Below are 72,089 nucleotides of genomic sequence, written 5' to 3' on the forward strand. Positions count from 1 at the left end.
TGCAGAATTCATAGCGTTTTGTAAAGGCTAATGAGATAATGCTTAAAAGGTGCTCACCAAAATTCCTGATGTGTGGTAATCCCTGAATAAACGGTATTATCCTGTAAAGTTCCTACTATCCTGTAATGTGTATTTGTATTATAACTAATTGTTTCATGGCCATCCTAGTCTTCCTCCCAACTAGACTGCAAGCTCCACAAATACAGGGACCAGCTCTACCTTCTTTATAGTCTGTGCCCAGCGCTACTACAGTGCCTGGTGCATAGCAGAGGCATGATACATATTTCTTAGAGGCAAAAAAAAGAAAAGAAAAGAAAAGAGAAAGAGAAGGTTCAAGAGGAGATGGAAGAAGAATTAGAAAACATGGGGAACTAGGAAAGGGAAAATGGGGCAGACAGCCTCCGCTGACTCCGGGCATTGAAGAGCATTTCTTCTGTGGCTAAGTCACTACTGCTGCTTGCCCTCTGCTTCCCTTTCACTGCCCACCCGACAATGCCAAGCTAACCCTGCTAGTCACCTGGCAGCAGGTTTACCCTAAATCTTCCCAAGTGTCTGAATCACCTGAACCTCCGCCAGGCCACCATCAGCCTGTATGACATCTTTGTACTAATTAGAAAAGGTGCCCGTTCTCCCAGGTGGATGCAGCCGCAAGCCAGGAAACTCTGCATGGTGAGTGGAGTGTGAGCTGGGTTTTAGCCTTCTCCCATTCCTTGCTCCTGTTACCCCTGTCCCCAGCGGGTACAATGTGTAATAGAATACAATACTACTTGATGGGCAGGACTCCCTTGAACTTCAGGTACAGCCACACAGTAATTGAGTGTGTATTTACAACTTTTTAGGCACTGGGCTACAGTGGTGTGCAAAATATGGTTCCTGTCCTCGTGGAGCTTATTCTGTAAGTCAGGAAGTGGTAGCAGGCAAAATGGTTGAGCAAAAAGCCTGGGAGTGAGACACGTCTCGTTTGAACACAGTGTCTCCCAGTTGTTAGCTGTGTTACCTTGAGTAAGTGATTGTACCTTTCAAGTCCTCCACTTTCTCATCTTGAAATTGGGGATAATGATGTTACCTCCCTCAGAGGCTTTTGTAAGCATTAAATGAGACGAAGGCATGTGCTATGGTCTGAATGTGTGTGTCTTACAAAATGTATATGTTGAAAACATAATGCCCACCATGATGGTATCAGGAGGCGGTGCCTGAGGGAGTTGCTTATGTCATGAGTGTGGAGTCCTCATGAATTAGTGCCCTTATAAAAAAGACCCCAGAGAGCTCCCGCACCCCTTCCACCAGGTGAGGACACAGAGAGAAGTTAGTGGTCTGTAACCTAGAAGAAGGCCTTCACCAGACACCAAATCTGTTGGTGCCATGATGCTGGACTTCCCAGCATCTAGAACTGTGACAAATAAGTGTTGTTTATGAGCTACCCAGCAGATGGTATTTTGTTATAGCAGCCTGAACAGACTAAGACAGTATGTGTTTCATATATTTACCTATTATTGTTATTATTATATAGCTAATCAGTGATATAGTCATGAAGAAAATAGAGACATCCTTTAGGATTAGGACACTCAGAAAAGCATGATCAAAGCAATGTAACTTAAGCAGGAATGGTCCCATGAAATGCTTTCCCGAAAGGGAAGAAGCAAAAATTACTCAAACAGGCCAGAGGTGAGGCAATAAGGGGAGGTGTGGAATGTGGCAAACTAAAGAATACATCTAACGCATTCAGCTTCAAGTGTTTGAAAACAAACAGAATAGTCTGCAAGATAAATTTTAATGGTGGTAAATGGATACAAATATGCAAAAAATGGATAAGAAAGTTCCCAGTCCTTTTGGAAGCTGTATTCTTTCTAATCAACTGCTGTCACTGGTCCTTCTTATTTCTCTACGGGTGTTTGGGAAATTTCTTGTGCCCTTAAAATTCCTTATGACAGTCTTCCTTGACAATGGCATAGGCCCAAAGCTGCAAAAAGCAGAGCCACTCTGTTTCCAGACTCTAAGCAGTGCCCCATGACAAACTCTTAGAAATCCCAGGCCTTTCCTCTCTCTTCATCCCCACCCCCCACTACATCTGAGATGAATTGACTGCAGAGACTTCTCGCTCAGAGTACATTGTTTGAAAGTTTGTGTCATAAACGTATCGATCCTGCCTCATGCTCCCAAACAGAATCTCGATGTTGAAGCACTCCTTTAATCAAAAGTAAATTATGTACAGGCCACGTAGGTCAGCTCAGCCAGCCTCACAAAAAAGGCAATCCATCATTTATTCGTAAATGTCAGTGAAATCTGGGGATCAATATATGCGTCAGTGTGGATTATGTTTATTATTTTTCTGTAAATATCAATGCTGAGAAATATTTCAAGGGAACACGCAGGTGCCATGGGAAATCAGAAGCTAACCTAGGTTAGGCAGTGGAGTGGTGGAATCTTTCGAAGTGGATCTCATCTCTTTGTGGAATTCCTTTGCTGCTGAGAGCTGGATCATCCCTGGTCTCATGAAAAATAGAAAGGAGAGAAACATTCTCAATAGTGAACAACATATCTGAGAAAGTTCTAGAATGGATCTACCTTACAATGAGGTAGACATGGCTTCTCCTGATACATTCTGAAAAGTGAGTTTGGGCATCGAAAATAAAAGTGATTCCAAAAGCTCTGGTTCATCCACAGTATCCCTGGAGCCAGAAGGCAATGGAATCTGTAGCCCTGTCCTATTCTTTTTCTTGGCTCCTCCTGATTCGTACACCATGTATGTGAGGTCAGAGTCCTGGCAGAAGAAGAAGCAGCATGCAGTTTTTTGAGAGGAAGACCTTATTTCATACTTCTGATCATTCTCCCATTAATTCTACAGTCAATACAGTCTTGGGGGTTTTTGAGTCAGTGAAAACCATGATCAAAATGGCATTTAGGGAAGACAAAAAATAAATAAGTGTTTTAATAAATAACATTGGAAACATAAGTGATTGAAGGCAGAGAAGTCAATTACGAGGCCCAGGCTGGATCGGTAGACATCTCTTTGTAGAGGAAAGGTCATAAGCTTTGGAATCACACACCAGGGCTTGGAGTTGAATCATTACTCTATTAATTTCTAAATGTGAAAAACTGGGCAAATTATAATACCTTTCTGAGTCTCAGTGTCCTGCTTTATAAAACGAGTTTAGAAGAGCAGCTGTAACAGTCAGGATAGGTTTGTTTATGCTGCAGTAACAAACAATCCCTTAAATCTCTGTAGCTTACAAAAAGTTTCTTTGCCTCTCATGCTTCATGCCCATTCTGGCTCACAGGGGCAAGGGTACCTACCATGTGCTTGATCTTTGTCTCAAACCAAGCATGTCTTTACTTCAGGTGGCCCAGGAAAGTACAATTTTAGTCACGCGTTCAGGAGAAGAATGAGATATAGCTAGCAAACAGAACTCATAGCTACCGTACTGAACTCACAGGGTTGGAGGGCAAATTAGAAGTAACATTGAAATAGCAAGCATGGGCTCTGGTATGCGACAAAAAAGTCAGTAAACCGTGGCTGCTTACATTGAGTCAGTCCTTGGATGTCAGAGTCTAATATCTTTATAGGTATGAAGAAGGAGAATGACTAGATTGTGGGCATTTGAGCTTAATTTAGTTCAATTAAGTATGGAGAGGCTGGAGGCTTTGAGACCCTCCTGGAAGTGGTGCTCACGATCTAGACATGGTAATGAGGGCAGCGAATACTTACTGAGATATTTGGGCTCCTGCAGGCCTGCTGGATGTGATGCAGAGACCTCTGGAAAGGGATGACACCAGCATACTGACTAATGGGAAAGATCAATTTAAGCCCTGGAAAAGCATACAGTTAGCACCCAGTGCACTTGAGAACATTTACACTGCTTTCTTCTCCTACTGTTTCTTCTTGGTCTTTGCATCTGCACTGGGAGCCTTGTAATTGTGTCATCCTGGATTAGGTAATAAGGGAGCTAAGATCTAGACCTATTACTCATACTGTCTCTGTGACCGTGATAAAGTAGTCCCATTCCTTCTCTAAGCTTCAGTAAACTCATTTGCAGAATAGAAAAGTTAAAATCCATCATCTCTAAGGTCTGTTTCAACATCAGGTTTACAGTTGTTCTTTTTGTTTGTTGGTTGGTTGGTTGGTTGGTTTTTTAGCGTGTTGGAAATGAGCACGTGATTGCTCTCCTCATGTGCAAGTCAATGCTAATAATACAGGGTCTAAGAATATCTGATGCGGTTTGAGTATTTGGGCTTCACAGAGTCTATTTATCCATTCTATAAATGATTAGAAAAACAAAAAGGAAAAAGGTAGAATAAAATCAGGATGTGTATAATTTATGGGAGTTATTTTAATGTATTGGAAATAATTAAAAGAGGAGAACTGAATTCAGGCTCTTTTGTTTTCAGGTTTGGGAAGATCCCCGTTAACCCTTCAGTAGGCTTCTCTCCTCCTTGGTTAGCAGAGCTAAGAGAAAGATGGGAGTTTGCTGGGCATCCATGGTGTCCCAGTAGCACACAAGCTCCATAACAAGGGCAGGGCCATTGTCTTGTTCACTGCTGTATCCTCAGCACTGAGAAGAGTGGATGAGGTGCAATAAGTGTGCAACAAATATAACAAATACATGAGCAGTAGAAAGAAAACACGTTACATCCACGTCCTCCCATTCGTGGCCCACTTGGAATCCCCTTCTTGTAAGCCAGTTTTTTCTCTTATGAATATCTCCAGTGTTCCCTTCTCCATCCTTCAACCAACACATACAAAGCACTTAATCCATGGTTAATCCTAGTACAAGTCCTTAATGAGGAGTTGGTCTTTAATATGCTAATCTGCTATTTGCCACCAAGTGTACAAACTTGCAAATTGACTTGTGCTGAGCCTTCCTTTCCAGGAAAATGAAAGGTTTGACCTCCTCACTATGTGGATTTGGGGGACCCAGGGAAACACCTTTCCCTACCTTATTCCCTTAAGGAAAAAAAATAAAACTATTAATGAATCATAAAAGAACAGTATATATTCTTGCCTCAGATGACGTATCAAAGGAAATAATAAAGAGTATTCAGAGAGTATTTAGCTTTATATTTAAGGCAGATTTTGGCATCAGACAAGCTGGTATGAATGGCCATTGTAGCTGTGAACACTTGACAGGCTACTTATGTCTTCTTAGCTCCAGTTCTCGCATCCTTAACGTGGATAAAAATAATAGTAACACCTCTCAAGACAATCTGTAGAACAAAACCCATGGTAAGTATTCATTCATTTATTTATTAAACAAATATTTGTTGAGTACTTTCTATATCTCAAACATTATTCTATGTTTTGGAATATAGCAATTAGCAAGCAGAAAAACGTCTCTGTCCTTATTTCACTTATGTCCTAATGGTCAATAAATATTAGCTATTATTATTATTGTTACTAGTGTTTTGCTAAACATGTAAATTCTAGAACTTTTATCTAGATGAAGTCTTTTTTCTCTAACTGACGTCAATCAATCAATTGTATTTAATAAGTAACCACAGAGTACAGAGCTTTGAGCTGGTGTTTCTATGGATGTTAGGGGAGGAGAGAGGGTAGATAGACTGTCTTAGCCTCTGTCTTAGCCTCCGCCTTCAAGGAACTTACAGCGCATATGCAAAGACTAGCAAGGACTAAAGGGCTTTTACATTTAAAAAAATGTCATCCTTTCTTGCTTGTTCTTCATTACCTCTCAGTAGTAATAACTTGAGTGGATTTTTCATCACTGTCCATTGTAATCTGTCCAGAAAAACCATAGACCCATTCAGAAAGGTCCAGGAGGAGAAAACTAGCAGCTATATCTGAACTGCTTGGGAAAGAGCATAGTTTAATAAATGAATGGACTCTTCTCTTGTTTCTTAAATTGACAAGAGTCCTTGCAAGTGCCTTGATAAAACAACAAGCAAACAAAAGTCAATCTGATACATAACGCAACCACATAACATTGTGATTTCTTGGAGCTTTGGCTTCTGAAGGGGAGAGTCCCCTTTCTGAAGTCTTTTATTTGATAGATAAGGACATAGATGCAGAGATGATGAGTGATTTTACACAAGATTTTGCAGCTGGTGTGTGGACCGCTTGGACTAGACCCTCAGTATCCCCTTCCCAACTCATCGTTTCTGTAGCCTTTGAAGTCTCTCCTTTTGTCTAACTTTGAGTGAAAATTCCTAGAGCGCAATGGCCTGTTTACTACATGGCTTGTTCTGGACTCCGGCTAGCAGTGTGTTGTGAGGCACTCTGAGAAGGAACTTTCTGACACAGACGGTGTTGGTGGTGAAGTTAGATCCATTTCCAGTTAGGAAGAGAGAAAGGGGGCTTCGCAGGTACTTTCCCTTATTTTTCTCTCTTTCTCAAGGAGTTCATTTAAAGCCACTGTTTTTTTCCTCCCAGACCCCTCAGAATGGTTCAATAGTATTTCTGGACGGATTACAATGGACAGGATGAATAATAATTCTTACTACTGAAAGCTAAGTAGAAACAAGCAAGCAAGGGTGGTGTGTTTAATTTGTGTACATTTCTTACATTCGAGTCCTTTTGATCCTCGCAAAAGGCTTCTTTTATCCTGGAAGAGGAAGAGACGGTACTGAGGGTTCCCCCAGTGTTGACTAAATCCCTCTCCAGAGCTTTATTGCTTCTGAAAGGATCCAGGTTCGCTGGGGAAAGTGGAGCGAGATTTTAAAAGGGGTGCCACCTAGTGGTCGCTGTGATGATCAGCAGCTGACAGCGAAAAAGGCCAGTCGCTGAGGATAGCAGCTGCAGCCATTTATCTCAACGCTGCCTAAACGGCCAGAAGAATCATACAGCATTTACATTGGGAGCAACCTCCAGAGATTTTCTATCAAGCCATCTGCCTCCAGTCAGCACGAATAATATGTCTTATGCTTAGTGTTGTATAAAACACTTTTATAAATATTATTACATTTAATCCTCATACTGGCCCTGTGAATTTTGATACAATCGTCATCTCTATTTCAAAGATGAGGAGATGATCCGTCATAACTTAGGTTTCTTCAACAAAATGTGAGCAATGAATTAGGGGCTTGAACTCAGGCTTTCTAGACGTACCTCCCCGCTTGAAATCACCCATCTACCAACCTCAGGAAAATATACAGAAACTTAGAGACTGAAAAGAGACAGGTTCTTCACTGGTCTTACAGCCTTTGCACCAGAATTGAGTCAGTGTTGAGAACCAACTATGGATCAAATGTTTGAGTTAGGAGAGTTTCTTCCACCTGCAAATTCACCTCCAAATTTCCCTTCAACAAAGAATAAATGGAATATCTTGACCAGCAGGAACAAGGCAGGCTTGACGTGGACTGGTGGTGGGGAGGGGGCTGCTGTGTCCATGGGGCCGTGAATGATGGGGCCCCCGGAATACTGAAGAGGCTGCTGGTTGTGTCAAAAGAATCCTTGTAAGAGGAAATTAAGCCGGATATAACCCCGCTGTGAAATCCTTGGGCATATCTCAGGTCCCTGGTTGAAATATTCAGTAGTTTTCAGGGAGAAAATGAATTAATGAATAAGGTCATCTGGCAGGAGAATGAAAAAAAAAGTGTTCAAAATATCAAAAAATATATATATAGCGGGAGTGCCAAAAAAATGTATACACACATGACTTGCATTCATCTTGTTATCGGTATATATTATTACAATTTTAATACAGTTTTTCCTTTCTTAAAATGTGTATACATTTGTTTTGTCTCTCTCTCTCTCTCTCTGTGTCTATATATATGTATATATATGTATGTATATATACATATATATGTATATGTATATCTATATACATATATGTATATGTATATATGTAGGTATATATACATATATATCTATATGTATATATATACATACATACATATATATATGCACACACACACACATATATATATATATATGCTATCCCACCTACTCAGCCACTTTTTCTCTACAGAGGGGCCAATACCTCACAGGTGTCTCTAGTCTTACCTACATCACCCCTCACCTGCTTTCATCCTAGCCCTCTGACTTTTATCCCATCCTACTGTGTCTCCTGGCCCTTGGATATTCAAGGACAACCCTTAGCAGTTTGTGCAATCACAGGACATGCTCTGAAAAAGAAGCAATCTTGTGTGGTTTGGTTGTGTTAGAAAGAAGGCATTGTTAATGGAGGTCTTGACCTCTGGGCTGAAATAGCAAGCTAGGGATGTGTTTGCTTTTTCTGGCTGTTACTGGTTAGAGAAAAAAATACATTTATGAGGGGAAAAGTCATCTCTGTGTTCCTGAGGGATCGGCTGGAAAGGAAGGTTTCCGAGATTCAGGCCAGGTAAGAGTACAAACCTCGCAGCAGGGGTTCTGCGAGGGAAGGTGGGGAAGGGACATTCCTTTTCCTCAAGGAAAAGCCTGCTGGTTGTGTCAGATGAGTCCTTCAGAGGAGATTAAGCTGGATAGAACCCCTGAAGATTCGGCCTTCTTTTCTGTTACCATCCCCTAGCAAAAACAAAGAAATCCAAGCCAGAGACAGAGCTAGACTAGATGTCGTGTTCATTCGTACTGGGGTTATAAGTAAACCGGCTGCAGTGTGCAGTGTGTCCTCAATCCCATTTTTCTGTGCCTCCGCCTGCTTAAAATCCCATCAGTGCAGGCAGAGAACCCTGTCTGGAGCCCAATCGCTAACCCAGAGCTTATGTGTAATCGCTCACATCGTATGTGTAACCCCTTTCTCAATGGGGAATTTCAGTCAATTTCCCACACTTTCCAATTCCCAGTCCCTTCTTTTTCTTCTCAGAATTCAGGAAGTCTGGTATAACTCTCCACTGTCTACACTGAGTAGGAGATCTTAAGGGTTAATGAAGGACCAAAGGGTTCCTTCCTCTCTCTCTCTCTCTCTCTCTCTCTCTCTCTCTCTCTCTCTGTTGTTTTGTTGTTTGTTTGTTTTTGATTTTGGTTTTGTTTTGTTGTTGTTGGGTTTTTTTGCTGGCATTACCTCCTCCATAATCTAAATACCTCAGAGTAATTACAGTGCTCTTTCCTCTGCTGACTCTCCACTGCACTTCGGTGAGAGGTGGTCAGTTGGTTCACAGATGATGTTGTGCATAGGCAAGACTGTCAGACTTTGAGAACCCCGCCCCCCGCTCCAGCTCATGTGTCCAGTGCTTTACTAATAACAATAACAGCAAGGACAGCTCCAAGAGCATTGACAATAACAATGTCACACCCTCATTCAATGCAAGATGTTTTAATAATTTTAAAGAATTTATTATGTGCCAGGCATCATTCTATATATTTGAAATTCATCAGAGAACAAAACAGTAAATATTTCTGCACTCAAAGAGCTTTCCTTTTTAGTTCACAAAGGCTTTTGCCCAGTTACCTTATTGAAGATTTTCCAGAAGCTCTAAGAGTGCTGAGATCTGAACTTCCTGTTTTTATAGATGAAGAAACTCTGCTGTCTGGCTCCTTGTGTCGCTGAGTGCTTCTGCTTATCCCCAAGTCAGATTGCTGGTCAACCTAGTCCCTAACGTCTTTCTTGGATTTTCTCTGCCAATATTTATGCCAACACATTGATTTTATTTCCACATTGGCCGCTAAGTGTTTCTGGAAGAATAAACGACCCAGAATGAACTTGAGCGTACATGCATTCTTCACCAGTCACTAGCTGGTTAACCACAGTCAAATCTCTTTATTCCAATTTCCTCATAAGTAAAATAGCACAATAAGAGTATGATAAGACATCCATGACACCACACTTAGGGGAGTGCTGTGTGGAATGTGTTATGCTTCACACAGATGCAGCATAGGGAGCTTAGCAACAAAAGCAATCTCGTGGAATTCCATCTGGAATATGAACTTATGAGAATAATAAATTCTAAGTTCAGCTTATTGAGTAAAGTACATTTTCTGTTCTGAATGGAAACAAGATAGGAATTTTCTAGTGGATAAGCGAAGGGACTGTTTGATAAGTGGAACATCAGTACAGTCTTAGCAGAAAAAGAGAGAAAGTTCATTGTCAAAGAAGTGGTATCAGAATGTCCCTAGCAGCCCCGAGAAACTCAGGTCAGGGAGAGAATTTCAGTGGCCCTTTAATTCATCCCTCTGCCCCAGGGCAGGATAACATGTGGCCATGGGAAGGCTCCTGGGTAGTTGCCAATGACAATTGGCATCACCATTACCTTTGGATTGTTCAGAGCACAAGGCAAACAAGACACTAGCAACTTGGGTTTGACTTCTTCACTTCTTCTGTCCATGCCCTAGAATAAACGAAGATCAAGTACAACAGGTAGCGGGCAACCTCTTCCCAGGAGGCTCCATCTAATCCAGACCCTGGGTACCCTCATTGCAGAGATGACCTAAGCCCTGGAACCCATCTCAGGGAAGCCTGTCACACAAAAGCAGCCTCAGGCTTCTAACAAAACTGCTGCCCCTGTCAGGTCTGGAGGCAGGAATGCAGACATCTCTTCCATAGAGGAGAGAAAAATGATATGAGAGCAGCTTGGATGGGAACAATATTTCAGGCATGGCTAGCTGTTAAAAATGAGCTAATTCGGAAGAGGCACATTTAAATAAATATAATGCAAAGGCATAATGGCACAAGATAATAGTTTTGAATGGGGAATTCTAATGACTTCAAGTGCATTTCACAGGGCAATTAATACACATGTCAGTGCTGCAGCGTTCAGCAAAAGGGGAGGGAAAAAACAGGGTCGGGAGCACAAAAAGGGGTGACGGTGGCAATTGATAAAAGTAGGGTTTGATTTTCTTTGCAGAAGGAGTAATGCTTACAAATATAATAAAAGAGGAAAAAAATAAGTGTGTCAGGTTTTATAATTCAGCTTGTAAAATTCAGAATGATTAGTTTTTGAAGCGGGCAATTAGTCCTTTTTTGCATATTCATGGGATTTAATTAAATGGGGTTGGGCTTTCTCCATTCTTTTCTGGTTACTCCCTTCATTACGCTCTCCCACCAGAAACTAAAAATATATCTGATTCCCATCAAACTGAGGCCTCATTCTCTTCAATTCATGGAGGAGTTTCCCTCTGCTGATTGGTATATACAAATGCCCAGGATTATCTTTAAGAAATTACATGTTTTTGTTGTCTCCACTGTAAGTCAACAGATGAGGTATGTGATTCTTCAGGGGCTGAGGAAGAGACTTTGGATGAAAGCAAAGGGAGAGATTACAGAGGGCCAGAGGACAGTCCCCGGGGACAGACAAAAGACATCTTACTTGCTGTTTCTTCTTTATATGTGTGTGTGTGTGTGTGTGTGTGTGTGTGTGTGTGTGTGTAGGGAGACAGAGAAAAAAAGAAATAAGGTAAGAAAAAGGGAGAGGGGAAGAGAGGAAGATGAAAGGGAGGGAGGGAAGAAAAAGAGTCTGCAGAGATCCGACTCATTTGTTGTCCACTTTGGTGGAGGCCTGGAGGACAATTTTATGCCAGCCAGCAAGTATACGATTGTTTTCCTTTTTGTTTATATTCTTTTCAAGTGTTGCCTAGAGCAAACAAAATGAGAAACCAATGAACTAACAAACTCCAAAATCCACACGTAGTCAAAAACCACCTCAGTACAAAAGGGAGAGACCCAGTGGCCCATTGGGTTTGCTCCCATCTCCTTAGTGCACTAATTTCTGTTGTGTTTTGTTTTCTGTATTCATGTGTGTGTGCGTGTGTGTGTGTTTCCCCAAAAATGCAATCATTTTTTCTAATGTTTTGTACTAAGAATCTCTGGTCAGCTTCCAAATCGCTAGCTCAGGCATTCTCCTTATGTTCAGGTCTTGTGAAGGCTTTTGGTTCTTTCTGACATCCCATTGACTGTTTACGCCATTTTTTCCCTTTTCAAATGCTTTGTTTTTAAATGTACCCTCTCCCTTCCCTGCCCCCATTAATGCACACACAAAACTCCCCTTGAATAGGGACAGAAGTGATCATTTTAGTTCCTCCTACAAACAAAAATATTTACAGATTTTGTCTGCACAAGATTTTGCTCATGAAGAAACCAAGGCTGGGAGAAGTTAATTATTCAAGATCACAGAGCTAACAGGAAGTTGTATTAGAGAATTTGAGTTCATGTCTGTAAGCCTCCAAATTCCACACTCCTTTTAACACACCTGTGGCTTCCAACTTCTAGATTCTGAGTACTAGGAGAGGAGAAATTCCTAATCCTTTTATAAGGAGAAATGATGTTGATTTTCCCTGAAAGGGGAGGTAAATTGGAGAGAAGGGACTGACAGCAAAGAGACAGTATTTCTTCTTAATTTCTGATGTTCCTTTTCATTTGGAGTGATAGCATTAGCCAGTGCTCCTCAGCTCCCTTCTCCATTGTCCCTTTTCTTTGGAATCTATCTGCCTGTAGAGGTTGCATTGCAGGGACCTCCCATTCTCTTTCCAGAATAGTCTATGTCTAGGGGGATAAGGCTATTTAATTCTGGAGTTTAATCTTAGGAAGCCTAAGTTACACTTTGCAATAAGTCTATAATAAATAATAAAGCTGACATTTTGGTCTCCATTTACCTATCTCTAACCTGTTCTGTCTCTTTTTTCTTTGTTTTTTATTTTTCATTTATTTATTTATTTTTATTGGGTAACAGTGTGTTTTCTCCAGGACCCATCAGCTCCAAGTCAAGTCGTTGTCCTTCAGTCTAGTTGTGGAGGGCGCAGCTCATCTCCAAGTCCAGTCGCTGTTTTCAATCTTTAGTTGTGAGGGTGGGGGAGGGGAGGGAGGGCACAGCCCACCGTCCCATGTGGGAATTGAACCAGTGACCCTGTTGGTAAGAGCTCACACTCTAACCAACTGAGCCATCTGGCCGCCCATAACCTGTTCTATCTCTAAGTTGTCCTTCAACTGGTTTAAAACTCAGGTGAAGAAAAAAGTATTATCTATTGGACCTCCTCAACCTTCAACGTAATCCTTACGAGTGCCTCCTCCAACCCAGTCATTGTGCTAGGCTGATATTTGCTAACTTTATCTTGGGATATGTCATCCAGTGGCTGTGAAAAAAAGGTGCTGACTCCATTGTTTGATTGCCTGTGGACACTGAAAACTCATGGGGATGACCCCTGAGTCTGGACCTGGCATTTTCAAATACAGACATTGGGGTGTAAGCAAGTAGATATGGGTAATTAAATTTTGTGTGAATACGTGTATATGTATTTTTCTAGTAAAGGTCCATAACGCTAATGAGATACTCAGAGGGTCTTTGACCCCCTAAAATAAGTCCCTAAGTTATAAAGTCATAATAATTGGTACCAGCTTGGAACAAACTTCACAATGAGCTAGTAAATTTTTACACTAAGTGACTCTTACTTATTTTTAGTGTCTCCAAATTCTGGTCTGATAATCACAACTAGAAGAATGGGACATTTACTTGAGTTCTGAAAAAAACAAATTCCTGAGGCTTGTAAATTACTGTTGAGAATGCATTATATATTAAAGTGCAGAATATAGGGAGAGTCAGCACCCAGGCCTTAGAACCCTGTTCCGTCCTCTCCTCTTTGGGTTTCCCTGTCCATTGCCCATGACTACTGTTTTCTGCACTTGGCACAAATGCACACCTAGCCTGGAATGGACAGCCATTCCCTCTTTGGCTTCCCTCTTGCCTTTTGGGGAACCTGTTAAGTAAATCTCTGCAGTGAACTTGCAATCTGCATTCTCCAAAGATGTCCCTCATGCTTTCCTTAAGAGGAAACTAGACTTCATAATGCATGGCAGTCTAATTCATAAATAAATATTGTATGTACCTCCAGATGGTTCATTAGCCAGTTGTTATGGCAATCAGCATTTCAGCCAATTAAAAGCCATTCTCAAGACTTTAAAATATGTTGATTGTGGAAACATGAAGTGCCTCAAGACCGTGCAGATACACTTGTATGCAAGAGGCATCTCTACCTTGGCATAGGAGGGAGCTGGTGGGGGTGGGAAAGGGGAAAAGAGGCACATAAGTACCGTGCAGACACCAGAATGAAGGTCAAGGATGCAGAGAGAGGGAGACATTTTCATTCCTCTCTACCTTGAATGTAAAGAACTCTTTCAGGGCACTCAGAAATAGAAGGTGCTATTCACCATAATTCTTGTGGATTCCTTGAAGGTAGTGACTATATCTTGTTGACTTTTGTGTCTACACTGCCTGGCACATAGTAGGTGACAATTTATAGTAATGAAAAAATAAATAATGAATAGTTTGACAATCATAATCATAATATAGTGTAACAAATAGTAGAAAAAAAGTGAAGTACTCTTGTTCTATTATTGAAACCAAGGACACAACATATGACTGGGTTTAAACAGGAGCCAGTGAAGGAGGCTGCTGCTGCGGCCTTGAGCTGGGACAGAAGCTCTGTGGACAAACACTGAGTACATAGAATCAGATGAGAGAGAAAGCAGTAAGATACGAAAAGAGACAGGGACCATGCTTCACACAGCTCTGCAACCCTGTCTGCTTGTAATAGTGCCTGTTACATAGTAGATCCTCAGCTGATTTGATTAAATAAACAGTGGTTCTTTTCATCACCTCAGAATATGCTAAACCATGTCGTGTATGAGTGACTGAGAGAATCAAAATTCTGAAATCTATTTTGCACTTTTTCATTCCCTCCCTGGAGAATTGTTTTCCAATCATAATACTCAGAATTAAGATTTCTCTTAATTTTTACTCTCTCATCAAAGGATTTTCCTGGGGAGTTGGACTTCTTCAACACCAGGAATAGAAAGCTTTTCAGGGATCCAGTCCAGGGGCCAGTGGAGGGTCTGGGATTCCCACCTCATTGGCTGCCAAGAGGTCTGGCTCTACTCCCAGCGATCCATGACCCCCTCTTTTTCTCCCCCGCATCTCTCCACAGAGCTGTCTGGACCTCCCCACACAGAAATCTGCTGCCTCTGAGATTGTTCTGATATAGTGAAAGGAGGGGGAACACAAAAAATAACTTTCCTAGACAATCAGAGCAGATTATTTTAATGAGGGCTTGGAAACAGGAAACAAACGACACCAAATTAGCCTCACTCCCGTTTGTCAACTGTGTTGGTAAAGACACTAAGCCTGTGTCTGAGTCAGCAGTGGGGGAGCTGGCGGCTGCCTCTGATTTCAGGAAGCTTCTCTTACAGGAGCTCTGACTTGCTTTCTTTCACAGAGCTGCCCCTTTCCACCTAGCTCAGTGCTCTCTATTCAAATTGTTTCAAGGCTGCCAGAGTCCATCATTGTTAGTCTAAGTCTGCATTAAATCTCCTCTGGGTAGAAGTACAGCTCACTGAAGGAGAAGAGGGTCCCAGAGCCCACTTGTGACTCAGGGAAAGGTAAATGACAGAATAAGGATACTTGCGTTTCCCATACTCTCCCCAGAGCAGGGAACGCATTGAAAGATGAGGCAGTTTCTCTAGTTCTCTCTCAGGCACATATCTCTTTCCTCAATACTGTCCAGTTATCTCCTGGCAGCCCCTGGGTATGTCAATGGGAGATCAGCCGTTGGTCAGGGATGGACTGTTGTTCCACAATTCGCAAAGTAGAATAATGCCAATAATAATGTTCCTGTGTGCGGCTGGATGGGAGAGACGGAACTCTGAAGCGGGGCCTCGGGTCAGAGTGGTGAAGAGAAAAGGACTACGATAGATTATTACATTAAGCAAAATGAAATTGTTTCCCTGCTGGGAAGAAGGAAAGTCATTAACTCAGAGAGTCCAGTTATCAGGGAAAATGATATCACATCTGCAGTGTTTTTGGATTGCAATTTAAGAGGAAAACTTGTAAGAGAATTTGATGTGGGGTGAAAAGTGTTAGATTGATAGCTCGGGGAATTGTAATATGTTGTTTCTTTGCCCACCTCTTGGTCTCTTTGTATTTCTTGGTCTGTGGGTCTCATCTCACCTACTCTGACATTCATTCCTCCCTCGCCAGAGAAGGCGATGTGTAGCAGATATTGAGGTGAACTCAATCCCTTTATATTTCTGAAACCTGGTAAGTTCTCAGTTTTCAAATCCATACATACTCATATATTCAAGTTGGCTCTTCGCTTGTAAGGATATTCCAGGGCTTCCTGCCTGCTTCTGCTATGCTTAGGGTCACCATGTAAGGATATTCTTTCTAGAACATGGGTGAGGTCAGCCCAGGGAACAAGGGAGTGTTTATAACATATGTAAATAACTTAAGGCTAATCATTCAACCAAAAGTGTTTTGCTGAGCACATCCCATATGCAGAACACTGGATTCTGTGCCATGGAAGACAACGATGAATGTGACCTGAAGAGTCCCTTGAAAAATTCATAATCTAGATGGGCAGATAACACATACAGCGCAGTCTAATCTAGAAATACCAGGCAGTCAATGGTCACAGTCACTGAAGAAGCTCTTATTTTTTGCTATCTTTTTACATCCTCAGCCCAATCTCAATCCTTTCATATCCATCTAAGTAATGAATCATCAATGAGGTGAATTAATTTTAGTTAAATGTTTAGAGTATAAAAACCTACTGTAAAGGGATCAAACATATGGTGATGGAAGGAGAATTGACACTGGGTGGTGAACACACAATGTGACATACAGATGATGTATCACAGAATTGTACACCGGAAACCTATGTAACTTTATTAACAATTGTCACCCCAATAAACTTGAATTAAAAAAATAATAAAATAAGGCAAATTAAAACTGTTTAAAAAAACCTACTGTGCAGAGGTCTGCTAATCACATCACTTTAATAAAACTACATAGTCTAATTTGACAGATAAAGTTAGAACTGAGTAAAGACCTCACTGTCTTAATACCACAAGCTCAGTCCTTCCTAGCCCAGAACGTTTTATTAGTTGGTTGCTGAGAGATACACTTTTTCTTTCTGATTCTGCTATGCTGTTTTAGTTATTTAATAGGATAATCTGTTATAACCTTAACATACATTGAACCAAATAAGGCAGAAATTAAGTAGGTGGTACAAAGTGGACAGGAAACTCTGTTCTATGAATTCATGTAGGGAAATAGGCTGGCTTCTCAGTACTTCCACCCTCAACATGGGACTTCTGTGTTGGGGTCTAAGGTGGCTACTCCAGATGTCACCACATCCCAACAACAGGGCATGGGAAAGAGAGTAGAGGAAAAGTTGTTACATTGCAAAGTCCCAAATTAGATGCTACACTCATTACTTCCACTCTCATTATATTGACCTAAACTTAGTAACATGTGCATATCTAGCTGCAAGGGAGGCAGGCAAATGTAGGTTCTAGCAGGAAATTCATATTCCCAAATAAGACTTTGGGATTCTATTACTAAAAGGAAGAAGAGGAAAAGGAACATGAGGATAAAATTAGTTTTCTCTTCCATGCCATTTTCTACCATACTTCCACTAACCAAAACCTTCTGTCTCTATTACCCTGGATACTAAGGAATAAGTTACCTTGTTTTTTCCTCTGGTGTTCTAGTTTCCTTTGTCTTTAACCAAGCAGAATATCTCCTGACTTAATTTGTGTCTTTGAATCCTAAAACTACGCTGGAACCCTCAAAAACCTCTGTAACTTTCCACTCTGTAGTCAACTACCTTTTCATTTGCTGAATTTACATTGGGATTTTTGAAGTACCTTGTCTTTTGTTGACAAAAACATAAATAGAGAAATCTGGTTAATGCCTGCAAAGGTCTTTTTTCCCCTCAATTATGCCTGCTCCTTTTTAACTACTTTGTTCTCACCCAGGTCCTATCTCAGTCTTCAATTAGCTCTTCTTACTGTCTCATTTGCTTCCCCATAATGTAATTTCCCTGGTATTGTCCTTATAGCCGGCTCTGTTTGCACCCAGAGAACATCTTTATCACTACAGATGATCATTTAATTTATACATTCACCCAACTACTCATTTGTCAAAAATCTAAAGTCTAGGCCTACTCTGTGCAGACTGTTCTAGGCACTGGGTACACAGTGGCTAACTGCACGATCTCTGCTGTCACAGAGTTCACTCTTGCCCACGAAGACAGGTGATAAACAAATAAACTCAAGTGCAAAAATTGTACAAAATATCTTGAGGAAAGAAAGACACCCATGATAAAGAGAAATAAGGAAGGCCTACTTAGGCTGGGAAATAGTCTGGAACATGATGCCAAATCTAGAACCTGAAGGAGAGCAGGGTTGTCCAGAGAGTGTAGGGAGGACATTATTTCAGGTAGAACACCACATATGGAAGCCCTGAGGTAGAAAAAACATTGGGGTGTTTGAGGGATTAAAAGAAAGGCAACGTGACAAAGACGTGAATTGTACAGCCACAAAAGATGACGATGAGGAATGGAGGCAGTGCTGAGGTGACAGCAGAATACATAAGCTTTGTGAAACGAAAAACTGCTGAAGAATTTTAACATGGTAGATGACTATTTTAACTAATGTTTTCAAGTTCACTCTGCTGTGGGGGAATGAGTGGCAAGAATGGAAGAAGAAAAAGACTAATTAGGAAACTGTCAAATAGCATCACAGTTCTCCAGGTATCTGGCTCTTTCTTCAGGGTTCATTGACACAGACTCTTCTAGTTACTCATGAGACCAGTGCCCGTGAAGGTCAGACTAAGTCACCAAGTATAGATGAGAAAGTAGATCTTCATTGTATTGCATTAGTTCATGTAGATGGGCAATTTCCAATTAACCACGGTGAAACTAGCAATGAAATGTTATTAGAGAATGACAAAGAAGTTTGCAAGAATTTTATGGAACGTGACCCTGATGAATAATCTTAATTCAAAGCAATTGCTCTTTCTACTGCATAGCTCGTCAATAATGGCAACACCAAATACTGTATTATTTATAACAAAAATTAAATTTCTGCTGCCATATACTAACTCAAAACTTTTGATATTTTCGTTAACTTGACTGATTAAACTTTATGTGAATTAAACTTTGAAACAACAAAAAATAAAGGAGAAAACTACTGCCATATTCCCAAGGAATAAAAGTGGACTGGACCAGGATGGACAGGGTGATGGGAGGATCATGGTGTCTCGCTAGACTGAGGCTCAGGTAAAATACATTCTCTACCTGTTTTTATAAGTAAAGCTTTCTTGGAACATAGCTACTTCCATTCATTTTTATATTATCCATGGCTACTTTCTGTCTTCAATCGGAGAGATGAGTAGTTGCAATAGAGACCATATCACTCATGAAACCTAAAATATTTACTTTCTGGCCCTTCGTGGGCTCTGCTGAATCCTGCTCTAGACAATAGCTTCAAAGGGCATGCAATGTGTAGTGGAAGTTAGTCAACTTACCTGCTAAATGATTTTTCTAGGTTTTTTTTTTTTTAATCTTCCCTTTGCTATACAATAGAAATCTCTCCTTTTCACCAGCTTGGGGACAAAAAAAGAAGAGTTAAAATGAGTATCTTGTGAACTAAGGAAATGCTGAATGAGTAAGAAAGAAACCCAGACAGCCACAGCCATGCTGAATTTCTAGTGGTGTCAAAAGAAGCTATTGACTATGGAAAGAAGCCATACTTACTGAGTTTTGTTTTTTTTCCATTAGAAATATCTGGATTATCTCCACACCTTCAGATCTCCTTGTAGCTACAATAGCTTAGGCCCCACACACCGAACTAGCAATCTACCAATTATTTCCTTGCTTGACAAACATCACTCACAGCCCTATTATGGCTGGAAGGCTTTTTAATAAAACTGTCTATAAAGATTACAAAATAAACCTATGGAGCACCCTCCTCAATACTTCCATCTGTTTCCCCACTGATTTCTCTCCCTTTCCCACAGAGAAGGTTTGAGTTTCCAACCAGGTGTCTCTTCAGAGCTTTATTAGAGAACAGTTGAATGCAGCAATCTCTGCCTTCTCTCAATGCAGCTGTATTCCAAGGAGCTGCTTTTCACAAATGATGTGACATTGAAGTACTCATGATTTTGACTCCTTCCTCAGATCACATCCCTCTAGTGAAGGCACCAGGCATTTTTCATTCAAGCTGAAAGCAGGACTAGTCTTATGCCTTCTACTTTAGTCTCTTCTATGGGTTGTATCCACTGTATTAAGAGTACAGGTAGCTTATCTGTCTTTCAGGCAAATAGCCATTGTGTTCGCACCCAAGGTGAGAACACACCATTTCCATTCTCATCCAGGAAAAATCACTTTAAATTAATTCAGAGGAAAATTGTGGGGACAGTGTCCCAGAGAGCAGTTTCCAGGCTCTCACCCTCACATGGAAAGGTGCTGGCTCAGGTAGTAGATGGCCGTCAGTTGTGACTAGTTGGCCATCAGCTGTAACCAGTTAGCCAATTAGCCACTGATATAACTGCCGTGGCTACACTAGTCAGCATGGATTGCGGACGACACAGTTAGCAAATGTGGTTAGCATGTGCGGATTGTGGATTTTGGATGGTGTTGCTCCTACTTCCCGTGTCTCTCCCGACTGCCAGTGAGACTGGGGTACAGGAAGACCCCTTGTCGGGGTACTGGCAGATGTTTGCTTTTGTGTCTCGACCAGCCGCCATAGAGAATATAGTGGTATGACTCCCCTACCTATGGCTCCGTGGGTGTTCCTTTTTGGCCTCACCATGTCCTGCGTTCTTATGTGGGGAGTGGGAGCTGAGACCCTGCATTATAAAAATTGATGTGAGAAGGGAGATAGAATTCCTTAGCTTTAAAAGAGATTAAGAAATCAAATGAGTGGACACAAACAGCATGGTTCCGGCCAAGTGGAATGCTGGGAGTTCATGCCAGGGAGGGTGATGAGCTGAGGGACTGGCCTGGAATCCGGATAACTGAGTTCATGGGAGTGTGGGCTCTATGTCTAAGGCATACAGATCTCCTAAGGGATCTTGTTAAAACGCAGATTCTGTTTCAATAGGTCTGGGGTGGGGCCTGAGATTCTGCAGTTCTCACAAGGTCCCAGGTGATGCCCATGCCACTGGTCCATGGGCCACACATTGAGTACCGAGGGCAAAGGATCTAACTGCAGGGTCCACACGGATGTGGGTTCAAGATTTTTTAAATAACATAGGTTACCTAGATTCATTTGGAGTCTAAATAATTCAGTGCTCATAGGGGATGATGATGTGTGAGATTTCAGAACCAGAGTGCAGACTCAGAAGAGAAGCTGCAACGAACTGCGCCAAAAGGTCATAGGTTTCTCACGTACATGCTGGGATTATCTGCAAAAACCTTGACAGGGGACTTTGGCCCCAAATATCTAGGCAGAAGGGCAGGTTAGCAAGATTGGCCACAGCCAGGACCTGAGCCAGGGAAGCTGGAGCCCGAGCACTAAACCCAGTCAAGAGTAGGGGCTGAGCACATGGACTCAGCTATCAGGGGAACTGGGCAGGAAATCTGGCTCTGTCCCTCTGAGACTCTTTTCTTGTTTGTAAAAACTCAACTCATGGGTTTGTTGGGAGCTTTAAATAAGATATCCCATGTGTTTCAGGTTTCAATCCCTAGAAGCAAACCCTGAGATGATGATGTGTGTGAAGTGATTTATGACACAGGGATCCCAGGCAAAACCGGTTGGGGTACAGAGAAGGGGGACCTAGGAAGGGAAGGGAGCCAAGCGAAAGGCCAAGTTCTATGAGAGTAACTGCAGCTCCGTCCCACAAGGGGGCGCTGCAGATAGAGTTGTCTCAAAACCAGAGCACAGTAGCTGAGTTATTTATATCTTCAAATCCATCAGTCATTAAGGGCTGCCCCCTGAGAGACGTAAATTCTCAAACATTTCTGGTTCTCTGCACACACGAGAAAAGGGGTTTCTAGAACCCCAGGTCAGCCCTTTAACAAAGCATCGGGGGCTGGTTGTTGTGAGCAAAAACCCACCGGAAATTTTGTTTTCCCAAAAATGGTAAATGGCAAAGCGATCCAAGGCATGTGAAAGGCACCTGAAACACTCTGTTAAATCCTGTGAAGACCTTTGCATGGTTTCTGGCTATCTTAAATCATTGGTAAACTTATATGTACTGTCTAATCATTATCTCAGGTGACAAAGACAAAGAAAGACAAGAGGGAGACAAGACATCCATCTCATGGTGCACTAGGCAGTGGGACCAGCGCAGACTCCGCAAATGCAACCCGTCATTAAAAAACGTGGAATCCAGCTAGCAAGTGACCTAAATGACCAGAAATTCTTAAGACCCACCTACTGAATATTCCTTTCATTTCAGGGATTCATGGACTCAGATTCAGCACTGGAAGTGTGTTTCTAGATGTGAGTGGCCATACTTTACTGCTGTGGCTTATGGAGTGAATAACCTTGCTGGACTCATTTTCTTTAAGAGGAGAAGTCCTTTAACTCTAAAATGTTATGGTTTGACATACCACTAAATACTAAGCCATGTTCTCCACACTCACACATCCCAAAGTTAGGTATTTTCCTTCCTCACTCAAACAGTGTCACAGATAGTTTATCTTTGTTTCCTGTATCTAGCCTTTATAGGTATACATGGCACCAACCCAGGTTGGCCTCTTGTAGCTGCGATGTCACATAATATTTCTAACTGTGATTGATTAGTAGCTCTCTCTCTCTCTCTCTCTCTCTCTCTCTCTCTCTCTCTCTCATTTTCCGTGCATTAAAAAACAGCTGAAATGTCTCTTATCCTGATTTTGGAGATTATAACTTTCAGGATATATGGGTAAAGGGGTGAAATGAGAGGCAAAAAATTCTACTCAGGCAGGATTTTGATGCGACTAATTATTCACCAAGATATGGATAAGTCCATTTTTGTAAGCAATGAATTGGCTCATTTAAAATTCCTTTGTTTTCATTTTAGAAGAAAGAAAAAGGAAGAAAGTCAAAAGGATGAAAGAACAAAAGAAGCTACCCACCGAAAGACAGAATCTCTGCCAGCACGTTTAAGGTTGGTGCCAATTGCCAAGCAGCTAGAAGGGCCTGCTTACTGCAGAGTATAGAAAAATGGAGAGAAGAAACATGATTCAAACAACACTTTCTGAGTGGGGGAGAGAGCTTCAGAGAATTCAAATGCTAACTTACCTGCCTGACCTGGTAACACAGCCAGGAACAAAAGGTTATCTAATTGAAATGGGGTAGAAGATTGGAATCAGACCTAGAACAGACCGACCCCTAACACAGGCTGGCGTAGGCTTTGTGCAGCCAGGTGGATGCTATTGGTGGATAGAGGGCATAACAGGCAGCAGGGGGGTCCAGACTATCACTTGGTGCCAATAAAGGGAGCAAGGGTTTGACTACCTGTTCTAGAACGTTGCAGTGTTCAGGGCAGGCATTATTATGAGATCCAGACAGAGGATTTCTTGTCAACAAGAAAGACATATGGTGATGTCTGAGAGTCCAAAGACTGTGGTCGCTTTGCTATAGCTAGTAGGCAACTCCCAGTCACAGGGTGGTTTTGAGAATCAATGCTCCTGTCCTGCGTGGCCTCAGAGTGTGGACTGGGAATTCTTAAGAGAAAGGGCATTTGTTAATTAGTTTACTCAATTAATTTCCATAACAAACTACCACAAACTGGGTGGCTTAAAACAAGGAAATTTGTTCTTTAATCTTAGGAGACTAGAAGTCTGAAATCAAGGTATCAGTGAGGTTGGTTCCTTCTGGAAGCTCTGAGAGAGAATCTGTTTCATGCCTCTCCCAGCTTCTGGTGATTGCTGGCAATCCTTGGCATTCTTTGGCTTATGGCCATATAATCTCTGCCTTCATTATCACCTAATGTTCTTTCTCCCTGTGTGTATCTGTGTCTGTTTTCTCCTCTTATAAAGACATAAATCATTGATTTAGGGTCCACCCTAATCCAGTCTGACTTCATTGAATTTAACTTACTACATCTGCAAAGACTCTGTTTCCAAATAAAGACTGAGGCTCTGGGTAGACTTGAATTTAGGAGTTGGACATAGTATGGTGGGTGGATGCGGGGGTGGAGTGAGGAGAGACACTATTCAACCCAATGCAGTTTCCGAAAGAGGTTGCAGCTCTATGGAACGGTATAGAAACATGTCACTAGAGCAAGAGCGCCTGTTTGTGCTCTGCTTTGGGGAACAAGGTTGAAGCCAAGGCATGAATAGAGGCACAAACAGGACTGTACTTCAGACAATACGCCTGAAAAAGCCAAGGCCTCCAACTCTCTCTTTCATTAAACTCAGCAGAACTTATCTGTTTAGTGAGGAGAAAGAAGTAATGAGAACTCCAGTGTACATGTGCATGCTCGCACACACACTCTTGTGCAGTGCTGTGCCCTAGGGGAGTGTTCAGTGGATGTTAACTCATCAGAAGGAAACATGGTGGAGAGGACTGAGCAATAGCCTGATCCCAACACTGCTATTTACTAATGCTGTGACCTTGAGCCAGTCCACTCTAAGATTCACTAAATATCTCCCTCCCAGGGTTATTTATTGTGCGGGTTTAAGTTGATGAGATAACATCTATCTAATATCTAATTATTAGACTGGCACTTATTGGGTGCCATAAGATATAGTAAATATATCTTATTTATATCTTTACTATATCATATAACCATAAGATATAATAAAACTGTGGTTCCAGAAATGACGATGGAAGCCATGAAATGGTGACTCCAGTTCTATGTTTTAACAAGCATGATGCTTAGTTTATGTGTTTAGCCTGAACTGGGGTTGAGCTCCCACTGAAGGATCCTATTTAAATTAGCACACCTCTCCTTCTTTTTTTTTAATTAACATTTTTATTAATTTCAGGTGTGCAAAATAATATAATAGTTAGACATTTATCATTTATATCCCTCACACAGTGATAACCTCCTTCCCCCATCTATCACCCCTCTGACATCGCACAGAGCCATTACATTTCCACTGCCTCTGTTCCGAATGCTGTACTCCACTTTTATATATATATATATATATATATATATATATATATATATATATATATATATACATACATACATATATACACACACACATATATAGTTATATAAATATATATAAAAACTATATATAAACCACAGTTATATAAAATATATATATATATATATATATATATATATATATATATATATATATAATTGTAGTTGGCATTCATTATTGTTCAGCTTCCGCTTCAGGTGTACAGTGCAGTGATCAGGCATCTACATCATCCCTGAGGTGGTCTCCCTAATGAGACAAGTGTCCATTGGATACCCTACAAAATCTTTACATTATTGATTACATTCCAAATTGACTTTCATATCTCCGTGGCCATCTTCTGGTTACTGAATGTTTTCTAATCCCCTCACCTTCCACCTTATCCCCACCCACCCTTCCCATCTAGCAACCCTCAGTTTTTCCTCTATGTTTCTGAGACTGTTTCTGATTGGTTCATTCATTTATTCTTTTCTTTAGATTCCACATATAAGTGAGATCATATGGTATTTGTCTTTCTGTGTCTGACTTATTTCACTTAACATAATGTTCTCTAGGTCCATCCATATTGTTGCAAATGGTAATATTTCCTTCTTTATGGCTGTGTAATACTCCATTGTATAAATGTGCGACAGTTTCTTAATCCAGTCATCTACCGATGGGCATTTCAGTTGTTACCATGTCTTGACTATTGTGTATAGTGCTGCAATAAGCATAGGGGTGCATAAATATTTTTGAATTAGAGTTTTGGATTTCTCCAGATAAATACCTAGGAGTGAATTGCTGGGTCATAAAGTAGTTCCATTTTCAGATTTTTGAGATACCTCCATACTGTTTTCCATAGTGGCTGCACCAATCTGCAATCCCACCAACAGTGCACAAGAATTCCCTTTTCTCCACATCCATGCCAGCACTTGTTGTTTGTTGATTTATTGATGATAGCCATTTTGACTGGGGTCAGACACCTCTCCTTCTTTCCCAAGATCCTGGTCCAACCCGAAAGGGTACTGGCTTTTTTCTTACCACGCATCCTTTCTTCATAAGAACCACTACTGTACTGAGACATCTCTACTAGTCTGAGAATTATTGATGGCAGTAGAATGTGAGGGCTGCAGCTGCCATGTCATTCCACTTTTTGTGTGTGAAGAAACTAGGGTTGGACATTCCAATACTATTAGAAATTCCAATGATATACTTTCACATCAGCCTCGGTTAGATTTTCTTAGATTATTTTACACATAATAGGGCACCTCTGAGATTCTGATTAAGTTTGTACCTTTAGAGAGAAATAAATAGACTTTCAGAGTCTGTCAAGAAAAGAAATGCAAGACTTCCTACTGAACAGCTCTGACAAGGTTAACGGTGTCAACGCCGCAAAATAAAGCACCATCAGAAGGAAAGATTGATTTGTTAGCCTTGAGGTAGAGATGTTGAGATGAGAAGTTGAATTTAGGTTCTGGGGAGAAACAGATATAACCACCAAGAGCAAAGAACTCTGAAAGACTGGACTCAGATTATTCAGACAAATCCAGACCCTCAACCAGTTCAGGGCATATGCCAAGCTAGAGCCAGTAGAGCCAGAGGTCACAAGAAAGACTCAAGAATCCCTGAGGGGCAGGCCACCTCTCAGACAAGGATAAACGCATCATCAGTGGGGAGGAGAGTACCTGGCAGCTTCATCCAGCGAGTCCCCTTTTTTGTCCGCTCAATGTAGAACCTCTGGTCCACCCAGATACACCTTGAGCACCTCCTACTGTGTAAAATCACAATTGTGTGATTCTTCCCTTGTGATTTGGCTAATGTTAGAGGAAAGGGTGATAAGACAAGAAAACACATGGACTTATTTTTAAGATAGTATGTGTGACCTGTGGCTGGATAACATTGGAAATAAGAAAAGAACACTTTATTACAGTATTACCAATTCACTCCTTTCTGTTTGGACCTCTCCCCCTTTATCATCAGTTTTAATCTGCTTTCTCTGAAAGTTTCCACTCCAGTTTAAAATAGTCACAGTGGAATTATAGGTCCTATTTTACTTTATAAAACATACATATTTATGTCACTTGATCCTTTCATTGCCCAGTGATGTAAGGGTTACTGGTAACCTATTTTACAGAGGGAAAAACAAGTTACAGCTAGAAATAAATTGAACCAGGACTAGTATCCTGGACTACTGATTCAAAACTCAGTGCTACTTCCACACATCACACTTCACCCCAGTGGAAGAGAAGCACCTCGAAAAAGAACTTCCTTCAGCTTTAGAGGCAAGTGAACTGGGGGTGATTACTTTTCCCTTTGCTTACAGCCCTGCGGTAGGGACTGATGGTAAGAGTGTTGAAACCAGGAAAGCTTAAGCTCAAACTCTGCTTTGAAGGCACCAGGGCAAACAAAGGAAGTCAGGAATACCTCTGCTGCCTTCATCACTTAATTAGCTGAGCATCACACTCCATTTAGTCTTGTCTCCGAGACACTTGCAATTGTGTAGCTTTCTTGGCTTTTCATTCCACGAAAGGCTTTTTCATACCAGCGTCTCCAGTCCCTCGGGGAGCTGGACAGGAAAGGAAGAAGAGGTGTAATGGGGATTCTATGAGCTCAGCTCTTCATTGTCTTCTCCTGTGAGCTCTGCTTTCTATTGCTTTCTCCCCTGGTGAGGTTCCTGGGTAGCTACCTGAATGGAACATGAAATGTTTTGTGATCCCATTATTACTCACCAAAATACAGGAGCCACAACTCTGGCGCCTCACTGCCTCTCATTTAAAATGCCTTCTGCTACATATATTTTTAATTTATTTAAGTGAAAGAGAAAAAGAGAAGAGACAAAACAGACTCAGTAGATGAAGAAACAAAGGAGAGTCCCTGGGGCTACCGAGAGGCAGTGCTATTAGGCAGAGACAGCCAAGCACTGACAAAGTGCTGAAGCAACGCGCCAGCGCAGTGAATATAGTCGCTGAGGATCAAATAGGAGCCAAAGCTGTAAAAAACTTGCTCCATTCTCTTCTCAAGTGGCTTCAGCTGCCTCCCAAGCTTTAGTAAGAGAAGCATGAAATGGCTGTCGGAGATAAAACACCCATAAAAATTTGGTAAACTGGAAAGGCAAGAATTGTACCTTTTTGGCTTTTACTCCATAACATTGGGCACAAAAGTATCTCGGGGCTGGGCCTTTGGGCAAAAACACTTGGGAGTGAATTTGATCCAGGCTTCCCAAGGATCATGCTCACTTTCTAATCTATTGGGAAAAGAAGGGAGGTTAGCCTTAGTGGCCTCCCTGCAAGCTTATGTGGAGCCACTGATGCAATGAACCCCACTCTAGAATTTTGCCACCCCAGCTTGTTTGCCTGCTTCTCTGGCTGCCTTCCTGAGAGCACTTCTCTCTTCGTTCAGCCTGGCTGCAAGAGAAACAAAAGAGCAATCTGTAGTACTCTACGCCGTTACTTCAAATACCAAGTGATTCATCTCAATGATTCTAGACAGTCAGGTCATCTTCTGATGTGATGAGGACACAGCAGAAATGGGACTGAAGCGACGAAGAGCTGAAACTTAGTGTGGGAACCCTTCCTCCCAACCCTGCTTATTTTTTATGTTGTTGTTTGTTTGTTTAATTTCAACTGTCATGAAGGAGAAAATAAATAGATTTCACCCCTTCAATTGTATCCTTCCCCTCTAGCCAGGGTATTTCCTCTTCCTCTCTTCACACCTCCCTCAGTCCTTCATACTCCACGAGTGACACTTGCATTAACATCTGCTGAGAGTGGAGTCTATTTTGGAACAAAAGGTCTTTACAAAAGTGGATATGCAACAGCTTAGCAAGGGTTCAAAGTTAAGGACTTTGACGGAAGTAATGGCTTTCATCTTTAAGGATCTGAGAACGTCAGTGCTTCTCATCGTGTCCTTCATTCTGGGAGCGAGAGGGGAAAATATAGAGGGAGTCTTCTTTCAATGGACCAACCGTAATAACCAGTCTATTTAAAAGTTCATGAATAAGAGATTGTATATAATCTCTGTGTTATGAATTATGCACAGACTGTGGACAAAAAAGAGCTAGGCAACTTCCCACTTGACTCACCTCGGCCAATTTCACCTTTACTTCTAACATCCTTGGGCGGCAGCATTCGTCGTTATCTACTTTAATCTATTAAAAAGGAGTTGGTCCAGGAAGAGAAGGCTGCTAAGATCAAACAGCCTTGACTTTGGTGAACTCATATAATCCTTAAAATTTCTTTCCCTTGATACTTAATTTCAAATCACCTAAACTAATTTCCACTTCAAAACTCCTGACAGAGACTTCAATGGCAAATCCTAGCTGTTAACCAAAGGGGAAAAAAAGAAAGAAAAAATGGGAAAAGTGGCCAGTTAAGAAGTGGGCAGAGACAGAGAGAGAAATGGCAATAGCTTATATGACGACCAGTAAATATCTTTGATAAACACGTGGATTTAGAGTAAAATTCAGCTGCTACCTCAACAAGTAGTGGGGCTAAATCCTTTGAATAAACATGAGTGGCTATATCTCAGACATACACAACTCTGTGAGCCGTGTCTTCCACTAAATACTGTAGTCTGGCCCCCTCTCCCATTTCATCTTGATATTCAGTTGAGTATCTTAGCAGCAGCTGAAAGTTGCATATCTGCCCCGTCTTGCATGAGGCTGGTGAGTCCAAGACTGGACGTCTGGTTCAGGCTGGTTCTAGCACCAGTGCTCTCAACGCGATGTATTCATATTCCCGGGAGCCTCACTAAAACAGGTTGTTGGGTGATCATCTGTGGGATCCAGCTTGTTACACTGTTTCCAGCAGATGTAACTCTTTCCTCGACTACTTTTCTCTGTAGTGGAGACAGAAATGATGGAGACAGACTGGAATGGAGACAGAAATGATGCTTGTTAATTTAGCTCAGCCTTATAATATTTCAGCACTAAAAATAATGTTAGGAATCATTTTATCTTCTCCTGCCTCTAAGTAGAGCTGCTCCTATGTGATCTTAAAAAACAATAGCTGACCATATTTTTTTAAATAAAATTAAAGAATGAGAGTGCTAGAGACTGAATGTTTGTGTCCTCCCAAAATTCACATGTTGAAACCTAATCCCCAGTGCATTGTATTTGGGAGGAGGCCTTTGGGAGGTGATTAGGTCTTGAAGGTAGAGCCCTCATGAATGGGATTAGCGCCCTTATAAAAGAGACCCCAGGGAGCTTTTTCAGCCCTTCCGCCATGTGATGACGCAGCAAAAAGACAGCCATCTATGAACTAGGACGCAATCTCTCTCACCAGATTCTGAATCTTCTGGAGCCATAATCTTAGACGTCTAGTCTCCAGAACTGTGTGAAATAGATTTCTGTTGCTTATAAGCCACCCAGTCTACGGCAACTTTGTTATAGCAGCCTGGGCAGACTAAGACAGAGGAGGTTAATATTTTCGAGCATCCAGTATGTGCCAAATACTACCTAAAATATTCACCCTGACCAGTGCAAACAGGAGTGGTTGTAGAAGTGAAAACTGAATTTCTGGGAGCCCAATGATTTCCCCTCATCTCAGAGCTGAAAAGTCTCAACATTTGGAACCTGACTGGTCTTGTGTCAAAGTCCATGTGCTTTCAGAAATGCTGTGCCCTCTGCCCCAAGAGAGTTCTCAACCTTGCTTGGAAAGTTGTGTCTTACCGTCTACAACCAAAAAGTGCTGTCTCATATCTTGCCTAAACTCTCCCTGTTATAGGATACTTCCCACTTCTCTCTCTCCTCTGATTTATCTCCAATACAGCTTTAAAAGTCAAGTGACATTTCAACCTTTTGGAGAAATACCATCCAATCCTTGGAGACTATTGCTTCTATCATCTCATTGTGATCGGCATTGATTAGGATTGCATTAGGGTTAGGACGCAGATGTGGAAGGGACAAGGTTGAAAGGAGGAAGAATTCTGCCTCATTGCCACAAGTCGGATGCTCTCCAGCTGAAAATATCTCGTCATAAATTCAGATACAGTGAGCTATATTACCCACACCTCATGCTATAATCCACTCTGTCTCCTGGGGGCTCCCCATTACATACTGAATATTTGGGGGTTTGCTTTAAAGCCTTTACTTATCAAATAGTGTTAGGGGAATGAGTGTGTAATGAGGAAATTGGCAGGCGTCCCAGAGTGATGTGAGGGGCTGGGATTCAGAATGCTAAGCCACCATTCAAAATGTAAGTAATTAAAATTAATTAAAAATCATTAGACAAACCTTAATTTTTGCAATTTCAAGGTGCAAGCCAAGTCACCAGAGCTCATAAAGAATGTGCATGCTGTCGCATCTACGTGATGTATTTCCATGACCCGAGCACGGACTGAGGAACTGAGCTGAAGGCAGTTGGATCAAAGTACTATGGTGAGTCAAAGCCTCTGTTTAAGAAAAGAAGTGCATGCCCGTAGCTATGGCTCCTGCACTGATACAGTACTGCTTGACCCACTCATTCTCTGATCATTGATCCGCACACCCAAGGGCTCTCTTATGGCAACAGTGTCCAGAGCATTAAGACCTCACCTCGAGCTGCTTATGATCCAATTTGGATGGAGGGAGGATAGACCAGAAGCCAAGAATAACACAAATGAAACACGGTAGAAGAATCCACCATTCATTCATTCAACAGGCATTTTAGCGTCCCCCCTATTATGGAAACAAGCTTTGTGCTAGGGCGTATGGTTACAGGGTTGGTAGGCTGACAAGAGTAAAGATGCATATTCGGGATCAGTGGAAAACATTACTTCTAGCAACCCTGTGGTAGGCACGATGAGATAAGGATCAAATTAAGGAAAACCCTCACACCCAGGAAATACTTGTCTGTAATCACTTCTTAGATGACTGGGATTCAAGAGCATAGAATTTTTTAGATAAGAAGTGACCTGAAGAGGTCATAACTTCCATTTCAGAATGACAAGCAAATGTGAGCATCAATTATATAACTTCTGCACCACTGTTAAAGTGTCATCACATTTATTGCACTGAGAACAGATGGTCCAGATGAGCACGTTCTTCACACAGATTGGATAACCTGAAGGGTTAGGAAATCTAATTAGAGTCCCAGTTGAAGGAACCAGAGAGAATATTCCAACAAGAATGAGGGCTTGGGGAATGGGAACAATGGCTGCTTTGAAACACTTGAAGAAGAACCATGTCTTAAGTAGGCAAAATAGTTCTTATGCGTTACTTTTTCGTTTTGATAGAAACACCTAGCAAACAAAAATCTATCACTGAAATATAAAGAAATGAAACAAGAAAAAGAGAGAGACACTCAAGTTGAAGAAGGAATGTTCCGGGAGAGAGCTCTCGCCTCCCTATCGCAGGCAGATGTGTGGGACTCCCCAGAAATTCTACAACTGAATGAGTCACTATTTGAAAAGCATGCATTGGAAACTAGAACTGGGATTAACCAAAGGGAGGCCGAAGTCAGGGGTTAGAGTTTAACTCAGCATAAGAATTTTCTAATAATTAATCTGACCTACAAAGAAATAGGATGCTCTGTGATATAGTGATTCCTGTGTCTTTGAAATGATCAAACAATAGTTAGAAGACCATTGTTGGGTAAGCAATCAAATTATTTCCTGCACTGAGGAAGAAGAAAGATGATACCACCTTGAATTTCTTTTCAGCTTTAAAGTTCTATGAGTCTTTGGCGTGCTAACGTTATATTTTGAGGTAACAGGAGGCCCAAGAATTGAACCCAAATCTTGGCCTCTAGATCTTGGAAATTTTGAGTACAGGAGTGAGTTAGATGTCAAGAAAAGTTTGAATGCAGGGTTTTGCCCAGAAGCAAAAGAACAAATGAAATGCTTGCCCGTCCTTGTTTATAGTACGTGCTCAGAGACCGCACTGTCGTCAGAGTCTTCCTACCAAGACTCTAGCAGGAAGCTGATGCCGATGGGCCTTTCCTGCCTTGTGAGGAGGAGGCCTGGAAGATGGAAGATCTGCTTCTTGACTCAAACCTCATAAACATATTTAAAACAGGTTTATCTTTCTATGTCCTGTGGTCCCCCTGCCTCTTGGATCACCTCCCTTCTCATAACAGGGAATATGACTTATTTTAACTGACTGATTTTTATGGCTTAAATTCTACCCTCCCCCCAAAAGATATGTTGAAGTGCTAAGGCCTAATAACATAAATGTGACTTTATCTGGAAGTAGGGCCATTGCAGATGTACTCAGTTTTGATGAAGTCATATGGAGTAGGGTGGGCTTCTAACCCGATATGACTGGTGTCCTTATAAGAAGACAGAGGCACAGGGAGAACACCACATAAGGGCAGAGGATTGCACTGATGCATCTACAAGCCAAGGATCACCAAACGTTGCAGGTGACACCAGAAGCTAGAAGGAGGCGAGGAAGGATTCCCCTATAATTTCGCAGGGAACATGGTCCTGTTGACACCTTGACTTTAGACTTTCAGCCTGTAAAACTGTGAAACAAGTTTCTGCTGTTTGAAGCCACCAGCTTGTGGCACTTTGCTACCACAGTCCTAGGAATGAATACAGTCACTCTTCCCTTGATGGCCTCAGTTGCATAGAAACAGAATTGTTCTTTTTTTAACAGGTCATCTCAGAGGGCCTGTGATGGGCACAAAGTTGGCAAGTGTTTTTCTGTGCTCTGCATCTCACCTCCTGTGTTTAGCAAGATCATCCTCCTAAATCTTGACAATGTTGGCAGAAAAAGAACAGGAATGAATGTCAGGGAAAGTGGGCACCATCTTGAAGCTGGTCTTGATTTGACTGACCTAGGTGCCTCATCATTTTAGAATTTAGTCTAGCAATCTGCAAAATGGGTGTAATACTCTGGCTACACTGTTCCCCCTTCTTGTGGTCACTTCTTATGGATGATGTAAGGGAGTAAAATGATGACAAAATACTCTGAGCCACTCAGAAAGGAATGCAGGGGAGCCAGCACAGGCATTTCTGGGCTGCTCAAGAAGGGCCCTGGACCCAGAGTCAGGCCAGAAGGACAGGCCCGGAGCACTGGTGAGCAGTGAGTAAAGCAGAAAAGACACGTGGGTACCGTGAATCCAAGGAAGAAAGCCAAGTTCAGGCTTCAGCATGTCAGACCAGCCAAGGGGGAGTAGGCAAGGTGTGGAATCCAGGGCAATCAGTGCAGGTAAGCGGATAGCCAGCCACCCAGGCAGGGTCCTGGACATGCTATATGAGAAGAAAGAACAAAACATTTTGTGGCCTAAGTGGAGCGATTGGATTCAAGCAGAGGAGCAAGACAGCACTTGGGGTTCTATGGGTGATGGTAAAATAAAGAACACTGGGTTTAATCACTGCTCCTCAGACAGAACAGTGAGCCTGTTGCCTTTATGGTCTAGTGAGTGAGGGCCAGATTTTCATACAGATTTTACTTCTAAGTAGTTAAAGCCTTGCATTCAGCAGACACACAATGCAGATAGTTTTTGCAATTATAATGGTTCTTCAGGGCAAGGCAGGTTCTGTGGATGCTGGTTGTGGGCATGTGCATTCCACATGAAGGCTGAATTTTCCAGTTACTCCTATATTGAACTGTATTGTTTGTCTTAGAACAATAAACACAAACCACTTTCATAACTCGAAAAAAAGGTCCACTGCATTTTGAAAGCAGTCCAAAATTCACTGTCTTTCTGTGTTATTTCCTCATTAGAGCTTTAACCTACTCACTTCTCACCTGTGAGCCTCAGGTTTTTCAATCTACAAAATAAAGGCATTGTAGTAAGTACCAGTCAGTCCAAAGAGACCTGAGGTTAACACATCTCAGGAGAAGTAAACACCTGCCATTAGCTCCTTCTGTGTGTGGTTGGTATTGATGAATGAGGGAAGGATTTAAAGCAAAGCGAGTACCGCATATGTGAGAAAGGGGTGTGATACCGCCACAGAGAGTTCAGTAAGAAGCTATGAGCAAGCCAGAGAGAAACTGTAGTATTACGCAGTCACTTGGTAGGACTGTTTTTTATTTCATCAACAGAAGCAGTGAAAGAGATTTTCAGGAATGAAGATGGAGAAGCTAAGTCCCTCGCTAGCCCTTCTCCTCTGGGATGGGCACAACTTTCCTTCACAGCTCACTTGTCAACATTGTGGATGAAGCAATTTACCTTTTTTCTTTTCTTTGATAGTAAACATTTCATGCATTTTAGCCAATATAATTGTTTTAGGTGTCACTCCTGCAACTGAGCTGTGTTTATGGGCATGTACCAATGATATCATCTATTGAGTGCCACTGTATGCTAAGTACTCTTCATGGGTTATCTCATGTAATAATGTTAGTAACCCTCTATAGATGTCAATGTTTCCATTTCATTAGAAGAGGAATCTAAGCCTCCATATGGTTAAGTCACATACCCAAGTCCACATGTTTAACAAACAACGGAAATTGGAAACCAGGAGGGTCACGATTAAAAAAGAATCTCTAAGGGTGGAATTTGAGCTTAGTTATGAGGGAATTGTAAAGAACTTTTGCATGGAAAGAATTTCCTATTGAGAAACAAGGCAATGAGGTGAAAGGAAGGAAGGAAAAGAGCCAACATGTACTTTGCGTCCCGTCTGTGGGGGACTGTTGACATACCTTTCATTCCCATAACATATCAGACTTGCCTAGACTCAATGTTGGCACTTTCTTTGCTACTTCATGCTGCCTCTCAGCAAGAACTGTATTCTCACTTGTCTTATTTTGTCTTCCACCCTCTCATCCTCCTCTTCCACTGTACACACCCAACTGACTTCCCAGAAAATTGGTAAACTATAGCAGATAATGATCCGATGTGACATTTATCATTCACTTTCTAGGTGTCAATCTTTATGTTGAGCTGTTTGTGTGGATTTTCCTTTTAATCCTAAAAGAAAAAGAAAAAGCAATAGAAGATAGTATTAATATTGTTATCCCCATTTTATGGATAACAACATTACCACTATATTTTTTTCTCTTATTCTCTCATTTCATTAAAATATTTCCCCATCGCTTCAGGGGCTATAACCTAGAAAAGAACACAGGTTCTCCTAGAAGTAAAGCCGTGAACATAAACACAACTCCCCATGCCCCCAACTGGCCACCTAAAGCAGAGACGCTTCCTTTTGTCTGCAATGATCCTGCCCATTGTTCAGTCATAGCAGCCTCCGAGTCGGTGCACAGGCAGGGGTGCCGAACTTATTTAGAGTCTCCTAGCACAGATAATGAGTAATGCAAACTGGCCAGGGTGCAGTGCGTGCCACATTAGTGCCCTTAGGAAGGTGCCCACAGAGCAGCCCCACCCCCAGCTCTGTCCACCCCTGTTCCGTCCTGTTTGAAAGGGGATCCTGACAGGTCTACCAAAGAAGATGAAAGAGGCAGCAGGGGCAAGGGACAATGGACTGGCTAATGTGCAGGAATAAACTTTATAGCTCCAGGGCAAGGCCACCATAAACCTCATCCACACTGCATAGCACCAGTTGTGATGGAGGCAATGCACCTTGGATGGTGGTTTTACCAGGCATCCTCAAGGGAACTTTGGTTTGCAGACCCACCTGTTCTCTGGCTGTCTCCTCCCTGATGTGCAAGGGCCACCATTCCTGAGCCCGGTAGCAGCTGTAAACGTTGGGATGGGGTCTGCAGTCCTTAGGGGGAGCCTCAGTGGACCCTAGTGGCCCAGGCCACTTATCTGTAGGAAGCACCATGATCTCAAGTTCTATGGGGTTGGAACTTGAGCTCATGGTGCTTCCTACAGATAAGACCAAGTGACACATTTGAACAAATTCCAAGCAACTTTTAAAGGTTGCTCATTCATGCCCCTGTCTCTCCTTTGAACTATTTCAAAGCATTTCAGACTGAAAGTTTCTCTTGTTTTCAAAAACTGCCAAGTGTAAAATTGTGTGTAGGAGCTTATCTTGACAACATGGATGACCGAAAAAAGTTTCTTTAAGTCTAACCTGAGGTACTCATGCTTCAGGAACACAGACTTTGTTCCTGACTATTTCCTCTTATTCTGCCTTCTGGAGTAGTCAAGGGTATTTCACTGCCGTCTTGAATCATTTAGAGGAATTTAGGATTCAATTTAATACAATAAATATTTACTGAGTTCCTGTGTACCTAATACTGAAATGGGGCCAAGAGGGTCACAAAGTTGATGAGACTGGCTTCTCCTCCTCTCAAGATGCTCTCAGTCTGGAGAAGGAGGTAGATTCTCACCTCACTAATTGTGCAGAATGTGGTGAATTCCATGGTAAGGCCACAGGAAGAGGGATTTGGAGCCATTGATTTTACCTGGAACCAGGCAATTCTATGGCGGAGATAAGGCTATCTGGGGCGGGGGTCATCTGCATCCCATCAGCGCCAAATAAGATGGAAATAAAAGTCTGGGTGAGCTGTGGCCCAGGTGTCTGCCAAGAGGAGGAAGTTGGTGGAAGAATCCTCAGCTGGCTGTGGCTATAAATCTGGATGGTTGCCTCGGTGCTGGCACTCACTGAGTTCTCTCCGTGCATCACACCCTTCCTATGTAGCATTCATTCCTCCTGTCCTCCATTCATTTGTTTAATTAATATTTATTAAACACATACCTACTGTGTTCTGGCCCTGAGCTATATGTGGGGAATTCAGCAGTGAACAAGACAGACAGACAGGTGGAGCCCCACCCTAGTTGAAGGGGACAAAGAAATAAGAATAATTAATTAACGAATATGTTTTGAGCATAATCAATGGTGCAAAATACTGTAAAGAGAAAGTGCTGTAAAGAGCCCACGAGGACCTGGCAATGTAGTGGAGATGGTAAATGTGAAAATCTGGGTCATCTTAGAAAGTTGCTCCACCTTTGCCCCATCCCTTCACTATCTGTCACCATATGCTGCTTTGGCTTTCTTCATAGTACCTATGCATACCTAACATTACATTACATTGTTAATTGTCTGTCTCATCTGAATAGAAACTCCATGAGGAGAGGGAGTTTGTCTCATTCAATGGTCTATTCTTAGTGCCTAGAATCAAGCCTGGCACATGATAGATAGACACCCAAATGTGCCCTATCTATCATCCATCTATCTATCTATCTATCTATCTATCTATCTATCTATCTATCTATCTATCTATCATCTATCTATCATCTATCTATTTACCATCTATATACTTATTTATTTATTTCTGATAGTCTGGAAAAGCTAATGAATTCTTAGAGGCAAATAATTATTTCAAGACTTCAGAGAAAAAAGTAAGCATGTGACAAGGTGCTTAATAAACATCATTAGTCATTCCAAAGCTGCAAATTAAAATCACAATGAGAAACCGTAACACCTGTTCGAATGGCTAAAATTAAAAGGAGTGACCATACCAAGTGCTGGAGCAGCTGGAGCTCTCACACTACTGATGGGAGTGAAAACTGATAGAACCTCCCTGGGAAACAGTTTGGCAGTTATTTACAAAGTTACTTACAAAGTGAATCACATACTGACTATAAGATGCAGCTATTTCATTTCTCCAAGATAAATGAAAGCATATGTCCACACAAAGACTTTTACAAGAATGTTCATAGCAGCTTGATTTGGAATAGTCAAAAACTAGAAACAACGCAAATGTCCATCCATAGCTTTGGATAAATAAACTGGTTTTTCAATGCAACGGAACAATACTCAGCAATGAGAAGGAATGGACTGTTTATTGCTACATACAACATCATGGGTGAATCTCAAAATAATTGTGCTGAGTGAAAGAAGTCAGAACAACAAAAACAACAATACAGAATGTATGTTTCCGTTTGTATAAAAGTCTAGAAAATGCAAACCAATCTATAGCGATAGAAGCAGATCAGTTGTTGCCTGGGGCCTGGGGTTGGGGCAATAGGGAGGGGCTGGCGCAGCACAAAGGAACAGGAGAACACTTTCGAAGATAACAGATATGGTCATTATCTTGAGTGTAGTGATGGTTTCATAAGTAAATACGTACATTGTAAATATAGATAATTAAATTGTAAATTTAAATAAAGTTTATTGTATGTCAATTATACTTCAATTAAAAATGAAAAAAATTAAATGTTATTTTTTTTTAAATTTGAAGATTGCTCTGTGAATATGCAAGTCAGGAAATACATTATGTGTCTTGCAGATTTAACTATAAAAATAAGGCATCTACCTCTGCCAAGAAGTATTATTGAGAATATCAGTTAATGTTTTTCAGTAGTGCCATGTTATTTACAACACTCTGACACACTTTTATGTGGTAGATTCTTGCTCAGGAATTCAATTGAACTGTTATTGATCGATATATCATTGCTTTTGAAAAGCTTCTACTGGCATAATTTATTATTAAAATTTTGAATTAGAAAAAGAGTATCAGTTGGTATGTACTGAGAACTTGTCATGTGTCTGCAACTGCGCTATGTGCCCACATCATTTCATGTAAGCCCCAGAACGATTATGAAGCTGGTACTTTTATTATCCCCCATTTTCAGTTAATAAAATTGAAGATCAGGAAATTTAATGATTTGCCAAATACCTTAGGACATAACCAAAAATTGAAAACAGGTCTATTTGATTTTTGAGTTTAAACTCTTAATCACCATGCTAGTGACAAAACATGCCTACTTTATGGAAGAATTAGGGGTGGGTTGGGGGTGGGGATATTGATGAGATAGTGGAAACTAATGTTAAACAGTCACTATTAGTGAAATACTTAGTTTGAATATTAAGTCCCCAAATCAAACGTATAAAGCAGTAACAACCGTTACAAATGTATATTTAGATATTGTTAAAACCATCCTCTTACCTCCCTCACATGTGACCTCTTCTTCTTCCACCACTGCTACCAGAGCCAATGCCATCATCATCTCTGACTGGAAAAATGCTTACTGCCTGGCTGGTCTACCTTCCTTACATGTTCCACACAGCAGCCTGGGTGGTCATCTTAAACCTGAAATCACATCTTGCCACTTTTCAAAACTTCCTAATGGTTTCCCAGGACACTTAAAATCCAAACTCCTGATCCTGATTTGACTTCATCTCATCCCCCAGGTCTCTGTCTTCAATCTCACCGACCTCCTTTCTGTTTCTCAAACACATAACATGAGTTCCCTTCTACGGGCCTTTGTATTTGATGTCCTCTCTTCCTGAAATGTTGCTCCTGCAGGTTTCTATATGGTTCACCTTTTCTCCTTCTGGTCTCAGCTCATAAGGCAGACCTTCCCTATATATCCTTATAAAGAGGTCTCAACTCGACCCCACAGATTTTTTTTTCCAACATTTTTCCAAGTTTTGTTATTTTCATAGCATTTACCACTATCTGAAATAATCTTACTCATTTATTTGGTTATTATCTGATTCTCTATCTCTCCTCAATAGAGTCCCTGGTTATTAGAACAGGAAATGTGTCAGTCTTTATTTACCATTGTATCCCAGTGCCTAGAATAAAGTTGGGCACATAATAGTTGCATAATAAATATTGAATGAATATATTGACTATAGGCACACCTGGGAAATATTGTGGGTTTGATTCCAGGTCACTGCAATAAAGTGAGTATTGCAGTCATGCAAGTTGTCATCTTTTTCCTGGTGAAGGGTCTTGCCTTCAATTTGTGAAAAATGCAGTATCTATAAAGTGCAATAGTAAAGCAAAATAAAACACGGTATGCCTGTACATGAAAGAATACTTGGTCTATAATGAGATATAATCACAAACTTGACCAGTACTACGTGATATCGTCCAACATTCGACTGTTGTAACAACCAATTAATTGCCAGCTTGGATTGTTACTACCACCAATATGTCAGATTCTATGTTAATAATTTATTTTCTAATTTTTTAAGTTTAAAATTCCATCTAGTGAATGACACCAAATGTCTAGTAAATCTGTTATGACATCTGAACTATAAAATGCCCTTTGCTTTAATTGACCTAAACTTACCCTCTAATGCCACCCTTTATGCTCTCTTAGGGTTGCATAGACTCAGCATGGCCTCAGGGGTGGGGTGAATAGCCTTTCCTTATTTCCCACTTTCTCTCCTTTTGAACCTTTCCTCTATGATGATTTGTTTGTGAAATAACCTCAACCCAAACTCTCAACTTGTTGAATATTCACAACTGCTCTGAGTATTACAAATCATCTGCTTCTTTGGTGCTATTCTGAGGCTAGATCTTCATAGTGCCTCTCTTTGGATTACTGAACCTGCCAAGTCTTCCTTCTGGCTGCCAAGAATAAGCAGCATCAACAAAAGCTCAGAAAACTCTGCTGTAAATAGCCCAAGTTTCCACCCATTATAATCAATTAATAAATTATGGTGGGGCTGGGCAGCAGCCCATATTATTGGGGGGGGTCTATCCATGGTTTTCTAGAACTCATGTTTTAGGTGGCTCTCTTTAGTGGTGGGCAAGATGCACTGGAAGGAAATCTCAATCATAAAGTGGATGGGGCCAGAGATAAATGGACTGACCTATCTCTGAATTATGTAACATTTTTTTTTTAATCCTTCTTTGTGAGAGCTGTTCCCTAGCTGCAGAGAACCAGACAGGAAACAAAAGAAACGTCTTGTTTTTTTTAAACGAACTTTTCCTTGGCTGTCTCTTTGTGGATGGGTGCTGTTGACAACACAGAGAGAAGAGAGAACCCAAACAATGAAGCAAGTCCCCTGCCCACATTTTGTCAGTGTGGGGAAAGAACAAAACCAAGGCAAAGCCATTGAACAAACACAATGGCTTTGTCTTCTACCTTTCTGGAGGTACAAAGCAGGATGAGACACTCTGTTCTGCCCCCCAGCCCACCCCACTCTTCCCTGGCCTTCCTGCTCCCCGGCTCCCTGTTCGCCGTTCTCCTGTCCTCCCCAGGCATCTTGACCGTCCAGATTGTAGTTTTAAGCCACCAACTAGTATTGCAGCCTCACAGAGAGACTTTGAATTTATGAAACAGTTTGAGGGGGAAATAAATTGCCCTTATTTATAGGTAATGGAAGTTGAGTGGTTGGGTCTCCCAGGGAGACTTGAGGGGCAAAATCACGGGTACTTTGGAAGGTGGTGGTCCACCCACTCTGAGAGGCAGTCTCCTTTGAACTGACTTCACTCAGGGGTCTTGAAAACCCTTCAGGCTACTTCTTGGTAGCTCTTGGCAGAGCACTCCTTGGGCAGTGACTTGGAAAGGTTTTCTGAAGATAGTATTCGCAGGCCTTGGCTGTGACCGAGGCCCACTGGGGATGAGCAGAGAAGAGTGGTGCATGTCAGGTTGCACACACAAGTGTGTATGAGCATGTGCGTGTGTGTACACAATGACAACTACATAAGAATGTGAACTCAGCACAAATTTTAAAAATATTTGTTGAATGAATGACCAAATAAAGGAATGCTTGTGATATGTGGTGGCCTATGGTTAGCAATCATAGTAGACTTCTTAGAGTCACCAATCTCTGAAGAATACTAATATTTAGTCTAATCAATCCAGTTAAAATGTTTATTAGTCTCTCCTAAAGCCCACATTTCTCTATAATGGACATAATTTCTATACCACGGAAAGTTCATAGACTCTATAGGAGGGAAATATGGGCTCAGATCCTGAAGTCGCCATTCCGTAAGTAGGAAACCTTGGAAAAATAAATCACACTCTCTGGGCCTCCATTTCCTCCCACAATGGAAATAGTATCTACATCCTCACAGGGTGGGAGTAATGCCTCCCAGGGTCAATGTGTGTGAAAGCGCTTTGCAAATTTAGAGCGCTATGCGGACATTACTTGCTATTTTGTTTCCTTTGCTCTTTTCGGCCCCTGGACAAATATTGCAGCTGAGCATGGTGAATTTTGTGTTCAGACAAGTAGGACCTAAATGGATGTTCTCCCCTCCTGTGCCAGGATGGCATTGGTTTCTGGGGTCTGAACACTGTGGGGTGAAGAGAAGGCTGTCTCAGAGGATGAAGGGAGGGCCCCTTCCTGAATGCACCATGGAGGTGGGTCAGTCGGCACGGTTCAGGCTTCAGGCAACTGTTGGTTTTTAGTTCTGGGTTTACATCAGTACTTAAAACAAGCATGATGTGAATTGCTTGATGTGTATGTTCCATATAAAATTTAAACAAACCATAGTCATAAAATAGCACTGGCTCACAAACTCAGAACATTATGAAATCAGACAGCAGGCCTAACGAGAACTCCAGTGAATCACATGAATGGCACTCCTTTAAGATTCATTTCTACAGAACTTGGGAGTCTGAGGATTTGAGAAAAAGAGGGGTAGGGTGTGCTGGGGAGTCGAGGGAGAAGAGCTTGAATGGGACCATGAAACAGGCATCTTACATTCAAACCCTGGAGTAAGAAGTTTCGCTTTCTCACTTCTCCACCCAAAATGAAACTCAAACCTCTCACTTCCTCATCTTTTCACTTCCAGCTCAGATCTTAGAAGCAGCATCTTCCACACTTGTCTTTGTGGCATGTCTGGCCCACTCCCCTGCAGCCTTGAATGTCACAAGAAGTTCTGAAATTTGCTCAGCTACAAATATATTTTATCACTTCCTTTGCAGCTCCCACGCATTCTTGGATTTCCAAAGCCACTCCAGCATCAACCGGAAGCTGTTCGGAGGTCCACACAGCTGTTGTGAGGTAGTGTTATAGCTCCCAAGGCTTGGCAGAGGGGAACCTGGCAGTGAGTGATCAGTGTTACCAGAAATCTCACCTGTTAGGTACATGTCACAAGGACCATCCCTGATTTCAGAGTCAGGTTGTCATTCCAGGTGCAAAGACATTATTTGAGATGAGCTATAAATTTATATGTATAAATTTATCTCTATGCTTGTTAGTTTTTAGTTCCTGAGTCCCTCGTTCTCAGCTGTCAACTTCTACCCAGCTTGGTGCTGTCAGCCCTCACCTGAGATGCCATCCATCATGGCTTTTTGAACTTGACGATTCTCCATGCCCTGATATTGCAGGTTCTCAGGCCTTATGCTCTCTCTGCCTCGCTGGGTCTCCCTTTAACTTCTTATTTCACCAAATCACAGCTTCTCCTTTGTTTATGTCTCACTTCTCCCCAGACCCCATTTCATCCCATTCAATGTATCAATCATTTATTGAGCACCCACTGAGGTCACACACTGGGGTAGCACTTCAGGGTTTGCAAAGAAACGTAAAACATAGTCTCTATCCTCAGATAACTTCAATCTAGTAGGAATAAGACAAGCACAGAGATAACTAGGATGCAGGAAAGAATGCCTTCTAAAGTGGGATGAAGTAAGATGGGAGGGAGAATCACACTGGCTTGAGGGGAAGTGGGTGACATTGAGGTGGGTCTCATGGTGTGTGGGATTTAACAGATGGCATTGGTAAGAAGGCATCTGTCGTAGCAGGAAGTACACAAACGAAGGCAGTAAGGTAGGAGGGGCATATATGCTCCATCAAGTAAGGTTCTATAGGCTGCAAGTGACAGAAAAACCAATGGAAAGCTGTTTAATAAGAAGGACACTTATAATCTCACATATCAAGTCAGTGGTCACAGGGTTGGTATGTTTAGTAACTCAATAATATCAGGATTCTGTCAGCTTCTCTGCAGTTTTCTTGGCCTCCCTTCTCATATCTGAAAGGCAGCTTCAGAAGCTCTAAGCGCCGTCTTCACAGAAAGTTCAAAGACAAAACAGGGGCATGTCTCTGATTCTTTCTACAAGTGAGGACTATGTCCCCAGGAGCCCCAGCACGTTTCCCGTCATTGGCGAGGACAGCATCGCGTGTCCATGCTGTGACTGATTGCTGGCGATGGGAACTGGAATTGACAAACAAATCAGCATTCAGTTCCAGGACCTGGGGAAGAGCTCACGAAGCATTGGGCTGCCAGGTCCTAAAATAAAGTGGGCATTTGAAGTAACAGAGAACAGGGAGTTTCTGCCCCTATACTTTGGCTTTCTCCCTCTTTGTAAGCCTTTGTACAGACAATTCTGTCTACCTTGGCTGCCATATTGACACTCTGGCCTTCCCACTAGGAGCTCCCAAAGTGTTTTCCATTCGCCTAACCACACTGAATTACAGCTGTTATTTTATTGTTTGCCAGCTCCACTCGATTCTGAGCATGTTAAGAGCTGGGACCATTTTTTAAACTGCTTTTATGCCTAGCACAGTGCTGGCCTACATTAGGTGTTCAGTATGTCTGTTCAAGTGAATAAATGGTGAATAAATGAGTGTGTGACTGGGGGAAATGAGGGTAGGTGATGCAGATGGAGGGAGGCACCATTTGAGGCCGGTCGTGTAGTTTATAGGTGGTTTTGCACCTCTCTTCCCTTGCATCTACGTGTACCCACTGACCAAACTCCACAGCAGATGATGGGGTAACTGGTGCCAGGCAGCTCAGCACCACGTATAATAAGCCTATGGAACAGAGACAAGTAAGCGACTTCCAGGCTGTAACTTAACAGAATGTGAGTAAGCGAGGCCAGGAGGGGGAGGTGAGGGGACGGGGAAGTCCTCCCTGGAGAAGTTGGTGAAATATTCTTTGCTATTTAGGGGAATCTCAGAGGTACTACACTCACCTTGATAATTCAGTTCTTGATTCCAGGTAAAAGCCCACGATGACGATCACAGCCACAGACCCGATGAGGTTGAATATCTTTGTGTTGAGAAAATCTTTCTCTTGATAAGCCACCAGGAAGAATGTACAGTCAGTAAAGCCCCTGGAAGATTTTAGTAAATTCACATCTTACCGAGACAGACTCCACCCCATTGGAACCCAAGCAGGAGGGATCCCTGGGTTTTGGGGGAGGGAGCGTTAGTACCTCATCCTGAGCTGAGTGGTGCCCCATGTTCAATCATAATTCCTTCTGTCACTAATTCTGAGGGAAGCAAAGATATAAGTAGGCCATAGAAACTGGTTCCCTTTGTGTTAACCACCTTCCGTATCCAGGGAGTTGAGCAACGTTATGTGAAATGAGATGTGAAACTGAGGTTGTGCCTGAGGCATTAGTGACATATTGTGGCTAAGAACCTGTGCTCACTAGTCAGAAGGACCTGAGTTCAAATCCTAGCTCTGCCACTTACGAACTTACAATGTTAGGATGTTGGGCAGATTCCTACCCCTCTCTGAGCCTGCATTTGTTTCTCTGTAACATGAGGCTCATATTAGCACTTTCCTCATGCAGCTATTGTGAGGAATAAGCCGTCATGCATGTACAGCCAGATGGAAGGTGCCTATTACAGAGTTAGCATTCAATAAATATTATCTTTTACTTTCTTTTATTATTCTCATAATAAAAAAGAAGGCCTGCTTCTTTGGAAACCAGTGGGGTGAAACAAAAGGCTTCTTGGAGAAAATGAGTGATTTTATTCCACACAGCACTACATGAATTCAGTCCTGAAGAAATGTCCTCCCAGGAAGAGGGACAAACCAAAGGCACCACCAGAGGCTGAGGGTGATTTGTTTGAAAAGAATCTTACAATTGGAAAAGAAAACCAAATCTGCTCCATGAAATTGAGCTACAAATAATAAAAGTGTCAACGTGGGGTGGTGATCAGAATACAGACTCTATTGGAAAAAAATTCATCATAGTTCAGAAAAACGTATATTCAGGCACCTTGACAGTGCGCATCTTGTCCCTCTGTGTCACCCTGGCAGCGGATCTGCTTCATTTACTGATAAGAAGAAGAGAAAAGAAAAACGTTTTTATTTATCTCCAAGCTGAGCACAGCGGGGCCAGCATAGCCATCCATGAAGACTGCACAGAGACTTGTTCCCAGCCTCATGCATCCTCAGCAGCATCTACGACTGAATGCAACCTTCCCTCTCCCAGCTCAGAGGGAGGGCTAGAGGGTCTCCCCAAAGCTTCCTTCTTCCCTGTGAGCCTTGCCATAGGCGAGCTGGCAGCCAGGCAAAGGGGCAGGGTGGCAGGATAACTCCACGGAAGTCAAGAGCCCACCCACGTGAATGTCGGTTAAAAAATATGAACGTGCCCTTGTTGGTGAGACAGCACCTCAGGCAACCCTGCTCCTGCGTCACAGGGCACTGGCAGCATGACCCATGGGTGGGTGGGGGTGTACAGGTGTGCCCACCCCTCCCCTCAGAGACTGGGCTCCTTGGAAGCAGGAGCAGAGTCTTACCTGCTTTGGTACCCACAGGGCCTAGTGCGGTGCCTGGCTTATAGCACATTCTCAATACACACGCGATGAGCTAACTGAATAGCACTGAGGACAGTATCGCAGAAGAAATGGGGTGGGATATATTTCCACTGAGATGCACACGTTGCTAATGACACCTCTGAGGAAAAGTTCTCAGCGTTTGACGTACGTCAGCATCGCCTGGGCAGCTTTTGAAAATGGGAATGGCCTCTGTGAGGGCCAGAATCTGAACCAGAATCTCTTGCGAGTGAGGCTTAGGCATCTATTTTTCGTAAAGGGCTCCCTGAGTAAAAGTGTCACGTGGTCAGGATGGAGACCCACAGGAATCAGGGATTGAACTATACCCAGCTACCAAAAGCTCATTTCCTCTGAAGTGTCCTGTCAGAGAAGAGGTTGCATTTGGTGTGAGCCAGGCCCAGGGAAGATACAGGGACAGGAGCTCGCTCCCTTGTAACGGTTTGGCCCAGGGCCATAGTTTCCAACCACAATGTTAGCCTCTGGTTGGAGGCTCTTGCCAGAGCTGGACAAGGGCCCTGAAACTGTGTCCTCAGGCATGCGGGGACAGAGAAGTGTAATGGAAACACATCCAGCTGATGACATAGGCTAGCTTTGCTCCAAAAGCCACTGAAGAAGTTTCAGGAGGGACCCCCAGAAACTGGATCCATGCTAAGACTTGTGTTCCCATAGAAGAAAGGAGGTGTGCAGATGGGTGGGGGTGGAGGGAGATAAACAACAGCTTTAAATTTTTAACTGGTGCTTATGAGTATGGGGTCTGTTCAAAGCATCTGGCAAACCCCAGAAAAGGCTCCTGATTGTGCTGGCTGAAACCTATTCACATGGTAATGCTTTTTTAGGGTATTAAAGAAGAGGCAGTATTCAGGAAGAGAAAATACTTAGGAAGAAGAAAACAATTAGTTTCTATTCCTGTAATGAAATCATCATGAGCGTTCTTCCAGTCTAAGTATAGATAGTATACGTGTGCCTAGTATCACTTGCCACAGATTTTCTTCTTGCGCTGTGATCCTTGACTGGCTCTGAAATTCCTCTCAACTGTTGAAGTCATTGGTTGAAATAATTGTTCTTCCTTCATCCTCCTCTCAAACTCCTTTCAAGTTCATAGTGGCTATGAACTGAGACATAGAAGAAGCACACAACTTCAAAAAAGGGGGGGAAAGTGAGACACATGGACCTGGGTGTGTACTGTTGTCAGTGTGTAAGAGTGCGCCCTGACTCTATCCTTGGCAAAGTTTGGGGGAACATCGTAGCTGTCTTTGTGAGTATACAGCACCGGGGACTGTGGAAAATGCTGGAGGTGCCAACCCACAGGGAAAAATGCGTCTGTGCTGATCAGGACATGTATTATCTGAGAAGCAGAAACCATTTTTGCTCTCGGCACCTCTTCTGGTCAGTGGCTTTGGCTCTGCTTTGGTCCAAGAATGCTGTCTTCCTAATTAACCAACAATTGTTTAGTGGAGCCCAGAGCCAGCAAAATCCTATAGGTTCTGCTAAGAAATTTTTACAAAAGTAAAGCATTCCTCCTCCTCCAGTTAGAGCCCTGTTGCCCAGAGGTGTCCCAGGTTGCTGCGTTCTTGCTTCCCAGGTTGTCACCAGAGCCACCACGTATGGTTATGCAGATTGTGCCCTTCCCCAGAGGCAGGGAGGGATGGCTGGCTTTGAGCCTGCATTCTGATTACCAAGCTGTGCCCACCATCAGGGCAGGATGTCCCTGCCCAACTTTCACTCCCATGAAGGGCCACACTGTTCTTTGCACAAATGTTCTATCTGGTCATCAAGAAGTAAGGACAAGCAACTCTGTCCACCCAGAGGGTCACCTTTTCCTGATTCGCCCGAAGATACTACACAGGCTGGCACTGGGCCTGGGAGTCCGGATCAGGACCATCCCCCCAGGTATTCATCATCCTCGTCACTTAGCTGTCTCATACTCATCTCCGGCTAATGAGAGCAAGATACAGACCTTTGCCAGAAACAAAAGCGATGTGTTAGAAGGCCTGAGTCCAGGGGGAAGACAAATGCAGGCAGGTGCTCAGCCCCAGCCAGAGGTTCCTAATGTCTTAAAAGCAAGAGATTAAAACTGCCTGTAGGCTGAAGGACACCCTTCACTTCTCTTTCTGACTCTGGTGGTCAGTAGAGTCTGAAGCAAGTCCATTTCAGGCCCATCGGAGCAGAGTTTGCCTTGCAGTAATGCTGAGTGTAGGCATCACAGGGGCACATGGGGCTCTCCCACCTGGAGCAGCACAATTACCAGAGTCTGAAGCCCCTGGAGAGTATGGTTTCTGCTCGGCTTTCTTTCCCTGAGGTCTTGGGTTTCCTTCATTTTAATCCAATTAAAGAAAAGAAAAATCAGTAAGTTTTTAGCACTAGTGGAAAAGGGCTCAATTGACAGCAGCTTAATCATTGTGCTAAGCGAGGTTAATTTCCACCCTTGGTCTTTAATAGGTCTGGTACTGGATATGAATTTTTCAGTTGATGCTGCACTCAGGTCACCTGGCTGCCCATTTAATCAGAAACTTCCCCAGCTTTAATTTTTATGTTTCTAACCGCTCACCCAGGCTTCTTCTCTGGAGGCTGATGTCACATAAATTGTAAGACAGATTCTTTCCTCCTGTGCAGAGTTATCAGGAGGAGATCCAGCCTGTTCTTAGCTGTCTGCTCCCTCTCCTCCAACTCTAGACACACATATCTTTTCCTCTTTCCAGACTCTGCCATCAAGTTGTGGTAGAAGGTGCTATTGTTGCCGTCAATCAGACATCAGGTACTTACTAAGCCCCTCCCTGCTGGACCCTGTGGGTACTGCAAAAAGGGACTCCACTACTAGAGACTCTCTGGTGCTTTGGCTGTTGTTGTTTTTCTAAATGATTTGATGGATGGTTTCTGAAGAGCAAGGAATTTTTTTTTCTTAATGCTCACCAGGTACTCATCACAGGAATTGTGTATATATCATTTCAACCAAACTCAGCACAATTCTACGAGACTGATAGTGTGAACCCATTTTATAGCTGAAAAGGTCAAGGTGGGAATATGATAAATATTTTGTCTATGGTCACACAGCTAGAAAGAAGTAGATCTAGGATTCAAGCCTAGTTCTTTCTGGCTCTGAGAGCTGAGCCCTTCTTACTATACTTTTCTGTCCCCCAAGGAGTCCACCTTATTTGTCTTTGTGTATCAAGACCCTAGCACACTGCCTTACACGAGGTAGGTACAAACTAAATGATTGATGAATAAATGAAAATACAGTCCCTCAACTCAGAGAATTTTTTTACAATCTAACTGCAGAGTCAATACATAAAGGGGCTAAAAAATAAATAGCAATTCAAAAGATATATAACAGTCCAGTACAACAATACAAAAACTGTCATAAGACTCTATAAGATTAATTGCCAAATGAATGATACAGATAATAAGTACTGTAGGGCTGGAATGATCTGGCAAAATTTCGTGGAGGAAGAGGGATGGTTTGAAGTACAACTTTAATATTTATGAAGTGCCTGCTCTGGGCAAAACCTTACATGCAAAAATTGACAAAACTCAGTCCCTGCTCTCCAAGTGCTTTGAGTATAGATGGGGGAAGACAAAGAGGGAGGGAAATACAAAACGAGGTTTTGAAAACCGAGAGGGCTACAGATAAACAGGGGAGAAGAGGAGATGGCTGTCCAAACACCTTGCCTCGTTTTTCTTTACCTGTGCTCTCCCACAACATTGTATTAGAGTCTTGCTACTCAAAGTGTGTTCCAGAAGCATCAGCCTCCTTTGGAAACTTGCTAGAAATGCAACCTCTTGGGACCCACCCCAGACCTACTGAACTAGAATCTGCATTTTAATAAGATCCAGAGGTGATTCATACGCATCTCAAAGTTTGAGAAGTGCTGAGGTGAGATGCAGAGTATTTAAGCTGCTGGGACAAAAACCATTCTCCCCATCTGGGCCACTTGTTCCCACTCCAAGCTGTTCAGTCTTCCTGGAGGCAGTTTAGTAGAATATTTAAGGAAGCTGGTTCAGGAGTCTTGCTCTCTGTCCTTCCATCACTGTTGATGAATACTTACGTCTTCTTCTTTACTTGCTCTGTATTCCCTCCCCTAAATCCCTGACTTGTGCTCGTCCCTGTACTTCACTTGCTGTTCCCAGTCGCTTCTGTTCCAATAGCCGGATAAATAAGAATTACTCTTGCTACTCAGTCCCCTCAAATGTCAAATTCTCTCTGGAGCTGCTGGCCTGTCAAGGAGAAGGAATTATCTTTGTGGATAAATATAGACTCTGCCTCTCTTTTCCCTACGCCCACCCCTATCCCCTTGAGTCAGAATCAGCAGCAAGGGGAACAGAACAGAGAACGTTTTGCTTCTTCAGATGGGAAGGTATTGATCACGCAGAGAAGAAAAACAAAACAAAAAATAAAATAGAAGAGAAAGCAAAGAACTTCAAGTCTCAGATGCATTTTGCCTGGAATCAAAAGGGCTGTTTTACTAGGCCTAGCTTTCACTTTCAAGTACAAAATGTGAGAGAGAAGATACCGTTGAATACTTGACATTTGTAATAGGAGAAATATTAGCTTTGATGATTGAACATCAACCTAATGGTTTTCCAGGACTATTTTAATACAAGGGGAAAATGTTCTGGGCAGATCGAAAGTTAGAGATTCTCACCATGGATAGTCTGATGAATAAAGGAGGCCCCCAAATAAAGAAAAAAGAGATTGAATGGTAAAGGGTGGTATCTTCCTCCTCCGTGTCTCAGAAAAGTTACTGTGTATTCTGCGGATGCTTTACATAGATTATTTACATCGATTATTTCATTTCATCCTCACGACAGCACTATAAGGAAGTATTATTCACCTTATTGTATAGTATGGCTTAAAGAGATTAGGGAACTTGCCCAATATCAATATACACATACATACGTATACAGACGATCCTCAATATTTATGAATTCTGTATTTGTGAATTCACCTACTAGCTAAAATTTACTTGTAATCCGAAATCAGTGCTCATAGTGTTTTTATAGTCATTTAAGAACATGTGTGGAGTGATGAAAACTTTGGGTTTCCTACTGTGCACATTCTTAGACAAGATTGAATGAGGTGACCATATCCCTTCTTGTTTCAGCTCTTATATTGTAAAAAGTGTCTTTTTCATGGTCTATTTAGTACTACGCTTTTTACATTTTAGTGCTTTTTGTTCATGATGTCACTGTTTAAAATGACCCCAGGCACAGTGCTGAAGGGCTGTCTAGTGTTCCTCAGCACTCGAGGCTGTGATGCGCCTTACGGAAACAAGGTTCATCTTCAAGGAACCTTCTAGATAAGGTTCTTCCAGGCATCATAGTGCTGTTGGCTGTACGTTCAATGTTAACGACTCAACAATGTATAATAAATAAGGTGCCTTTAAACAGAACTGCACATAATAAAGGTTACATACTCATCAGCTGATGAAAATGTCATGACCGAGGCTTGCAGGAACCTACCCTTGTAATTTCCCTAAGAGCAATGGTTCAGTATTCACTAATTCAGGGTTCCTGGCAACTTTAGAGAACATAACTACTGTAAATAATGAGAATCAACTGTATTATTTTTATTCCCAGATAAAATTATATATATATATATAGACACACACATATAGACACACACCAAGACACACACATACACAAATGCACATTTATCCTCAAGGAAACTGCTTGAACAGAAGATTCTGGAAACTCATTTGAGATAGAAGGTAAGACCTTTAAGGAAGCTGATGAAAATCCTTTGAAGAAGAGAAAATCTGAGTAAATTTCAGCCTTTGTTTTGCTGAGTGAAGGAAAGAAGTGTGGGGTCAGAATTGAGCCACAGCCTCTAGTAGCCCTTCTCTACCCTCCTCTTCATCAGCTTCTCCCCTGAATATGCTTTGAACACATATTTTTGAAATCTTAGACTAAAAAAGGGCTAAGTCCTGAGTCTTCCCTGAGTGCCCGTAAGTCTCAGTCCAACACTGTTCCCGTGACTATAGGTAGAAACTCAGGTCTGTCATACTCCAGTGCCATGCTCTTTCCCCTACAACCCCTCACATCTGTCATGTCCAGGAACTTTCTGGTTCTTGAAGGCTAGAACTTCGGGCAATAAGAAGAAAGACCCTGTCACCCTTCTGTTGAGCACAATTCACTTCTTTCTCCCACTTCCATCGGCATTGGCTTCTTCCCACCAAGTCATCCTAAAACAAAACACGGAAGCGCTCAGGAGTCCCAGGCTCATTCAATACTGGTGAATATTTTTCTAAGAACTGAAAAGTATCCTACAAGCTGAATAGCACATGATCACTTCAACTGTTTTTATGTATCTTATATGATATGTTTGTGATACGATATGGTATGTTTCATATTTTTTATTGTTTCTCTTTTCCCTAATTTCACCAGATTCATCTTAGCTTGGGCTACTGCTCTGTGTCTTTTCCTCCTTTACAATCTGTTTCCACTGAAGTTTTATTCATTCTTCAATTCAGGATGTTTTTCTACCCCAACCATCTCATTCACCAAGAGCCAAAATTAGTGGATACCTTTTGTTCTTTATTTTGTCCTCTCTTTAGCCGGTAACATCATTGACTATGTCCTTTCCTTGCCTTTTCTTTTCTTTTCTTTCCTGTTTTTCTGTTTTGGGTTTTTTTGTTTTGTTTTGTTTTTGTTTATTTGACTTTGTGGAATGAGTAAATGAAATTTAGGGTCAGAGAATGTTAGAGTGAAAAGGACCCTAGAGACCATCAGACCAAACCACTCAGTTTGGGGGTGAGGGGGGATTGAGTTGCCAAAATTCACAGCTCCAGCTGCTGGAATAGTGCTGACACGCCTACGGCATCTGGTCTCCCAGATGGCAGCTCCTGCTATTCCAACCTGGTCTCCCATCCAAGTATTATACAGGTCTGACCCTGGCTACCACCATGACTGGCTGAGCTGGAGTACGTTCACGGTGATAGATCTATCTTCTCTGTCATTTCACCCTCCTCTGCCTCCCAGGGGCCTCCAGCTGGCCTTTTGCTCGTCATGACACCAGAGAATCAATACCAAGAGGAGAAGAAGATTGAACGTGCCAGGCAGAATCCTTGAAAATGCCATGCTGCATTGATAAAGGTAAACTGACCAGAACTTTACTGCCCAAAGTTGAAGACCTTTGGACCTTTACTTTGTCAAGTAAGACACTTGCTAATCTATAAAGGGATATGCATTTAGGGGCATCTTCTCCTTAAGCCTGTGCATTAGCATTTGTAAAACTACCCTAGTCAACTTCCTATGTCTGTTTCTAATGAGTACTGTGGGTCCTGGCACGTGGCAAAGCCCACTTTATATACAGTATAGGTAAAAAGAAAAGACTTTTAGAAGAAAAGAGGGAGGAAGAGAGGGAGGGGAGAAGGGAGGAACAGGTCAACTTAAGTAACCCTCAAATGTGGCTGCCCTTGTAGGGGTGGGACATTCAATGCAGGGAAAACTCCCTCGCCTTCTAAGCAACAGCCAAGGTTGTCCTGGACTCCAGGTTCTACTTGCAGAGATGCTTTTTTGTCCATGAGCTTCTGGGAGGAATCCTCAGGCTCCTGGAAAACCAGAGGGGAATTTGTTTGTCGTGTGCACTGCACCATGGGATCTAATCCATACGATGAGCTGCCCAAAGCTCTGACAGCGCACAGATGCAAAGAACTCAAATGATGTACCTTTGTTTCTGCAAACCCATAAAGTGCCCTCGGGATTAGGGAGGGGCAACCATGTTGAAGGGTTTCCTTTTTTTTCCTAACTCACCAATCTTTTGCTAATATACTTTAAATATATTAATAGACTAAATCCTGAAACTTTGTCCTGAAGCTTTTCATTTCCTTTTTTTTTTTTATTAATTGTATAGGGCTACATTTTCTTTTTATTAAACTGAAAAAGATAATACATGTGGAAAACATATTGCAAATTGTAAAACACCACACAAATGTTAGTCATTATTATTGCTATTTATTAAGCAACGCTGATTCCCATTAAGACGTGTTTGGTGAGCCTGTCTCCCACTTAGCCACCCTCAGCATAGTGTGATATTATTTTATAATGTGGAGTAAGTTAGGAAGAGAAGAAAAAGCAATAAACCTTATTTATGCCACAGATAACGGGGGGCGGGGGGAAGGACTGCTATTTAAAGATTCATTCATTCATTCAGGAAATATTTATCGAATAACTATCATTTGTGAGAGCAATACAGTGGTGAGTTAATAGCCTCTGCTCTGAAAGACCTCAGTGCAGTGTAGGAATAAAGACATTTAAAAAAAAATTAAACAAATAAATGTATGATGAAAAATTGTGTTGAGTACTATGAAGAAAAAGAACAAAGTGCCAGGAGAGAATATAACAGAAGCCATGAATCCAATGGGGGGAGGGGTTCAAAGATTAGTACAGTGTCTGGCCCTAGAGTGTATGCTAGATTTACATTTAATGAAGGAATAAGTAGTAAATGGATTAATTAACGGTCTCTGCATAAATGATATTTGTTGAGAACAGAAGGATGAGTAGGAGTTAGCCAAGAAAAGAGCTTAGGGCTCTTAAAGAACTGAAAAAAGCCAGTAAACATGGTGACAAGGAAGGTGACATGAAGGACAGAGGCAGTTAGGCAGGGAACCGTGCAGAGCACCACAGACCACTCGAAGCAGTTTGTTCTAGCTGGGATGGCTAGCCTGTGAAGCTTTAGCCCAGGAGTAACTTCATCTGATTTAATTTCTGAAAGGGTCATTCTGGCTGTTGCTTGAAGAATGAAGTGGGGTAGGGATACAGGGCGGAAGTGGGGACACCACTTAGCAAGCTATTGTAAGAGTCTCGATTAGTGACAGCAGTGCTTTGGACTAAGGTTGAGGCAGTGCGGATGGAAATGAGCAGACCTACTCATGAGATACTTTGGATTTCGAATTAAGAGGCTTTTGATGATTCATGAATAGGTGATGGATGTGTCAAAGATAACCTAGCATTTTCTGGCTTTGGCAACTGGGTGGATGACCTTGGGAACACTGAAGGAATTTGGGGTGGGCGGTGATCATAGTTTTAATAAGAAAAAAAAATATCTTGGGCAGATGAGTGCTATGTGTCAGGTCTGAAACTGTGAGACAGCACCGAACTCCTTTTTCTCTGTGACTGGTATTTATTAATATCAATATGTCTTTCAAAAGCACCTGGTATAGAAAGAACATGGTTCCATCAACTCTAAATAGACAGTACAGTATGTCACAGAGTTGTTCTCCAGGACCAAAGAGGTGGAAAGTAAGAAGCACCCTTTCATTTACAGGGGTATGGTTTCACGGTTCCCCAAAGAGGCAGCATTGTCATTTAACTAAGTTATAATCAGTTGATTGCATTTTTTTTTACCATCCCTACATTTTCATTACTCTTTTCCTTCTGATAATGTTTTGAAGACCTCCTCAATTATGTGATAATAGCCTTTTAAAAAAATTGTGTTAAAATACACATAAAATTTAACATTTTTTAACTGTACAGTTCAGTGGTATTAAGTACATTCATTCTTGTGTATCTATCACCACTATCCATCTCCAGAACTCTTTTCATCTTGCAAAACGGAAACCATGACCTGTTAAACAATAACTCCCCATTTTCCCCTTCTACGCTAACAGTGTTTTCAACTTAGATATAACATCTTTAATTGCCTTACAAAGAAAGATCTGGGGCCAATTAGGCAAGAGGCAGAGGTGGGGAGAGCCAGCCAGAACTGCCCTGGTTAGCATCATCTTTCCCTGGGGACCCATCATCTTGATGGAAGGTGGGAGCGAATGACAGAACCCCAGACGGGAATTATACCTGGAGGGCCACAGCCCAGCTGCCTGTACAGTCTTCTCTCACCAATAGACTTCTGGTGCCTTTCCAGATAAAATCTTGACATTTCTGTGTTTTTGTTTTGTTTTAACAGCTTTATTGAGATATAATTCACATAAAGTACAACTTATACTAGTACCTCGGTTTTCAAACGTCTCCGTTGATGAACATTTCGGTTTACGAACGCCATAAGACCGGAAGTAAATGCTTCGAACACGTCTCGGAAGTCGAACATGTCACATAGCAGCTTCCGCTGAGTGCAAGATCCTGAGGCCTCGCTGTCAGCTGTTTTTGAACATTTCAGAACTCGAACAGTCTTCCGGAATGGATTATGTTCGGAAACCGAGGTACCACTGTACCAATTTAAATTTTACAACTCAATGGTTTTTGCATCTTTAAAGTGTTTTCAGTCATTACCCCAGAAAGAAACTCTATCCCCATTAGCAGTCACTCCTCATCCTCTTCCGACCCCCAACCTACTCACTGCCTGGGCCTCAGCAACCACTAACCTACTTTCTTTCTTTATGGATTTGCCTACTCTGGACACTCCACATAAATGGAATCACACAATGTGGAGCATTTTGTGACAAAATGTTTTGTTCCAACAAAGGAATGCATTGCTTTTTGTGTGACGTTTTCCCTTATTAAGCAGTGACAAACAATAGCCCTGACCTCAAACCACAGCCAGGTAAGCTGAGAGAATTGCAGTGTTAGAAGGGCTGCCAGAAATCCCCTGTGGCCTCAGGCTTCCCCAGGGCCAGGAGATCAGGGTTTCAGAGCTCCCTATCTCATCATTTTCAAAAAGCATAAAGGCCATTCCTTCTGGCCCTGGGGCATTCCCTGGGGCTCAGTGCTCCTGGCGATGGGAAAGCCTCAGGCCTACGTGCATTTCAGGTCACAATTCTCCACCTGTTACAACAGAGGGATGAGGGACTCAGGTAGACGCAGAGACAGGGCTTACAGCAAGGCCAAGGGACCAGACAACCTCCCAAATGTCTTATGTAGGAGCCACCAGGAATATTTTCCCCTAAGAATATTCCCTTGCTGACATGGGGATTCCTCAGATAGCAATCCTTTCCTTTGGGTGAATCATAAACTCTCCCTGCATGTGTGTTTAGTGCTTGAGTTTACTGCCTTTGCAGCATCTCATATTCTGTTAGTTTTGATAGGGCACCATCGGTCTGTTTCCTTGTAACGGGGTTGTTGAGAATGAGGTACTTTGCCTCGCTGGTGCTCTGAGAACACCTGATACCTCTATTAGAGCATTTAGGAGCTTTTATTACCGCTCTCTGTTTACACCGTCTGTTTGCCCCGAAGACTATGAGCTGCTACAGAGCAGAAGTTCCTGGGTCCAGACACTGAAGGACGCATAATAGGCAGACAGTAATGCTTCCAGGGCTCACACTCCCTTTCTACTGGAAGAAGACAGGGCTTAAGACTATAAACAAATAAAGTGATTTACTGAGGGGCAGACACTATGCAATAAGGCACTTGAACCCAAGTCTTGTAACTCCAGACCCAGGGTTTTTCACTTTGCACAGGTGCTCACAGACACCGGTATGGTGGTTGGCAGTTTATAAAGGGCATTCACACGCATTGTCTCACGTGACCTTCACAATAGCCTTGTGAGGTAGGCACACCACTTTAGAACTTAACAAATAAGGACATAGGCACTTACTGGGCAGACCCACCCCCAAAAAGGGCTTTGCAAAACTGTATTTAAATGCTAGTTCAAGCCCTGCTTGCTACTGATTTAACTGAGGCACCGTTACTTCATGTCTACCATGGGAATTGTAAACCATGCCTTGCAGAGGTTTCTGAGATTTACAGATAATATAAATATATTGCTTGGTTCATAGTAAGTGCTGAGTGGAAGGTAACAATTATTATCACCAGTTTGAAATTCAAAGGTAAAAGTTACATCTGCATTTTCTAAAGAAGCTTCTCCTCTTGTAGTACCTATTTTTAAAACATAAATGCCTGGGGAGGGATAACACTTCAAGACTGGAACATCAGAGCAGAAGGCAGTAGAGTTGAGTATTGGGGAGATACTAAAATACAGAAGAGGACTGAAACGTGGGGGCTGGAGGTGACAAAGTTAATCTTACTGACGTAACCATTGTTTCCGATGTAGCTTTAGAGGGGGCAGGGAAGAGGGAGGTGGGGGCGGCTTGAATGCATCACTGTTCAGCCCACCACCCCATTTAATTCCTTAGGCCAGTGAAGGAGAACCAGGCCCCAAGGAACCCATGGCTCCTGCGCTCTCTGTACCCTGGCGCTTTACTTTCTCTGTTCCGTGGGGGAGAATATTTTACATGCTCACACACTCCCTCCAGCCTGGGTAAGTGGGTTTCCAGAGTGGGTATGAATCAGAGAAGCATGTGCATTTGCCTGACTTTGATGTGTCAACACTTGTCTGCATATGTCACCTTTCGCAATGTTGGAAAAACGAAGCCCTGGAAGATGAAGTGTTACCTCTTGCCTTGGCCGCACTCGGAATGAATAGTCTAGTCACTCTGAATTCATTTGGTGTTTATGGGAATATCATATGGAGTTCTGTCGACATTCCCTAACCATTATAATGCAGTTACTGTAGATAATACTCTACTAGTGCAATATGTTATCACCATTTTAACAACCTGACAGATGATAGGCTCGTATTATCACTTAAATGAATCCATTAAGCAGCTAGAGGCTTCCTGGAGTCGGATGCGAGAGCATCAAATGGGCAAACGTGTGCTGCTTCCAGCACTGCCGACCTCATCAGCTGGAAGGAAGACTCGGTCCTGCCTGAGGGTCATCCAGCCAGCTCACCCAAGGACTTGTGAAACTGTTCCCTTCAGAAGCTAAGCTGACCCCAGGCTTTGAGCTAAGAGAGAAATCCCCCTCCTTATTACACCTCTCTCTAATGTAGAAAAGAAACGTTGGTGCCTAAGAGCAAAGCAATGAGATGTAATCAAATTCACAACTCCTGCTGTAGAGCTGAGTAGTTGAGGTCAGAGAGAAGCAGCAAACTATACAGAGACCTGAAATTACCACTTGCCTGTGGGGGTCGAGTTGAAGGATAATTGTGTCGACTAACATTTGTAAAATGCATGAGGTTTACAAGCTCTTATCACATATACTATATTTTATTTGATCTTCAAAAGCACCCAGTAAGGTAAACTCTATTATTATATCCATTTTACAGATGAGGAAAGGGAGATTTTCACGAGGTCAGCTACATAGTATTATAGGAGGAGTAAACAAACTAATGCAAGTGAAAAAGCCCAGAATTAAGTAAGCACTCTCCAAATATTATTTTCTGCTACACTGAAATATTCCTCAGTGAGAAGTTTCCTTTGTCCAAAATTCTCTCTCCGTCAACCCAAAACTTTATGTCTAAACACCATCATCAAATCATCAGTGTGGTATCAGATCCATGTAATGGGTACATTGTAGGAGTCTGGCCCCTTGAGTCCATTTTCATAAACTGACCAGAGGTGGGAGGAACAAATAACTTGGTGGGAGAAGGTCAAAAGAACTAGATCTAACTAAACCGTTAAATTTCAGAATTAATGGGGTTTCACTTTATTACAAACCAGTAAATGAATTTTATAAGACCCTTAGACCAGAAGGCAGTGAGAAGTGCTAAGGCTCTGAGAGGGTTGGCTTAGGAGAGAGTTCAGGTTTTAAAATTTAACAATTAAAACTTTGTCCTCAGCTGGGACAGCAGAGAATTGTTCTGTTTTGTTTTGTTTTGTTTGAGAGGCAGGCACAGAGGTTTCCTATATATCCCTGCCCCACTCCACAGCATGGATTTTTAGAAGCCGTTTGTAACAATTGGGAGATAAGACAGAGTATAAAGATCCCATGAAGAAGAGGGAAAGGAGAAATGCGGGGACACAGAGATGGTGTTGGCCTGCCAGGGCTTAGAACAGGTCACCCAAAGACAGGGAACCACAGAGCCCAGAGGACACAGGGACTCTTGTGGGAGCAGAAAGCCACTCTCTGTAAACTGGCAAAGTAACCCCAGTGCCAGCTGGGTCTTTAGTTTCCTCAAGGCTTTGGGTAATTATGCCTCGATTCCTCCAGTTTCAAGGTTGAACTCCTGGCCTTCTGCATCCTGGGCTGCTATTCTTGGTTTTGTCTCTTGCTTGGAGCTCAATGTCACCTTCTCATTTTTTTATTTTCTTTGAAGATTTGTGGATCATACAGGGGGTGGAGGTGAGGTCATAGTGCAGAGTGGCTTCTAACTCTGCTTCCTCTCTTCTTTTCACTGCTGACCTCCCTCCTCCCCTTTGCTCCACTTCCTTCAGAAATACCTGGAATCAATATGTGACCCTTCTCATAGCACATCTGCTTCTCTCCAAGTCAAGCCAGTGTAGCTGTCATAGCCCCAAATGGTGCCAAGCCTTGGCCACCCTGTCTGGGGGAATCCCAGTGGATATACATTCTCCATCTCATTTCAACAATTCTTATGTGCCTTTAATTTTCCTTCTGCTTCTCTGTGTCTCTTACAGGGCCAGAGGGGAGAAAAGAGGACCACCAGAGGAAGTTAAAGAGCACTGCAGCAAACTGTAAGCACTTTATGATGATGGCCTGACACTACTGAGCTGTAAATGGCATTCAGACATGCAAAGTCACTCCTGCTGCGAGAAGCAGCACAGCGGGAGAAGTGTGCCAGCTATAGGACCCCAGAGGTTATGGGGTGCAAATGTCTCCCCCCAGATACTTCCATCCTGTGCTCATAGTTCATCCGGACAAAGAAGTACAAGGGGCTGTGCCTTGGGGAGAACAAATTCAGAGCTCAGCCCGGAATTCGGGGAGGATGGAAGGTGCTTTAGTGAGCCCCGACAAAGGGGACTTCCTTGAAAGGGGAACATTTCTAGCCCACTGGAGCTGGTCTGCCAAAAAAAAAAAAAAAAAAGAAAAGAAAAGAAAAAGTTGCCCCCTCTGTGATTAATGGGGTAAAAAAAGGGCACTTTCTCAGTTCTGCAGCATGTACCATGACATAAATTGAAACAGACAGAATTACCATTGATACAAATTAAAAACAAATAAAAAGGGTACACTGAGCTGATTCTGAGAGTTCAAACTCCATTACCAGCTGATTTACTGAGCAGTGACCTGTGATTGTTGGGGGGGAGGGCAGGGGGAGTGAGGAGTCTCTGCGAATCCCATCAACCCCATTGCCATGTGGCACACCAGTCAATAAGCTATTTAATTTAATGGGAAACGGTATTGACGAGCCGGAGAATGCAACTCACAAAAGATGCAGCTGCAAAGAGCAGATAAAGTCTTCAACCTGCCTCATTCTCGGGGTATCCACCCTTGGCATCTCCTTTGTCAGAATCAGAAGAGAGATCCATGGGATGTGGGGGGTGTTGGAGCCCCCAAGGGGATGGTGCTTAGGAGGGATTACCAACACCGAGAGAGAGGTGGGGTGGAGAGGAGATTGGTAAGAAATTGGGAAACAAATCTTCTGAACTAAGGAAACGCTATAAATGACCTTTCAGAGTGAAGGCAGCCAGAAAGGGGAGGCCAGGAATTCCAGAAGGAAACCCACTAGCCACATCCCAGGAGGAGAATGAGCCCATCTATTTGTTTTCCTCTTTTTTATGGGGTTAGACCAGGAGTGAAAGGCTCCCAGAACCAGAAGTACTCTTTGCCCACACAAAAATTGAAGCTGAAGAAACCAAGGTCACACATGCCATCGGGACTGCGGTGGGGAAGGCCGGGGAGATTTGTAGAACTAGGTGAGACATGTAGAAAATCAGTACTGGAAAGGGCCTAGGAAAGAATCTAGTTCAATGCCCCTCCCACCTCCCCACTAACACGCATTTGGGGAAAGTGAGACCTAGAGAAGGGAAGTGACAAATATAAGGTAACAAAGGCAAGTGTGGTAGAGCTGGAATATTTCACTCCAAGTTCAATGCCATTCCCGCTGCTTCAAAGACTGTAACAGATATAAGTGAACATATAGGACTTGGAACATTCCCAGCCTCAGCACACACCGAGCTTTAAGGTATGAGTTTTAAAGAATAAACGTAAATTAGTCGGTAGAGTTGTCCCATAGACTAATATTTATTATCTGTGCCCTAGGTATTGTTCTACATGTTTTATAAACACCAGTTCCTTTACTCTTCAAAATATCTCTGTAAGAGAGGGACTGTTGGATGGAGGTGGTGGGCCTGTGGGAAGGGGCGATATCTAGCCCGTCTTCTTCCACCCTGTGGGGTTCAGTGCATCAGGCTAGCACATGGAGTCTGGCGGTCCAGGGACCTCAAGTGCACTGAGTCACAGGGTGAGTACTTGGGCACCTGGGAGGGTCTGTACTGGCCCAGCAAGTATGCCTGTGCCCGGTGGAGTGCCACATTCAACAGCAAATAAAAACCACCATGACAGGCCAACAGAGAATGTGCAAGAGGGAGAAAGCTTTATATTTTAATACCTTACATGACACTTCTTTTCCTACTTTTTGACTAAGGGGACTGCATTTTCATTTTGTACTGGGCTCCTGTGTTACTTAGCTAGGACTGTCATAACGAAATACCACATACTGAATGTCTTAAATAACAGGAATTTATTTCTCATAGTTCTGGAGGCTGGAAGTCCAAGGTTAAGGTGTTGGCAGGTTTGCTTTCCTCTGATGTCTCTCTCCTTGACTTGTGGGTGTCCACCTTCTCTCTGTGTCCTCAAATGGACACATTTCTCTGGGTACACACATCCCTGGTGTCTCTTTGTACATTCAAATCTCCTCTTCTTATAAGACAGCAGTCAGATTGGATTAGGGCCCACACTCACAGCCTCATTTAACTTAATCACCTCTTTAAAGGCCCTATGTCCAATACTGTCACGTTCTCAAGTTTTAGAGGTTAGGGCTTCAGCATACAAATTTTAAGGGAGACACAATTCAGCCCATAATACTCCCTAAATTATGTACCCGGTGTTGTATGGAAGTAGAAAAAAAAAAAGATTTCATTCTGATACAGCTTACTTTTATGAGCAAGGAGCTAGGTAATGAAAAAGTAAATAGTCAGTATGTCAGATGGTGATAGGTGCTATGAAGACCAATAACATAATAAAAAGAATTGACAGTAGTATTTGCTGCTTTACATAACAGGACAAGGGAAATCTTCTCTGATAAGGTAACATTTAAAAAGAGACCTGAAGGACATCAGGAAATGAGTCAAATGTATATCTATATGAAAATGAAGGACAAGGTTATTAGAATAGTATTTGGCACATAATACATCTTCTGTAAATATCATCATCATCATCATCATCATCATCATGGTTTTTATTTATTTTATTTTATTATTTTTTTAAGATTTTTATTAAAATACAGCTAACATCCAATATTATGTTAGTTTCAGGTGCACATCATAGTTATTCAACATTTTATACCTAAAGAAGTGATCAACATAATAAGTCCAGCAACCATCACTACGCAATATTATTGGACGATATTTCTTATTCTGTGCATTACATCCCCACAATTTGTTTGTTCTATGCCTAGAAATTTAAACCTCTTATTCCCCTTCAACTTTTCCCCTCTTTTAATTTTTCAATTACAGTTAACATTCAATATTATTTTCTATTAATTTCAGGTGTACAGCATAGTGGTTAACCATTTATATAATTTAAGAAGTGATCCCCCAACTAGTTTAATACCCACCTGGTACTATACAATGTTATTACCATATTATTCACTATATTCCCTAGGCTTTACTTTACATTTCCACGACTATTTTATAACCACCAATTTGTATTTCTTAGTCCTTTCATCTTTACCCCTCTGCCCCCCAACCTCCTCCCATCTATCACCCCAATAGATCTAGCAGTACCCATCTGACACCATACATAGTTATTACAATATTACTGACTATATTCTTTATGCTGTACCCTACATCCCCATGAACTAATGTGTAACAACCAATTTGTACTTCTTAATCCCTTCCCCCTTTTCACCCACCCCCAAACCCCTCCCATCTGGAAACCATTAAAATATTCTCTGTATTTATAAGTTTCTTTCTGTTTCCTTTGTTTGTTTGTTCTTTAGATTCTACTTACTTATAAGTGAAATCATATGGCATTTGTCTTTCTCAGTCTGACTTTCTACATTCAGCACAAGACACTCTAGGCCCATCAATGCTGTTGCAGATGGCAAGATTCCATTCTTTTTTATGGGTGAGTAATATTCCATTGTATATATGTAGCAACGCTTTATCCATTAATCTATTCAGGGATACTCGGGTTGCCTTCATATTTCATCTATTGTAAATAATGCTGCAATGAACATATGCGTATGGATGAGCACATCCCCTTAATGTAACATTTTGGGTTTCTTTGGATAAATACCTGAAGTATATTTATCTAGGTCCTTTTTTGTACCTTGTTATAGCCTTTGTTTTAAAGTCTATTTCGTCTGGTATAAGTATTGCAACCCCCGGTTTTTGTTTGTTTGTTTGTTTCCATTTTCATGAAATATCTTCTTCTATCCCCTTACTTCTAGTCTGTGTGTGTCTTTCAAGCTGAAGTGAGTCTCTTGTGGGCAGCACACGAGTATGTAAGAGTTCTGTTTTCTTATCCACTCAGCCTTCCTATGTCTTTTTTTTTTTTTTTAAGATTTTATTAGGGAAGGGGAACAGGACTTTATTGCGGAACAGTGTGTATTTCCAGAACTTTTTATTGGGGAACAGTAGTGTGTTTTTTTCCCAGGACTCATCAGCTCCACCCAAGTCAAGTTGTTTTCCTTTCAATCTTAGCTGTGGAGGATGCAGCTCAGCTCCAGGTCCAGTCGCCGTTGTTAGTTGCAGGGGGCGCAGCCCACCATCCCCTGTGGGAGTTGAAACAGCAACCCTGTGGTTGAGAGGACACGCTCCAAATAACTGAGTCATCCAGGAGCTCAGCGGCAGCTCAGCTCAAGGTACCACGTTCAATCTTAGTTGAAGGGGGTTCAGCCCACCATTCCTTGCGGGAGTCGAACCTGCAACCTTATGGCTGAGAGCCCATACGCCAACCAACTGAGCCATCTGGCCATCTGGGAACTCAGCAACTTTATTTTAGTTGCGGAGAATGCAGCTCACTGGCTCATGTGGGAATCGAACCTCAGCCCCATTGCCCAGAGCTCACGCTCTAACCAACTGATCCACCTGTCCACCCCCTCCTATGTCTTTTGATTGAAGCATTTAATTCACTTACATTTAAAGTAATTGTTGATAGATATATAGCTATTGCCATTTTATTATTCATATTTTTATCTTTTTTTTTTTTTTTTTTTCCCCTTTCTAAAGAAGTCCCTTAACATTCCTTGTAATACTGATTTGGTGGTAAGGAACTCCTTTAGCTTTTTCTTGTCTGGGAAGCTTTTTATCTGTCCTTCATTTCTAAATGATAGCTTTGCTGAGTAGAGTAATCTTGGTTGTAGGTCCTTGCTTTCCATCACTTTGAATATTTTGTGCCAATCCCTTCTAGCCTGCAAAGTTTCTGTTCAGAAATCAGCTGACAACCTTATGGTAGCTCCCATGTAAGTAACTAATTGCTTTTCCCTTGTTGCTTTGAAACTTCTCTCTTTGCTTTAACTTTTGGCATTTTAATTACGATGTGTCATGGTGTGGGACCCTTTGGGTTCATCTTGTTTGTGACTCTCTGTGCTTTCTGGGCTTGACTATCCATTTCCTTCACTAGGTTAGGAAAGTTTTCCATCAATATTTCTTCAAATAGATGTTCAGTTTCTTGACCTCACTCTTCTCCTTCTGGTATCCCAATGATGTGAAATTTGGTACACTTGATGTTGTCCCAGAAACCTCTTAAACTTAAACTATCCTCATTTTTTATTTTTACTTTTTAGTGTGTGTGTATGTGTGTGTGTGTGTGTTGATCGGGTGTTTTCTGCTACCTTATCTTCTAAATCACTGATTTGATCCTCTGCTTCATCTAATCTACTCTTGAGTCTCTCTAGTGTATTCTTCATTTCAATTATTGTATTCTTTATATTGAACTCGTTCCTTTTTATGTTTTCTATCTCCATTTTAATTTTTCCTGTCTCTTTGTTGAAGTTCTCCCTGAAATCACTCAGCATTCTTATAACCAGTGTTTGGAACACGGCATCTGGTAGATTGCTTGTCTCCATTGTGTTTAGTTCTTCTTCCTGGAGCTTTGTTCTATTCTTTCATTTGGGAAATGTTTCTTTGTCTCCTCATTTTAGCTCTCTTCCTGTGTTTGCTTCTACGTAGGACTGCTATGTCTCCTGGTCTTAGTAGAGTGGCCTTATGTAATAGCTGTCCTGTGGGACCCAGTGGTGCAATCTCCCATGTCACCTGATCCAGGTTCTCCAGGTGTGTCCCTTTTGTGTGTTGTGTGTGCCCTGTTGTAGTTGAGCTTTGGTTGCTGTTTGCACATCAGTGGGAGGGACTGACCCTTGGGCTGATTTGTTGTGAGGACTGGCAGTAACTACATCGGAGGAGCTCTTGTGCAGGGACTGACCCTACAGGGCAGAATTCACTTTAGCAGGGCTCTGATGCCTGCCCAGTCTGCCCTGTGTCCTTGGAGGCAGCTGGGTGATGCTCAGGCTGGATTCTAAGCTGACCACTGGGTGTGCCAGCCCCGGGGTCTCCTGGGAGGGGACCAAGTTCAGCCACAGACTGTACCTTGCCCAGGGCTACCAGGAATGAGCCACAAAGTAATCTGCAGATGACCACTGCTTGCAGTGTGCCTTGAGAATCCAAGCTGTGAACCAAGGCTGGCATTCGCAAGCGCTGGCCTTAGAGCTGGTCAGCCAAGGGTACAGGACATGCTGAAGCCAGATGCTGCTTGTTTGGGTTTTGTGATCCTTTGAGAGATTTTAGGGAAGACTGCAGCATAAATTTAAGCAGGACATTTGTACAAAAAAGCCACTGGAGGTGGCTTGGATGTGCCTGAAAGTTGAGTGGGGCAGGGTCTCAGAATCACCAGGGCAGGGCAAACAGTGTTAGCCAGGTTGTTGCAGACTCAGATATATGGCAGCCACCTTCATCTGCATACCAGGAGACTGCAGGACTCAACAAAGAAACAATGACTTCCACCAGCTCTATCATCCTTCTGGGAGAAAGTTGACCCTCCAGTCCTCGCCCTGAAACCAGACAACTCAGTTCTCCCCTGTATATCCCTGTCACCTTTAGAGCTGCTGCCCCTGTGCTGGAGCTCAGAGTGAGTGAGTACTTCAGAGAGTAAGTCCATGTGCAAGCCCTTTAAGAGGATCCACTGGGATTGCAACCACCAGCCATCTCACTCAGCCACAATCTCTGCTGGTTTTTACAATCAGAAGTTATGGGAACTTCTCTCCCTGGCACTGAAACCCTGGGCTGGGGAGCCTGGTGTGGGCTGAGACCCTTTGCTTCTCCTGGGGGTGGGGGTAGGCCTTCACAACTGAGATACCCTTCTGATTTTTTAAATAGTTTTATGACTTTATCTTTTTTAAAAAATTGTATTTGTTTCAGGTGCACAAGACAAAGCAATACTTAGGCGTTCATCATTTATATCCCTCACACTGTGTGAACGCCCCTCCCCCCATCCACTATCCCTCTGACATCACACAGAGCCATTACATTTCCACTGTCTCTTTTCCTAATGCTGTACTCCACTTCTTGTACACACACACACACACACACACACACACACAAGCTTGTAGTTGACATTCATTATTGTTCAGCTTCAGCTTCAGGTATACAATACAGTGATCAGGCATCTACATCATCCCTGAGGTGGTCTCCCTAATGAGACAAGTGTCCATCGGATACCCTACAAAATCTTTACAACATTATTGATTACATTCCCCAAATTAATTTTCAAAACCCCATGGCCATCTTGTGCTTACTGACTGCTTTCTAATCCCCTCACCTTCCCCCTTTTGCCATCCCCCTCCTATCTAGCAACCCTCAGTTTTTCCTCTATGTCTCCAAAACTGTTTCTATTTAGTTCATTCACTTATTCTTTTCTTTAGATTCCACATATAAGTGAGATCATATGGTATTTGTCTTTCTCTGTCTGACTTATTTCACTTAACATAATGTTCTCTAGGTCCATCCATGTTGTTGCAAATGGTAAGATTTCTTTCTTCTTTATGGCTGCGTAATACTCCATTGTATAAATGTACTACAGTTTCTTAATCCAGTCGTCTACCGACGGGCATTTCGGTTGTTTCCATGTCTTGGTTATTGTGTATAGTGCTGCAATAAATATAGGGGTGCATAAAGTTTTTTGAATTAGAGTTTTGGATTTCTCCAGATAGATACCTAGGAGTGGAATTGCTGGATCATAAGGTAGTTCCATTTTCAGATTTTTGAGATACCTCCATACTGTTTTCCATAGTGGCTGCACCAATCTGGAATCCCACAAACAGTGCACAAGGGTTCCCTTTTCTCCACATCCGCGCCAGCACTTGGTGTTTGTTGATTTATTGATAGCCATTTTGACAGGGATGAGGTGGCATTTCATTGTGGTTTTTATTTGCATTTCTCTGATGGTTAGTGCTGTTGAGCATTTTTTCATATGTCTGTTTGCCATCTGTATGTCTTTTTTCGAAAAATGTCTCTTCATGTCCTCTGCCCATTTTTTAATTGGGTTGTTTGTTTTTTTGGAGTTGAGTTGAGTGAGTTTTTTATAAATTTGTGATATTAACCCCTTATCAGACATATCATTGGCAAATATCTTTTCCCATTCAGTAGGATCCCTTTTTGTTTTATTGATGGTTTCCTTTGCTGTGGAAAAACTTTTTAGTTTATTTTTTTTCTTACTTCCCTTGCCCGAGAAGATATATCAGTAAAAATCTTATTCCGGGTAATGTCTGTGAAGTTTCTTCCTATATTTTCTTCTAGAATTTTATGGTTTCATATCTTACATTTAAGTCTTTAAGCCATTTTGAATTTATATTTGTATATGGTGTAAGGAGGTGGTCCAGCTTCATTTTTTTGCATGTGTCTGTCCAGGTTTCCCAGCACCATTTATTGAATAGACTGTCTTTACCCCACTGTACATTCTTACTTCCATTGTCGTAGATTAAATGGCCATATAGGCATGGATTTATTTCTGGACTCTCTATTCTGTTCCATTGATCTATGTGTCTGTTTTTATGCCAGTACCATGCTGTTTTTATTAGTGTAGGCTTGTAGTATAATTTGATGTCAGGTATCGTTATACCTCCCACTTTGTTCTTATTTCTCAAGATTGCTGAGGCTATCCAGGGTCTTTTATGGTTTCCTATAAATTTTAGGATTATATGTTCTATTTCTGTAAAAAACGTCATTGGTAGTTTGATAGGAATTGCGTTGAATATGTATATTGCCTTAGGAAGTATGGACATTTTAACTATATTGATTCTTCCTATCCATGAATATGGTATGTGTTTCCATCTATTTGTATCTTCTTTCATTTCTTTTTTCAGTGTCTTATAATTTTCTGAGTACAGATCTTTTACTTCTTTGGTTAAATTTATTCCCAGGTATTTTATAGTCTTTGGAGCAATTGTAAATGGGATTGTTTTTTTAATTTCTCCTTCTGATGTTTTATTATTGGTATATACAAATGCAACTGATTTCTGAATATTAATTTTGTATCCTGCTACTTTACTAAATTCATCTATCAGCTCTAATAGTTTCTTGGTGGAGTCTTTAGGGTTCTCTATATAGTATCATGTCATCTGCATATAATGACAATTTTACTTCCTCCTTACCAATTTGGATGCCTTTTATTTCTTTTTCTTGTCTGATTGCTGTGGCTAGAACTTCCAGCACTATGTTGAATAGAAGTGGAGAAAGTGGGCAACCTTGCCTTGATCCTGATCTTAAGGGGAATGGTTTTAGCTTTTCCCCATTGAGTATGATGTTAGCTGTGGAGTTATCATATATGGCCTTTATTATATTGAGATATGATCTATCTATTCCCACTTTCTTAAGGGTTTTTATCATAAATGGCTGCTGGATTTTATCAAATGCTTTTTCTGCATCTATTGATATGATCATGTGATTTTTATTTTTCATTTTGTTAATGTGGTGTATCACATTAATTGATTTGCGGATGTCGAACCACCGTTGCATACCAGGGATGAATCCCACTTGATCATGGTGTAAGATCTTTTTCATGTATTGCTGAATTCTGTTCGTTAATATTTTGTTGAAGATTTTTGCATCTATGTTCAGTAGAGATATCGGCCTGTAGTTTTCTTTTTTTGTGGTGTCTTTGTCTGATTTTGGGATCAGGGTGATAGTGGCTTCATAAAAAGTGTTTGGGAGATTTCCCTCCTTCTGGATTTTTTGGAAGAGCTTGAGGAGAATAGGTGATAATTCTTTTTTGACCATTTTGTAAAGTTTACCTGTAAAGCCATCTGGTCCAGGGCTTTTGTTTGTTGGAGATTGTTGATTACTGATTCAATTTCCCTGGTGGTAATCAGTCTATTCAGGTTGTTTCTTCTTGAGTTAGCCTTGGAAAGTTGTATGCCTCTAGAAAATTATCCGTTTCTTCCAGATTGTCAAATTTTCTGGCATATAGTTGCTCATAGTAATTTTTTAATATTTTTTGTATTTCTGTGGTGTCTGTTGTCACTTTTCCTCTTTCATTTCTGATTTTATTAAATTGGGCCCTCTCTCTCTCTCTTTTAATGAGCCTGGCTAAAGGTTTCTCAATTTTGTTTATCTTCTCTAAGAACCAACTCTTGGATTCATTGATCTTTTGTATTGTTTTTCTGGTTTCTATTTCATTTATTTCCGCTCTGATCTTTATTATCTCCTTCCTTGTACTCCCTTTGGGCTTATTTTTCTGTTCTTTTTCTAGATCCCTTAAGTGTGAAGATAAACTGTTGATTAGTGATGTTTCTTGTTTCTTTAGGTAGGCCTGCAATGCTACGAATTTCCCTCTTAGGACTGCTTTCACTGTATCCCATAGATTTTGGGTCGTCATGTTTTCATTTTCATTTGTCTCGAGATATCTTTTGATTTCTTCCTTGGTCTCCTGGTTGACCCATTCATTATTTAGTAGCATGTTATTCAGCCTCGGTGAATTGGTGTGTCTTCCAGTTTTTTTCCTGTAGTTCATTTCTAATTTCATAGCACTGTGGTCAGAGAAGACAATTGTTATGATTTCAATTTTCTTAAATTTATCAAGACTTGTTTTGTGGCCTAACATGTGGTCTATCTTGGAAAATGTTCCATATGCACTTGAGAAGAACGTGTATTCTGTAGCTTTGGGGTGAAATGCTCTGAAAATATCGATTAAATCCAAGTGGTCCAATGTGTCATTTAAGGCCATTGTTTCCATATTGATTTTCTGTCTGGAAGACCTGTCCCTTGTTGTCAGAGGTGTGTTGAAATCCCCTACTATGATAGTGTTACTGTTGATATCTGTGTTTATGTCAGTCAATATCTGTTTTATATATTTAGGTGCTCCTATGTTGGGTGCATAGATGTTTACTAGGGTTATGTCCTCTTGTGGGATCGATCCCTTTATTATTATATAGTGCCCATCTTTGTCTTTTAATATGTTCTTCATTTTAAAGTCTATTTTGTCAGATATA

General features: G+C 41.9%; 1 long non-coding RNA gene across 1 annotated transcript; it reads left to right on the forward strand.

Annotated features, from left to right (window-relative positions):
- Positions 1-8,154: 8,154 nt before the first annotated feature.
- Positions 8,155-31,077, forward strand: LOC141569356 (uncharacterized). Its single transcript, XR_012492898.1, has 3 exons — positions 8,155-8,291; positions 22,666-22,752; positions 30,975-31,077. It is a non-coding gene; the product is annotated as an uncharacterized LOC141569356 (long non-coding RNA).
- Positions 31,078-72,089: the final 41,012 nt, after the last annotated feature.

The sequence above is a fragment of the Rhinolophus sinicus genome, linkage group LG17 (genome assembly GCF_036562045.2).
Source record: "Rhinolophus sinicus isolate RSC01 linkage group LG17, ASM3656204v1, whole genome shotgun sequence".
Taxonomy (NCBI): domain Eukaryota; kingdom Metazoa; phylum Chordata; class Mammalia; order Chiroptera; family Rhinolophidae; genus Rhinolophus; species Rhinolophus sinicus.